We start from the raw sequence: 72,089 nt of genomic DNA on the forward strand, positions 1-72,089 counted from the left end.
ACTGACTGAGTGACAGGCAAACATATGGCTGCCACAGTGGCAACCACTAAAAGCACCAAAAATAAAATCTAGGAGAAATAGCAGAAATCCTCCCCCTAAAACGTTTGCAGATATGACCAGCAATGAAATTACAAGGAAATGAGGAGCAGATACAGGGAGCAGTATATGGATGCCGGCAAAAGAATCTGAACTCAAGCCACGGCTGGAAAAGGGACTGCCACACAATAAGCAAACAGACAAATTAAAAACAAACAAAACTAAAGGAGGAAAAGAGAATGGGAAAAAAACTTTAAAAAGTCTCTAAGGTTACCCTTTGGTTATGACCTCATTGAGTATTTGTGTTATTGGGTAAATAATTTGATTCAAAACAGAATTCACTAATTCTCTTTGCCAGTTCCCAGTGCAAATGCTGAGGAAACTGCTATGTCTTGCTTATGATAGCATAAGCTTTACATATTGAAATGACAGCAAGTGAGAGTTCTCGGTTCACAGTATGTACATTAGTTAATCAGGTCTTTTGTTGTCAGATGTCATGTCCTGCTGCGGTTTCTGGGATTTTATATCCGTCCCCACGAGAACCACACTGGTTACATGTATTCGTAATGTGATATCTTGTATTGCTCTCCTGAAACAAACAACTTAGCTGTCTGACAGGCTCCAATGAACAGAGAGGCTTGGGTGAACTTCTTGACTTTTGGGACATTTTGGACAGTTGGTTAAGCGTACCGTATATAAACTAATCTGTGAACACAGTGGTGTGGTGTGGCCTTGTTCAGTTTGGGGCCATCTGTGGCCACTCTACCCTGCATTGTCAGGACTGAAAAGAGAGAAGAAAGAGAAACATCGGAAAACAAGAACCATCTGGTAAACAACCACATTGTAGTCAAAGCAAAATGTGCTTTCCTGCCCTCTGTCCTACTTGCAATTCAACAGTTCCATAGGTTGAGCACATTAATAGGGCTGTGGGTGACTGGCCTGACACCGACGATGGCAACCACAGTATCTCAGAAAGATGATAAATATTAACTGCACAGACAACCAGACTCATAGAAAAAAAAGTGTTCATGCAGAACCCTTTAAACAGAGGGTTCTACATGGATCCGAAAAGAGTTCTCCCTGGAACCAAACAAGGTTCTCACTGGAACCAAAAAAGGGTTTTCCTATAGGGACAGCTGAAGAACCCTTTTGGAACCCTTTTTTCTAAGAGTGCAGAACCAAAGCTTTAGCTCTGAGAGCTGTTTGGTAACTAATTACACAAGTATAGTTCCCTGAACCACCTCCGTTACATTCAGCAGACGTGCTTATTTGACCCTTCACAATCTCATCACTTACTTACTGAAACTTTGGTAAGGTGATCAAAATCATATGTATTTTATACTTTAGCCCTAACTCCAATATCTGCAACAAGATGTTTTAAAATGATGTCATAAACTGGCAAAGTACACAGTTTTGTTTATTTTACTAGGCAAGTCAGTTAAGAACAAATTCTTATTTTCAATGACAGCCTAGGAACAGTGGGTTAAATGCCTTGCTCATGGGCAGAGAGACATATCTTTATGTTGTCAGCTCGGGGATTCAATCTGTCAACCTTTCGGTTACAAGTCCAACACTCTAACCACTAGGCTACCTGCCGCCCCGATAAATGAGTAAGAAACATAAGAATCATAAAATATAATACACAACCGTATGGTAAATACTGTCTATAATACCAAATAATTATGGCACTGAAAAGCTATAGACAGAGAACTGCAGAAGTAGGTTACACCTTTAGATGGACCAGTCGCAGCTGTCCTCTGTCAGCTCCCAGACATGGCAGGAGCTCAGGGGGCTTGCTGTGACACAGGTCACAGATGTGAAAGTGTGAAAAGTTGGTGGAGTGAGAGGTAATGGGTAGCTACAGCTGAGGTGTCCGTGTGCTACAGGTTGGCCTAGACTGCGTCATGTCATGAGTGCAAAACATCCTACCCATACAGCCCACGGATACAGAAATATTATAACACATGAATAGGCAAATACTTGGATTCTGAATCATTTCACAGAGTGGCCTACCATCAAAAACAAGGGAGGAAATGCATCCCATAACATGGAAATAGCTGTTCTATCATTCAGCCTACAGTAGCAGCCAATGTGTGGTGTTCAATGTAGGCCTACATTCCATGAGACTTGTTTGATGCAAGAAACCACTTTACAAAATAAAACACATTATTATTCCCATAGCATTATTACAGAGAATCAGACAATTTATGCTACCCTCTGCCTATGGTCTACTTACCTTAGTTTATTGAAGCCGGTCTCCAAATACACCACTGCCCCATTAACACAGAAAAAGGCTCTTTACCTGACTTACTTTTCAAAGAAATGTACACGTTTTGTGCTCTTGTAGGAAGCAATCACTCCCCTATTGCTGACTTCAAATGATCTATAACTGAGCCAATAACTCACTAATTAGCAAACAAAATGTGCGCAAGTGGCTACATGCAGCTCTTGCTTTGATCTCAAAACAAGCGCATGTACTCATGACCGCTCATTCGTGTAAACAGTCCAGGTCAAAGTTAACTTCACAGATAAAAAAAAGTAAATTTCACAGATCCATATATGGCAATAGTCTATTTGCATATAGGCCCACTGCAGCTCTGATTGGTTATACCGCAATGGTCTGTGTAGATTACGGGCTGTGTCGTGCGTGTCCAATGCGTTCTGCCTTCAACAAAATCTCGTACAGTTAGTTTTGCATACTAAATCTTGCATAGTTCGTTTTGTTTCGGTACGTTGCATTGAAAGTGGCTAATATTGCATTGATTCGATCACAATTTCTACAGTAAAGGGAACGTTGATAGTGTTAGCTAACAGGGGAAACTCTAGAAAATTGAGTGAAGTTCAATCTCGTGCTTCTCTGCATGGGTTGATACCGTTTTCTTCTGCGCGGCAGTCCGGGGGGAGCTGGGCGGCAGTCTCCGGGGTACTGCGCGCAGTTTAGAAGCGTACGTTGCCCCTAACATAATTTCCAGGGTACGGGTTTAACAGGGCCGGTTCAGGCATACACGACGTAAAAGGTCGTTTAGGGGCCCCAGTCGCTAGTATTGGCCACTAGCCTATACTCTTCTTGACTAAGGCGGGATAGTGACCAAGCCACTGACACATCTGCTAAATGAAAAAAACATAGTAGGCTGCACGACTGAAAAACTAACCCAAAATGTGCAAAACATTATCCCTTTATGTTTACACGTAATTCACCAATTTGTGTGAATGACCTGTTGTAGAATAGAAAGGTTTGCCTATAATAACACATAGTTTGTTAATCTCTCTACTCTGGCCCTACATTTCATACAAAGGTCAGTCAGGTGGGCAATTTTTTACGCAACTCCAGAAGTGGAATGAAAATCTGACCTTGAATTATAGGCTACACAATTTACATCCAATCAAATACTTTCTCTATTTTCATTAATTTGGAAAGTTGCATAGACCTGCAATATTAATTGAAGAGCTTTATAGGTCAATTCAACAAAAAAATGCGTGAAAAAAATACGGAATTTCCTGATGATGAATACTTTTTGCAAATCCAATCAGTTTCCACATGATTCAACATCATCACATATATATATATATATATATATATTTGGGGGGGGTTGAAATGAAACAACGTGGAAACAACGTTGATTTAACCTGTTTTTGCCCGGTGGGTTGTGCGGGGAGCACGAATTTGTTAAACTCAACACTGAGCCAAAGATAGTTAAGAGCTTTCCTGCACAACAGTAGGCTACTCATCTCAGAGAAGATGATGCTCTTTGCTGATTGGCCCATCTCCGTTTCCACCCGCTGGTGCTACTTACGGTCTGCAGGAGCTGACTGTCACTGTTCACTGTAGAGAGCACAGTCAGCACTCCGGCGATTTGCTACCTGTTTCAGAAAGACGCACGAGTGCGCTTTACCTCTCCAGGCACAGCCAAATGGACCCGGCGGACTAGACGTGATTACATGTAAAAGGCACCTAAAGAAATCAGCAATGTCGTACAGTTGCATTATCCGCTGCCACAGGTTATTACTTCTGTGTTTGTTGAGGAGGTAACAGAGGACATTGCATGCCAACATGGATTGCCTTTTTCTTTTGATATGGACTTTGCCTATCCCACTTGTCAGCTGCACATCAGTGAAGATTTTATCCACTCTGTGGTTCTGGAACACATTGAAGGCAGGTGACAATTAACTGTATCATCAGATATACTTTTAAATTGCAGTAGGCTGCCTGTTACAGTACACTGTTGCGCTTGTTGTGCCATTAACTTGTTGCTACCTGTCGTTTTGCAGACGCTGCATATCTACTGCTCACATTCCATTTACACTGTTTCGTCCACTTTTGCCAGTGACACCAGTGGACTGAATCATGGTTTGTATTTTGCACGGGCCGGTTGTTTACTTCTCTCCATAACTGATAAGACAATGGTTACTAACAACATTGTAGTCTGCAGCAGTCTGTAACTTTTACAATCTTTTCGAATGAAACAATAACAAAGCTACTGTTCAGAAAGAATCAAACGCATTACTTGTATGTGTTGTGTCAGGTTTATCGATGAGTCACCAGGTAAAGCGCTCATGGTGCCTTGCGCGCATACTGCCTCTCTCGTCTTCTTGGCTGGTAAATTTAAGCCACGCGCGTTTGCCGGTGAAGGAATTCCCTGCAGAAGCGGCAGTTTCCTCCTTGAGCAGCCGGCGACGGGGCGGGTAGAGTTTAGATGATTTACATTCTTTGATTTACCAATGAGAGTGGATGTGACTGTAAAAAAAGATTTGGATTTGTTTCTGGGCGTTCCTATTAGGCCTACGTGGCGTCTGATACTGTTCCTAAATGATGGGTGTCTTTGCTCTTATTGAATAACTGTTTATTAGATTAATATAGGCTATGGTAGTGGAATAAGGTTTACAACCTTTGGATCTGAAACTTGGTTTGATTATGAAAGACCCGAATACACAAGCCAGTATGATATCAAATTCTCCCCTCATAAGTCACTTAAATATTATAACACTGTTTGATCAATTATACCGTGATCAGTATAAACAGACTAGAGGGAGTTGAAATGTGTGCAAATGCTTGTGCCAATAAGATTAACTTATTGGATGTGGGTTTGGTGGTGACCTTTTCTGTGGTTCTCCCCCAGATTACATGTTTGTGACGCCAATTGAGGTGGATGCTCGGGGTGGGTATGTGTCCCACGATATGCTGCGGCGAGGCCGGAATAAGAGGTCCCTGTCGTCCATGGGGGGCCCTGTACACTACAGGCTCTCTGCCTTCGGGAGGGACATGCACCTGGACTTACAGCCTGCCATGGTAGTGGCAGAGGGCTTCACAGTACAGGTACTGGGGACAGAGGGCATCACCACATTGGCACAGGAGCCAGCCCATCAGGACTGCTTGTATCAGGGATTCATACGCAACCTCACAGCTTCCTCTGCAGCCATATCTACATGTTCTGGCTTGGTAAGTGTCCCCTTGAGTCGTTAAACATTACCCTGCGTCAGGAAACATACACCTGTTTTTTCTCTCTCGTGATTTAGATTTGTCTTGTGTCAAACCACCTTTTTATGTTATGCAAAATAAGCAATGAAAGAGAAAAAGAGTGTGTTTCTGTTTCTGTGTGTGAGGAAGAGAGAGGGAGAGAGGGGTGTGTGTGTGGGAGTGAGAAAGAGGGGGGAGTGGGGAGAAGAAGGGAGGAGAGTGGAAAAGAGACAGTTCTGTTTTTTTAAAGTTGCTGGCCTTAGTGTCTCTCTCACTATTTCCTCCCTTAGGCGGACAAGCAAATCACATGTCCCACCCCGGACACTAGGCCTCCATAAAACATGCCTTTATTTTTGCCAATAGCCTCTACCTCCTTTGCTCCTTGCTCTTTTGTCCCTTGTTTGCCCTGCTTCCCCATCTCCCTTGTTCAGTGCAATTAAACCCTGAGTGAAGTTTCAGCCGCTTGGCTGGCAGTGCTAATCTTTGTATTGTTCTTTTCATTAGTAGGAGTTTCTCCACAATTAAACAGCAGTGACCCATTATTTTTAAAACTGTGCAAGGACACAATGTAATTTGGGAGCAGACGCATTTGAATAGACTGGAAGGACTCTTTGATCTGTTTTTCTCCTCCCCAGTTTTTCTCCTCCCCAGTTATCCTTTTTTCTCTTCCCAAGGATGACCCGAGGGCCATCAGAAATGCACTTAGTCTATCGTTTCTTAAAATGTGCTTCTACTTTTAGATTTCAGATGGAAGGGAGGGAGAGCCACATTAAAAGACCTACTTTTACAGTAGTACATTAAAACTGAATAAAGGGGAAGAGAGGAAAATGCACAAGAAAGAAGGTCTGTCTGTTGCACTGAAAGAGTGCATAGCCTGGAGGAGTTTAACCCCACATGTCATCTCCCCTTCACGAGGAGCTTTGGATTAAGTACAAATGAGGACCCATTCATCCCTGTTGATCCTCAGCAGCTTCTTTTGCCTAGAAACAGAGGATAACTGGCAGCCTGTTTGGGTGAGAGCTAGATTTTTTTTCTGCAAGAAGAATGTTAATTCCGAGTTTAGAGTGGCACTCCGAGGGAGGATGGTTGCTCTCTCTATGGGCCGATGGAGGCCCTCTTTGTGGTAGTGTAGGTCTTTTCTGCTGGCACACAGACAGACAGCCGGTCAGAGAAGCCCCGGCCTCCACAGTCCGCCCACGCTGGTCCTCTTAACTACTGTTTGGGTGCATCATGCCCCAGCAGATGGAGGGGGATTCTGTTTTTAAATCAAGAACAGGCAGACTCTGTATTAAGACCGGGGATAGGGGATTTGCTTAGTCAATCCTGAATAATTTAACATGGTGTTTTTAATTACACTCCTCATGAGAAGGACATGTACTTCCTTTGTCTGTCGAAAGTATTTTCTCTTTTTCTCTTTTCTGCTGACCTCAAATGACTTGAAGGCATCAGTTTAAAAAAAAAATTGCTGGTTGCACACAGGAGTTCTCTGCCTGCATTCTCTGGTCCAGAGGTCACGGTGGTTGACCTCAGTCACTCCCTCTTTCAGGGTCATGCTGGCCTCAGTTCCTCTGTAGTGCAAGTTCAAAGCTGCTGTCCCATTCCTCTGTGAATGCAGGGAGAGATAAATTAGAGCTCTGCTGTCCTCCCCAGGTCACCACTCCGTACACTGGGTGACAGAGCCAGCCCTTCCTCACAAGGATCAGACCCCAAAAGCTGAACTGAACTCAACAAGAACAGTAGGCTTGGATGCACTCTCTGAGACCTTCATTAATATGTCATTTATTATCTTATTGGACGGCGGGATCATTGGTGTGTGGGCCAGCTATATTGTCTGGCTGTTGAGCCATTAGATTGCCCCTTCAGCGGATTCCGGTTCTCTGGCTAAGCGTGTCCGACCATGACAAACTCAGCCATGACCTTTCCCAAGCCCCCTCTTCCACGTTAGGATGCATGTCTCTTTAGTCTATACAGTTACAGCCACACCTTCGAAGGTTTTAAGTGCTAGCTGAGAAAACGATGAAACACGTTTCTGATAAGATTTCAAGTTCATCTAGGGGGCATATTTTATGTGGTTGAAACAGTCTGCTTGCATAAAAGTGTCAAAGATAACAAGTTACGCACGCATTCACATTTTCTCAAGAGATGCTGAAAGAAAGGAATCATATTTCTCCACTCCTGTTCCGAGACAAAATTAACATTTGTTGTATAATGTTACTGCAATAAATGCATAATTCTGCTAGAGTTAATATTATATTACTCTACATGTGAGAGGTTATAGGCCTACAGTCAGTGTCCAGATTGCAGTTATTATTCCATTTAACCCATATGAACTTCAATTATGAATATTCTGTTTATTTACAGATACAGGGATACTCGTGAACGGGATATCAAAGGTTCATGTAAACAGCTTATTCCGAGTAAGACCAAAAGCGGGATATGAGCTACCATCCGGAATACTGTGCGCATGTAAACGTGGTCTCTCTGAGACATCTCTCTTTTCAGTGTTTCCTGTGGTATTAAAGCAGGTCACTCTCTCTTAGGTAACCACATATATTCTGAGAACAGGTTGTTGTTGTTCTTCTTTATTTTCGAAACGAGGCTGGGAGGGCTAGGTGTATTCTTTTCCCACAACCCCTGTAGAGTTGTAGACCGGTTCTAATTAGGGAGGTAATTGAGTCTGTTTTGATGTGTACTAGGGGTCTTTTTTAATGACCCCCATGTACTAGGGGATGAGTGTGAAAACAAACCTCCCCTTTTCCTTTCCTTTCTCTCATTCCCCAGCTTGTTGCTCTCTGACACCTCAAAGGAGGCTGTTTATTTTGCTCAGGGTCTTATTGCAGGGACAGTTGTGATATCCTTTAACAATGATCTGAGGAAAGGAAACACGTCAGCAGACATGCACATTTGACTGTCTCAACAAGGTGTAAGTCGTAGGACGTTCCACTGTGTGGAGAGAAAAAAAAAGACACTCATTCTCTTCCCGTGGTGTGGTATACGTCATATAACTGGTTTAGTGGGATTATTTAAAAAAAATCAGAATTATAGTCCTACATATATTACTAAACATGAGTTATAGGTGATGTAGTACTTTTCTCTGTAGAGTATCATATTTAAATGTTGTGCACAGGCCTGAAATAAACAAGATGGCTGATGCTCAGTTCTTTCTCAGCACCTCATATGACCTACTGTAAACCACAACTCTCTCTGCTCAGTGTCCCATGGGCTCCATCTCCCCACAATGGGCTCCATATGGATGCAGGGCGTACAGGTCGTAGGGCTGAGTCTGACACATGATGAGGAATTCTCAGGTAGGACTTTGGGCATTTGTACTTGTCCATTTTCATAAGAGGACTGGACAAATTGGAACATCTGTTGGAACTCTGTAGTTACTCTGGCTCCCTAGTCCCACTCATAACTCATAGGCTGTTATGCCACATACGACGTGAGCCGGTCATGTTGTGAGCGCTGCAGAGGGAGATTCCCTGGTGGTCTCCGTGGTGACAATGATGTAGTGCCCACCGCTAGATGCCAGTAGGAGAGGGAGCCAGGCCCTTGCCATTCTGCTCTTGTCACAGGCATTGTGCTCGGGTTTCTCACACAAGACGAATGAGGAGTGTTGAAGTGGTCGTCACTTCACAAAGCAGAATCCATACATATTCCTCGACCCGTCTGTGTCAGCACAATAGATGCAGTACCCCTTTTGTTAGACAATAAGTTATTTTCCGACAACGGTTCTGGCTTGTCGTTAAATGAGGATAGGGTTTTGACCTGTATGGCTGCTTTAGTGAACAATTTTTCTCTGTATATAAGACGTGCACAAACATGGTTGCAGAACAGACCAAATCAACATTTATTGGTTGCAGATATTGCAGATGTTATCACAGGTGCAGCTAAATGCTGGTGTTTCTAGCTCCAACAGTGCAGCAATACGTAGCAATACAAAATAATACACACATAATCCAAAAAGTAAAAAATAAAGAAATTAAGTAATGTCGTAACGAATCCAATTAACAACCCACATAGCAATGTAACAGTAATCCAAATGCAACCTACACGTATCTACACTGGATGAATTTACACAAGGAATATTCTAGGAATGATATGTACAGCAGTAGATATATTAGAGTGAGCTATGTCAAGAATCCAGTATATAAATAAATATGCTGTGTGCATAAACAGTGTAACTAAAATGCCATGTACAGTAGTAGAAATATTAGTATGAGCTATGTCGAGAACACAGTATTTAAATGCACAGTACACAACCCCATAGTAAAATGGATAGAATTGCAGGAAATTAGCTTCCTGAGTCCGGGAATATAAATGATACATACGTATGTATGTATGTGAATGGTGGGTATAGACAGTATGGACAGTATGTGAATAGAAAAGGTGTGTGTGTGTGTGTGTGTAGCAGTAGATTCTTTATTTATCAAAGTTTTATTTGATCAGGGAGTCATACTGAGACCAAGGTCTATTTTACAGATGAGCCTTGACTTACAGAAATGACAGAAAATACACACATGAAAATATAAATACAAAATGCAAGTAGAAAGAAAAACACATTCATAAAAAACAAACACATTCATCAATAAGAAGGTCCTCAATCAGCGATATAGGATGAGCCATGTCTAGAATACAGTATGTACATATAAAGTGGGTAAAACAGTATGGAAATATTATTAAAGTGACTGGTGTTCAATGACTGTACATAGGGCAAAAGTCTCTTAAGGTGCAGGGTGGAGTACTGGATGGTAGCTGGCTAGTGACCGTGTCCGAGGTTCAGGGCAGAGTACTGGAAGCAATGGAAACAGTAAAGATGTTAGCTTAAATTGAACACAGAACCATATACAGTGTATCCCATATTTACTTCAATTTCCCTTTCCCCCTCATATCCTCTCCTTTTCTCTATTTCTGACCTCTGGTGAGTTTGGGAGGGACTGACTGCCTGAAATAGTGGACTTCCCAATTTGGCCACCTGCTGAGTCATCATCCACTGTCAGAGGAAGTTGCTTGGTCCCAACTGGCCTGACAGGAAAATGAGGTGAACCTTGCCCATTTCGATTCAGCTGATAAGGGGGCTCTATAACATCATTAGCCATGGTGTTTCCAGGCCCACCTGTGCTTTATTTGGAGAACAAGGGCTGCTCAGTGGGTGTCTATGCTCTTTAAAGGCAATTAGTGACGCCACACACTCTGTGGAATGCTCTAGGCTAACGCTGAGGGAAACTCAAATCATTATTGGCCAGGTCGAATGATAGACACGGAGACATAGTCCGCTCACACAGACGAGGGCTGTATTTTGGACTGATAATGGCCTGTATCCTTTTACCATAGCTGACAGACACTGAGTGATGTGGATGCTCTGGTCTGTATTCGCCGACACTTTGGTCACATGTAACGCTGAGCTGGAGTGCAGATGTGTTTCAGAGCTTTATAATCACTGGGTTTGGGTTTCTCACACATCTCTCTCCCAGTCTTTAACAGCATGTAAGCACTTACTAATTTAAAATATAATGTCATGGTTGGGAGCCTTAAAAGCAGCTACAGTTTACACAAAGACAAGCTAATTACGTTTCCCCCCGCAACAGATCCTAAGGAACGAGCTATAAATTGTGTCTCGCACTTACACTGAAGACATGCATGGTCGAAATGTGTAAATGTGTAAGGTTACGTGTGTGTAGTCACAGGCCTCGGAAAACCACATGAAAGCAAAAGCAAAGTCGTGTTGTAATAGCTTCCATAGGAAAGTCCTCTGAGACCATTGGTGTATTTGCTAATTCCCAACAACATAGACCGTTGGGTTCGGAAAACTGTCTCCTCAGAGTAACCATGTGCATGTTATGCTGTAAACTGAGAACGGTGGTGGTGGTGGGGGGGGGGTCGTCTGATGTCTGCAGGTCTGAGGAGAAATAGACTGGTGTTTAACAGAGGACATCTCCCTCTAATCTGTGTAACTCTTACAAGTGTACATTTAAGGAAATCACTAGAGGTCTGCCACATCAATATTACTTGAAGTCTCAGGACCTGGTGTCTCTTTGCTCCCTGTGAAATTCCATAAATCTCAAGTACCTTTCAGAGGATATATGTTGTCATGAATAACATCCATTTAACAGCATGTTACTATACATAGCAAAACATGTATTAAATGTAATGCCGGAAATAATACAGTACATTGAGGTATGTACCTGATATCACCTGATATTACTATCAGTATCTGATATTAGTGATATTTTATGGCTACTAGTATGCTTATGTTTTCTTTGCAAGTTGTCCCTCCAGTGTTCTACTTTTACATTTCATCTGGCAGTTCTTCTAGTCTTCTCAGGACTCTCACAGACATACAGTTCAGGCAGAACAAGAAGAGAGACGCACCACATCCCGACAGATGGAATCAATTTCCTCCCATTATCAAGCATAGGCACCTCCATATGCTAACTGCTGGAAGATGTTGATAGATATTTTACAGTGAAGTTTGGTATGTTTCTGAGACAAATGGAATACATGTGTGATAATTGAGTGTGAGGTGGTGTGGGGGCTTGGCAGACAATGGGAAGCGCTAGCTAGCTAACATTGGATTTCCTCCAGGGTGTTGGTTAACGTTTGTTGTGGGTTAAAGGGGAGCAGGCACATCACAACAGGAAGTGGCTAGCGAGATTCCAGGCTAATATGCTAATAGATTTACACAGATAGGGGTTGGAACCTGGAAGAGGTACTTTGTCTCCTCCATCTTTGTCTCTTTTACAGTTTCAGTCTGTGTGAGTAATTCGGTCGCTGTCAGATTTGTTAATATTGCTACAGGCTTAGTTCAGGGTAGCTTCACAAAACATATGCAAATGTTAAAAATGGGCTCATCTGGGATGAAGGACTACTGTCACCACTGCAAAAATGAGCAGAAAATATTATCTTTATTGATGTAATGCATAGCAGAGATTTATACAAATAGCATCCATATATCCATGCATAGGCCTATGTTGCTTGACAGTTCGTTGAGAGTTAGTTGGTGAGATCCCTAAACTCGTCAGTTCAAAGGGCTGGAGCAGTCACCAGACCGACCAGGCTGCCAGATCTTTACAGTGCAGTGGAAAAGTGTAATGAAATGACAGTGCGGGTTACACTCAAGTCTTGTGGCTATTAAGGAAGTGGAAGGGTTTCTAAGTCCAGTATAGCATTGTGTATCCTCCCCAAGTTTGTCAGTGTCTCCCTGCTCTCTGTCCTCACGCGGTCTACTCCTAGATTATGGCCTGTGTCGAGGGCTAGCTAGGGCTGGTTCATAAGGAGGGGTCCTGGCTGTTCTGGCTGCCCAGCTGTGGTGAAGACATGTCATACTGTTATCCTCTCTCTGTCTGGACACAGTGTTTGAAGGCATGTGGGGCTCTGCCGAGGTCACATTAGAGGAAGAGGAGGAAAATGTGACACAGGAAGTGAAGGCACACAAGGTACCCTGTGGCACTGCCAAAATAGATGTCACTGCATTTAGTGTAAACCCCCTTTTGATTGAAACCCATCAGTCGGAAAGAGAAATCACTCTGCCTCAACAAAGCAGTGGAACAACACAGAGAACGAGGCTGACAGACATCGACGGACGCCCGATGCCATTACTGCCCATTACTATCATGGGAGAAACAGAACCAAATTTGACAAGAGCCTCTGGGTTACTCACATGGCCTTTTGATCCTCATCGGGGGAGGAATGAGTGATACGAGATGGTTTGGTGGTTCTGTCAGGTCCTGGGAGAAGAGGGATGGATGGGGTTATGGTGGACTTTGCCTCCCCAGAGTGCCCCTGTTGTACCTCTGTCCTGTCCCAGGAGGTGGGAGCGGATGCCTGTGCATGGTGGCAGTCTGCCATGGCTCGCCACTGTTTTCACAACAAGAGCTTCTGCATGGCTCCCCCTTTGTGCGCCTATGTTTACTTTGCCACCTGCTAGTCTGGGGAAATGTGGATCAGGAGGGTGAAGGGGGAGGTGGGTGTCACGCATAGAAAATGGACAGGGGTCATGGGGTGTGAGGGGTGTGGATGATAATGCACAGCTATTTGGGCTGGATTTGGAGAGTAGGAGGTGAGATTAGATGGCATTCCATGGCCAGACAGAATTTGTGAGGTTCAGCACTCATAGTGATGGATCTCAGACATGGTCAGAGAGTGGAATGAACTGCTTAACTTGGTCATCAAATGGGAGAAAGGACAGAGGTTTGGGGAAACCAAACAACAATTAAATGGCTGCATTCACCTTTCTTCACTCAGTTCATTCTCTGTCTCATGCAATCACATAAACAAATGATCAGGCAATACATAATAATATAGTAGTGCTGACCAAAAGAAAATACATATTTTTTTCTCTAGTCTGCCAATGCTTATCGAGTCCATTTCATCATTATTCCTCTCTTTGTAACTCACTGTGGATGAGGCCAAGTGGATACACGCCGCTACCCAGTGCTGTCTGACGCTGTCTGACCCTGCTGACATGAACAGCCACAGCAGTGAACGGATGGTCTGTCAGAGGCCAGGGTGTTTATCAGCCTGTCTGTCTGTCTGTCTGGTAGCCCTGCCAGGCGAAATAAACCAAACCACTGCTTCTTCATTCTACAGCAACACGACACGTTTCACGTACTGAGATAAATGCACGCTCAGCTAGCACAGCGCAGTGAACTCTTCCAGAACATCTTGGATGCGGTCGTTGCTGCCAGATTAATGGTAACTCTGTTCTAGTCTTATATTGCAAACCTTAAGCTGGAGGGCTGTTGCAAATGCATTACAATTGCTCAACTATAACCAACCAAAACTACACTGAACAAAAATATAGATGCATCATGTAAAGTGTTGGTCCCATGTTCCATGAGCTGAAGTAAAATATCCCAGAAATGTTCCATATGCACAACAAGCTTATCTTTCCTCAAATGTTCTGCCCAAATTTGTAAAGATCCCTGTTAGTGAGCATTTATCCTTTGCCAAGATAATCCATCCACCTGACAGGTGTGGCATATCAAGAAGCTGATTATTAAGCAGTATGATCATTACACAAGTGCACCTGTGCTGGGGACAATGAAAGGACACTCTAAAATGTGCAGTTTTGTCACAATGCCACAGATGTCTCAAGTTTTGAGGGAGTGTGCATTTCGCATGCTGACTGCAGGAATGTCCACCAGAGCTGTTGCCAGATCATTTAATGTTCACTTCTCTACCATAATCCGCCTCCAACGGCATTTTAGAACATTTGTCAGTACGTCCAACCGGCTTCACAACCGCAGACAACATGTATGAGGTCGTGTGGACTAGCGTTGTGCTGATGTCAACATTGTGAACAGAGTGCCCCATGGTGGGGGTGGGGTAATGGTAATGGTAGGCATAAGCTACGGACAACGAACACAATTGTATTTTATTGATGACAATTTGAATGCACAGAGATGCCATGACGAGATCTTGAGGCCCATTGTCATCCCATTCATCTGCCACCATCACCTCATATTTCAGCATGGTAATGCACAGCCCCATGTTGCAAGGATCTGTACACGATTCCTGGAAGCTGAAAATGTCCCAGTTCTTCCATAGCCTGCATACTCACCAGACATGTCACCCTTTGAGCATGTTTGGGATGCTCTGGACAGCTTGTTCCAGTTCATGCCAATATCCAGCAACTTTGCACAGCCATTGAATAGGATTAGGACAACACCCCACAGGCCACAATCAACAGCCTGATCAACTCTATGTGAAAGAGATGTGTCGCGTTGCATGAGGCAAATGGTGGTCACACCAGATACTGACTGGTTTTCTGAACCACTCCTCTACCTTTTATTTTAAGGTATCTGTCACCAACAGATGTACTGTATATCCTGTATTCCCAGTCATGTGAAATCCGTAGATTAGGGCCTAATACATTTATTTCAATTGACTGATTTCCTTATATGAACTATAACTCAGTAAAATCTTTGTAATTGTTGCATGTTGCATTTATATTTATTTTGAGTATAAATGAAACTGTCAGCCTGTGGTGATGTTGAAATAATATTTTACACTTCCATATAATGTAATGGTATAAATAAGGACTCTATAGTTGTATTATATGTATTATAAATGTTTTATTAATTGGAAAGTGCTCTGTATCAATATGTCAAACTTTCAAAGATGAATCATATTGCTATGGATTGCCAAATGTAAGACTTGGTGCTGAGGCAGTTGCACATGGCCCATAGACAGAAAGCTGACTAGTGAGTAAGTGAAATGCATTTTCCGAGGGTTTACAGTAGCTTGTTGCCTTATGTTCTGTGATTGCCTAATTTATTTTATTTATTTATTTTACTTTTGACTTGAACATCAACCCCTCTCTCCACCTCCCTATTGTTCCATGTAATCATCAAACTAACACACACACACACACACACACACACACACAGGGAGGGTGTTGAAGAAAAGCCTAGCTATAGGCCTCGGAGGATGACAAAGAGCTAATATTGGATCTTTTCAATCAGTGGTTGGCTTGCTGACAGGGTTCCATAGAGAGGCTATCTCATACACCGTAGCCCTCATACATCTCATACACCGTAGCCCTCCTCTAACACGTGAAGGGAAAGTGAATGCCGCTGTGTTTCAGCTCTTTTCGCTAATCAAATGGATTCAGTCCCCTCCAGTGCTCGCTCCGATAACAGGACCACGCTGAAGTTGAAGATTAATGGCCTCCCGCCTGACTGTGTTTTTACAGGCAGTCTCCAAGAGGTTGTCTCAACACTTTATTCCTTTCTTTGGAGTGTATTGGAATCCTTTACATGAAAAGCTGGTTAGTTAAAGAGCAGTTTTTGGCAGAGGTCTGTTCAAAGGGACTTTTTTCACTTTGAGTTTTTGAGTTGTTGTTTCTGTTGACCTGCAAGCATTTTAAACACAACTAGTAAGCAACATTTTACCAGTTACACTCTGACTGCACTATCATATATAAAGCTCTTGCATCATCCTACTTTATATATTTTTTCACTGTATCTGACTGCTGTATCCATGGCGACTGCCAGTACTTAGGTTGTGCGCAGCAGTTTTTTTTTTGCGGACGTGTTTGAGAAGTAAACTACACTGTAACTGAAGACTGTAATTTATACAGTAATGTGGGGTATTATCAACAGTAGAATGGTACTGTTCCTAGAATACTAGGGCCGGGACGATACAAGTATCACAATACTGGTTATTATTGTGACAAAGAAACAAAACACAAAGCATATTTATCTTTAGGAAAACAGCGCTAATGTTGGAAACATGTTGGAAATGTTGTCATTCAGAGTCACATGTATTTATTTTCCAAGCTATAGCCCACAATATTTTTTTACTTAAAGCAGGTTTTTAAATGACCAAAAAGTTTGGTCTACTTCATGTTTTCACTTTTGGGTACCGTATGCCAAAAACATTTTTGGGTGCATAGAATTGTTGTTTATGGCTCATTAACATATTTTGAGGCGTGCCTTGTTTAGAGGCTATATTTGTTTCACCCTTGAGTGAGAATGCTGTACAAATTGAACTCCTATGTGGTTATAGTGCGCCATTAATTTTAAAGATTGGAATGGCAGCAAGTCTTGAACCTTAAATGGTTGTGGTTTGCCATGTCTTTTTGGTCTGTTTTGTCCTGTAGCTGCCAGTTTGAAAGACTTTGTTAAGGCCTCTAGAAGTGCAAGTGATCTAAAACACCAAATATGCATAAATATGTTGTGATGTGTAAATACTTTACCTAGCCACCAACCTGCTTTTACCAATTCCTTGTAATTACAGTAAAATACGGTAAAATACAAACTCCTCCCCTCAATGAATTAAATGTATCCATTCATTCATTCTGACTACGGTAGCATTGACTTTTGTACAGTATAATACAGTCAATTCTACAGTATTGTACTGTGTGTAATTACACAGTACTTTCTTTGATACCGTATTTATATTACAGTATGTGTACTGTGATATGAAATACATAATTGTACTTGCCACTGAGCTGCCTGTAAGTTACTGTCAAATTCACAGCAACCCCTTTACAGTGTAAGAGTTGGTTCTAGATTGTCTCAGAACCCACTAACCTTCTGGGTAAGGAATCCTATGTTGAGGAACAGTTGTCCCAGACTACCTCTTGTAGCCTGTGTTATCATCCTGACAGACAGTAAGTCACATTCCTATGGGAGCCTGACCTATGGAGACACCACCTTGTCCCAGGGTTTCTTGTGTCTGTGTCTGGTTTGACATGACTCCTCTCTATTTTTATGTCCCTTCAGGCCTTATCTAAGAACTGCTGACAGACCTCTTACTTACGCCATTCCTTAACACATGACAATCTACATGACATATTACTCATCCGGCTCTCGTCTTCATCCACCATGATGAATGTTTAATGTTGATGAATAAATCTAAGGCCCAGGGGTATCTGTGCTCTTCAGTCAGGTCTGATCCGGATGTCTGATGATGAGTACTTCATCGCCCCCTTGCCCCAGCACCTAGCTGCAGAGCACAACTACACCTCCCCGAGTGGACACCACCCACACGTGGTCTACAAACGCTCGGCTGAACACAAAGTCCATGGTGGCCAGAGGTCTGTCCACAGCTCCCAACCTGACAACCCATATCTACAGCACCATCACCAGCATCACCACGACTACCAGCACGGGAAGCTGCAGAGACAACACTTCTGTGGACGCCGCAAGCAATGTATGTAAGGGAACTTCCTTATTATTATGACTGCCTTTGATCCGCTCACATGAGAAAAACACATTACAGTCACGTGGGACTGTATGTACAGGACAGTGGTAGTAAAGATGGTAGAGAGACATGCTTTGTAGTTTCATCACAGGAACAGAACGATAACAGTACAATGACAAATAACAAAAATGAAGGTCAACATGTTCAAATGTTCCACTACTGATTGTTTATGATGTAATGTGTATAATGTATTTTGAAAGAAATATAGTGCTCAGATTGCACAGGGGTATAAAGTAGCTGGCCTTTATTGAAATTAAAACTCAGAAGCAGCATGAGGAGTGAATGACTTTGAATATTTCCTGCTCTTTCAACGCTCTGCCGGCTCCTTGCTCTTATCAGGGAAAGGTCCAGGAAAAAGGAGGAGCTGTCATTTGAGCTCCTTTCCAAAGCATTTCTCCCCCTGTCTCCTCTTTCTCTCTCTCCATATCTCTATCCCTTCCTACCTGCCCTCTATCTGTCTACCATATCTCTGCAGACACTCCCAAGCCCCCTGCTGAGGATCGTCTCGTCATGCCTGATGAGTTTGAGCTCCCAGGCAGGGGGAAGCGATCACCCGTCACGTCTAACAAGGTGGGGACCCTGAATGTGGAAACGCTGGTGGTGGCAGACAGGAAGATGCTGGAGAAACACGGCAGAGAGAACGTCACCACCTACGTCCTCACTGTTATGAACATGGTGAGCAGGGGAGGGACACCAGTCAGTCAGTCATCAGTCATGTAACATCTCCCAAAGTAGATTTTATCCTTAAGCAAAACCCTGGCCTTGACAAGCAATGAATGTCATGATTTCTGTATTTATTTCACACAAAATGTTAAGCAACGATTCATTTTAACCGAAATTTTAATCTACAACTGGCAATCTGGGTTGGTTTTGTTTCAGGTTTCCAGCCTTTTCAAAGACGGCACCATCGGAACTGATATCAACATTGTGGTGGTCAGCCTGCTTCTTCTAGAGCAAGATCCAGTGAGTCACATTGATCTGAGTGCCTGACAAATAAATCACCAGTCTCCCCAACGTCATGAATTCACCAGTCTCCCCTTCTGATCTCTTCCGCTCTGTCTCTTCCCCAGCTCGGCCTGTCCATCAACCACCACGCTGACCAGTCTCTCAACAGTTTCTGCCAGTGGCAGTCGGGCCTGATCGGTAAGCGCCACGACCATGCCGTGCTCCTCACCGGCCTGGACATCTGCTCTTGGAAGAACGAGCCCTGTGACACCCTGGGTAAGGGGGTGGGTGGGGGGTTGGTAGGGGTGGGGGTGGGGGTGAAGTAGGTCAGCCAGGGCTCCTGAGGGGACTGTTGGAGATTAGATCCCTTAGTAATGGTGCTGCTGGGGGATTAGACAGCACCAGAGATCATGGGGTCACTTCCAGGGTGGGCGGGATCCTGCATGCTCTGCCTGGACTCCCTCCGGCAGGGGATTTCTCCTGCACTAAATACACCCTTGTAAAAACTCACTCACACACACATACACACAAGTATGGCCATGCATACATGTACGCACGCACACACATCTTACACCCATCCCGTTCTATTCTTCTCTTCAATAGTGTGAACGATTGGCAGCATTGTCAGATCAGTTAAAACTGAAGCATCAGCCAACTATAATTAATTCATCTCAACGGCCCTAAACCACAAGTATGTACTTTGGGACGTACAGTGTGAGGAGCAAGCGGGGCTTTGATTTAAATATGCTCTTTGTAACACAGCCCACAGCTACAATCCATAGCGTTCATGCTCTCCGTGGACCATTTAAACTGTAAAGACTGCCTTTATTGCCATGTAACAGCAGTCTTTGCTCCCTCTAATAGCGGGATTTGCATTTTTTAGGTTGGCAATAGTAATGCCTGTATTGAAAATAAGTTTGTCGTGTAACACTGCCTGCGGCCTTCCTTTTCCCAGAACAGTTATGTTGTCTGATGGTTTTTGTAGATAGACATAGTAGCTTTGTTCGAATACATATTTGAGCCTGATATCTCCCTTACAATACTCTTTTACATTTCCTCCTCTCCTTCTTCTTGCTCTGCTTATCTCTGCAGGTTTTGCTCCTATAAGTGGAATGTGTAGTAAATACCGTAGCTGTACGATTAATGAAGACACAGGACTGGGCTTAGCTTTCACCATCGCTCATGAATCAGGCCACAAGTAAGTCCATCAATGCCCTCGCAATTAGCACTAGCCATTAGCTTTACCTTCACATGCAGCAGAATAGACCCCCATGCATTTTTAGGAGAACAGGAGAACACCTAGTGCAGGTGATGAACATGTTACTACACAGCAGTGTATTCGTGGGACATTAGTCCTAACAAATGCATGCAGGCTTAGTTTTTATAGAAAGTCGTGCTTAGTTGCAATGGGACTGCTTTAATCTACAGTGCTACATCAAAGATGCAAAAAATACGGACTGAAACAATCGCATTACGCTAGCAAAGCACTTCATCTTCTCCACGACAATGTGTGAAACCATACGAAGTGCCACAGGCGATGGGTATGCTCTGTTTGTGTTTACACGTTTCCATCGAGATAAGAGGCTGTTTATATTTGACATTTGAGATTGAATTATTATGGTGAAGCCCTTTGTCTGCTTGGCACTCTCTCAACACAAACGGGAAAGAACCTGTTCCTTCGATACGCCGAGCCGGTAACATGTCAGAATTCCTGTAATTTTCATAATCACATTTGGTCAAATTAATAGGAATCATTCCCAGAATTTGCACATTGTTCAGATGAAAACCACTTCCAGGCCAAATACCATTAATCACTGACAAATTGAGGGCATGTCATTTCTAAATAGATGACGTCGTCTTTTACAGACTAGTGAACCTCAGCTATGTACTGTTCTGTAGGAGGGTAGACCTTAATGCTGTATCAACACATGCCTGGCTATAGCACATCTGTTTCTAAAACAAGCGTGAGGCAATGTGTGACCCATCGCACTCCATGGAGCTTAACGAGTTTTATAAAAAAATAAAATGTTGTAAGGTTACTGAGGTAAGAGTTCAAACCTCTCTCTCTCTCTCTCTCTCTCTCTCTCTCTTAATGATCTGTCTCTCTGGCAGTTTTGGGATGATCCATGATGGAGAGGGGAATCCTTGTCGGAAAGCTGAAGGAAACATCATGTCTCCAACCCTGGCAGGAAATAACGGGGTCTTCTCCTGGTCTGCCTGCAGTCGCCAATACCTCAGCCGCTTCCTTGGGTAAGCCTTATATATTGACAACTGATATGGCTGCCATGCATGTAATGATGTGTGGTTCTCTCCTGCACCTGTTTGTGTTTAGGAGTCTATCATTCTAGGTCCCTGTCTGATTGTTTTCTTGGTTTTATTCCACAGAACAGCTCAAGCATCATGTCTGGTGGATGAGCCCAGGCAGATTGGGCAGTATAAATACCCAGAGCAGCTCCCAGGTCAGCTCTATGATGCTGACACACAGTGCAAGTGGCAGTTTGGCTCCAAGGCTAAACTGTGCAACCTGGACTTTGTCAAGGTAGCTGACACTGATAGGCACATTCTTACTGGGTTGCATGAAACTGTCTGACAAGTGTGCTACTGGGAAAACTAGGCAGGGTTTAAAACCAGTATTATTTAATTTGCATGATCTTTCTGGGACAAACCATTCTATGTCTAAAACAGCCATATTTAATCTCCCATTACAGTATTCAAAACGGGTCCAACAGACTTGAACACAACCCTAAGGGAATGGGCCTCCTTAAGCTTCCACTATAATACATTCAACAAGACATGCATTGACATGCAAATCCAGCATGAATAAGGAACGGGTCAAGAAAAGGAGGTTGTGTGTGGGAAATCAACATCCACGCCAGTCCATCTGTAGGATTAGTGCTCATGGTATAGCCTGCTCCATTGTGTATCCCCCCATACAACCTTTTGTGTTCTCCTGAACCCCAGCCCTAAGTTTGAACCCGTCTCCTGAACCTCGACGTAGGTGACTCTACATCTTAATTAACAAGGATTTGGGATGTTTGCCTCCCCGTGTTTCTTCCCCCTGTTGGGATTCTGCGGTCGTTTCGCACGGTGCAGAGGAGAGCTAATTAGCCGCGTGCTCTGCTCTTACGGCTGGCCATGGCACACTAGCTCAGTCAGTCTGCTGCAGAGTTAGATTAGAACAGGGGGGGGGGACCAGCTCTCTCACAATTCCGGTCTCGCTAGCTGTCTGCCAGATGCAATCGGGCGGCACGCCAGCGTGGCACAGGTCCACTGCCTGGCTCCCAATGCCTCATCTCTCCATACATACTGCATTGTGGGAAGAAATAAAAGATACATGAATAGCGTGTTTCAGGGAATACAATGATTGGTTTTGACAGGTTTTTTGGAAATGGGGGATTATTGCGTGTAACCATGGCAGTGGGATGTTGGTGGTGTTCTGATGAGGGGAGGCAGATGCTGGACTCACTGTTTGGTGTTTCCGGTCACTCGGCAGGACATCTGTAAGTCACTGTGGTGCCACAGGACAGGTCACCGGTGTGAGACCAAGTTCATGCCCGCTGCCGAGGGCACCAGCTGTGGAACTGACATGGTAAGTGTACCATCTGTTTCCATGGCAATGTTGCCCATCGTGAATGGGATGGGAGGAGACAGGGATTTCCCTCTAACATTATCATTCAGCGTAACACACTTTCAAACACACACAGACGTAAAAACACACAGGGACGCGTACACAAATGCCCAAGGACAAAAGACAGGTTCACTCACAAATCCACATATGCACACACCTGCAGGAGCGTTTTGTGCATTGTTAAATGTCCCATAAGGACACAAGGCTCCTATTCTTTTTCCACAGTGAAAGATGATATTGGGAGAGAAAGAAAGGTGGTGATGTGTGTGAGTGTGTGGTTTGGCTCAGACAGGCCTAGGTCTCCAGGTGTGGTGCTGGGCATTCACCCAAACCAGGAACCTCAGCACTGGGGCAAGCCAAAGATCCTACCACCGATACTAACTCAACTTTTTCCTCTCCACCCCGCCCCGATCTCTCTCTCTCTCTCTCTCTCTCTCTCTCTCTCTCTCTCTCTCTCTCTCTCTCTCTCTCAACAGTGGTGTCGGCGAGGCCAGTGTGTGAAGTATGGTGACCACGGTCCGAGAGCTGTTAATGGTCAGTGGTCAGGATGGTTGGAGTGGTCGGACTGTTCCAGGACCTGTGGGGGAGGGGTGATGTACAGGGAGCGATCCTGCACCAGCCCCAGGTACAGTACAGTACAGTACTGTTAGTCATACTAGGAGGTCAGGTGTATTATTTTTAACAAAAATATCTACATATATTTTAGGATGTTGTGTATCCCTGTAAATAATCCGAAGTCATGTAAAAATTACAGTTTTGAACACAAAGCTTGTCCCAAAAAAAGTGGTATCTTGACCAAACGTACCCCAGGGACGGGGTAAGTTGAGCCATGGGACAGGGTAAGTTAAGCCGTCTACAAATGATCATAGGTCAGGCCCCGTTGTTACCTCATATCCCAACGATAATGCCTTGCATTACGCCTGTAATGAAAATACTTACATTTGCTCAACTTGCTCTTGGCTCAACCATTGGCTCAACTTACCCCAAGACAAACATTTTGACTATATTAGCCCACAAAGCTACAAGGATGCACTTTCATGCAAGGTTTAGGACCTCATATTCACACTTATAGAGACCCCAACTGGTGTATAGAACTATCTTAAAATGTTCCACTTGAAACGTCTAACACACCAAATTCATTTGACTTGGTAAGAATCAGTTTTTTGGACCTAACTTGTTTACCACTTTTTCCATGACTCCATGAAATTATGACCTCTTCCTAAAATATTTGGTCAAATTATTAAAGTTGTGTATGGTGGCTCAACTTATCCATTTGGCTCATTTTAGCCCACTCTCCCCTACCATAACAAGCCTAGCTTTGCACTGGGTGAACTCAAGAACCCCTGGTAATACCCCAGAGAGGATTGTTACTGTGATAGTTACTCCTCCCTCTTTTGAGGCACTTTACCTTGTCTAGCAGAGCTAACGCTCCATACAAGACGGCCGATGGATAGATGAGCTTGAGGCATGATTAGCCACGTTTTACCTCAACTGTTGCTTGTCTTCGCTAAGTCTCTACCAGCACCACCATAGAACACATGAAGAGTTCCACATACAGTGTGTCTGCTCTGTGCAAACAGAACAGGGTTGGATTTTGACAGGTAAAAGGGCCTTCCTTCGAGTCAGCTCCCCCTGACTTACTAACTGAGCACCTGACAGCGTGGCCTGCCTGGCTGCCTGCCTGCCAGTTGGCTGTCAGCCCATTAAACTATTATCTGTCAGTCTACAAACAGACAGCAGGCCAGATTAAAGGGTTCTCTCTCATGCCAGTTTAACCTGCTCAGCCCACAGTGCTACTCAATGCTCTGCCTCAAGCTACTCGTCCAATCTTCTGACTTCCCTAGGAAACACAAACCTCTTCTTCTTCAAACAGTCACAGCCGAGGCAGACACTGAACACACACACAAGTAAATATAGAGACATAGCACACAAATGCCCCGACACTAGATTGAATTCTCAGGTCCAGATTAGTTTGTCAGATCTTCTGTGCACTTGGGGGCTCCCGAGTGGTGCAGTGGTCTAAGGCCCTGGTTCGATTCCAGGCTGTATCACAACCAGCTTGTTGTTGTAAATAAGAATTTGATCTTAACTGACTTGCCTAGTTAAATAAAGGTAAAATAATTATCTCTTTCCTAGATTGTTCTCAGAATACGTCTGATTGATGTCAGGCTACGTGTGCTTGTTGCCTGGTACACCCACTAGTAGTCAGATTGATGTGAAAGCTCAAGAAGAGTCTGTATTCATTTGAGATTACGACTCCCTCTGAGGGCATGTTTGGCTTTGGAGGGCTTGGCTGCTTCAGAAAAGGACAAGGAGCTGAAAGAAGGAGGGACATTATTGATGGACAGGTGGCTTAAATTTCTAAGCATCTGGCTTGTTCTCAGGTTTGTGTCTTGCAGGATGGGATGTGATCATGCCTATTGGATAACATCCAGCCACTCAACCACTTTGATTTGCATCAATGATATTGAAGACCTCAACTCAAACCTTTCCAGTGTGTTGAGAACAACTGATTTCTTTGTTCCATAATATTGATGAATATGGTGATCTGTTAGCCACACCAATTAGACTATGATCGAGAAATGTAATTTCATAAGCGTATGATTTAGAAATGTAATGGCAGATATGATTTCCAGGACAGTTTAGTGTGTGTGGGTGTGTGTGTGTGTGTGTGTGTCTGATGGTGTAAGCCCAGGTGTTTCCTCCCAGCAGTTGCAGCAGGTTGGTGGAGGACCTCTCCTCTCAGCAGAGTAACCTTCCCAGGCACAGGTCTTCCTATGCTGTCACTGTGTGTAAACTATGTGGCATGGGAAGTCCACCTTACCTTCCTCACTTACCTATGTCTCTTTTCGTTAATGGCGTAACGTCTCAATGGCTTTTACTGGTACCTCAAATCAATACATGCAGACAAAAGCAAAAGAAATACAAAATCCCACAAGTGGGAACCCTCAATTGGAATGGATGTAGTGGCTCAGCACACTACATCCACTCTCTCCCCCAACAGTCTGTCCAGTCAACAAGCCATATATGTGTTGGAGGACTGACATTGGTGAGGTGCTGTCCTTTCTGCTGTACCTGATTGTTCACTTAATCCATCTTGGACCAGCCTGGGGAACCAGACGCAGACAGACCCTCATACGATGCACATTATACAGTCAGTGATTAGCAGACAGACCATACATGGAGCTATATAAGTATAATCCACTTTAAGAGTAATGTTTTAAAATGTTTTTGGGGCATTTAAGAGGTCTTTTTAGTATGAAGCAACCACTAAATCCTGGTTGATGTTGCGAATTGGGAATCATTGCGAATCCTGACCTAGTATTGTTAGTTTACCTACAGATCCAACATGATCTCAGTTTGATCACCCTGTTGCAGGATAGCTTTTCTGCAGTGCAGGAAATGTAAAACTTGTAGAGTATTTGATGTTTTAAAAAGGCTTCTGAAGTTTATAATTTCCACTTTAAAATGTTCCCTTACGAAAAATGCATCAAACCCCATACACAAATTATAATCCACAAAATAGTTTACATTTCCTGTTGCTGCAGGATTATTTTCCTGCTGTAGCAAACTGGCTCAAATTAAGATCCTACATCTATACAGTATGGAGCAATGATATTTATGATATCGTTGCCCCTTTTGGGCTCCTGAGTGGCGCAGCGGTCTAAGACACTGCATCTTAGTGCAAGAGGTGTCACTACAGTCCCTGGTTCAAATCCAGGCTGTATCACATCCGGCTGTGATTGGGAGCCCCATAGGGCAGTGCACAATTGGACCAGCATCGGTAGGGTTTGGCCGGGGTAGGCCGTCATTGTAAATAAGAATGAGTTTTTAACTGACTTGTTTAGTTAAATAGAAAAATCTAATATAAATGATACTTTACTTCTCTGCTGACTACTTTCTGTGTTTCTGACAGTTTGCTGTCCATTACAGTATTAGAATCATATATACAGTAACTCCATTCTGAGCATAGTGTCTTCCCTTTCACCATTGGACTGTCGGATCTGTCTGTCCCCTTGAATCACATTTTAGCTCTGATCCGTGAGAACAGGAGAGTATATTTAAGCAATCTGTCAGATTATTTTGGCAGCCCAATCTTGGTATAATCTCTGGTTCTGGAGATAGATTGCCCTCAATCTGCTCACTTGTTTTGGCTCTCAGACTGTAACATCCCCGTGTAGTTTACAGATTAGGAGAATATGTTCTCTCCTCAAAAACCACAGAACATATTATATCATGTATTATGCAATTCTATTCAGTAAATATTCTATCTTTGTTTGCAGACCTTTTAAAACAGTCTCAAAAGTTTCAAATCATCTTGAAGAGACTGTCGATAGGGCGCCAACGCACATCTTTGCAGGTGTTGTAAAATTATATATTTTTTTTATCAGTCTCATTTGAATTTTGTAGTGAGGGAAGCCCCCTCTGAACACATCACCTGGCAGATTAAATGAATGAACAGTCTTGATAAATATGGCAACATAGGTTGGTGTTTGATAGTAAAAACCCTTTATAATGTTGCATGGGACCGGTGATGATCAGATTGCCTGTTTCACGACAGCATCTGACAGGCTCTTAAAGATGCTTTACAAAGGTTAAAACACAGCAGTTATTGGCAGTGTGTATCAGGTACCAAGGTAAGACCCAAGTGAAGACTGTGTGAAGTAACAATGTTTATTGTAAAAACAGGGGCAGGCAAACAACAGGTCAAGGCAGGCAGGGGTCGATAATCCAGAGCAGTGGCCAAGGTACAGGACGGCAGGCAGGCTCAGGTCAGGCGGAGTGGTCAGCTGGGCAGGTACAGGTCAGGACAGGGCCAAAAACCAGGAGGACGAGAAAAATAGAAACTGGAAAAAGCAGGATCTGAGACACAAACCGCTGGTAGACTTGAAGAAACAAGACAAACTCGCAACAGACAGACAGACAACACAGGTATAAATACACAGGGGATAATGGGGAAGATGGGAGACACCTGGAGGGGGGGGGATGGAGACAATCACAAAGACAGGTGAAACAGATCAGGGCGTGACCGTGTGTGCAGCCTGTGACGCTATCAGGTTGCAGACCCCTGGGTTAATCGCAGCCTGGCATAGGGGAGGTTCAGTAGGCCCTGAGGGGAGAGGTCAGTAGGGCTCACTGGGGGCTCCGCATCACACAGAGGGGAGTGTGATCCAGCAGGCCTTTGATTCTGGTGGGAGTACTAGTGCGGAGTGACTGGGGAGGAAGCAGGGCAGCAAAGTAGGAGGTCCAGTGGTGGTTAGGGGTGGTCAGGAGCCTGAGAGAGATGCCCCTGTGTAGTGGTGGTTAGGGGTGGTCAGGAGCCTGAGAGAGATGCTCCTGTGTAGTGGTGGTTAGGGGTGGTCAGGAGCCTGAAATAGATGACCCTGTGTAGTGGTGGTTAGGGGTGGTCAGGAGCCTGAGAGAGATGACCCTGTGTAGTGGTGGTTAGGGTGGTCAGGTGCCTGAGAGAGATGACCCTGTGTAGTGGTGGTTAGTGGTGGTTGACCCTGTGGTGGTGGTCAGGAGCCTGAGAGAGATGACCCTGTGTAGTGGTGGTTAGGGGTGGTCAGGAGCCTGAGAGAGATGACCCTGTGTAGTGGTGGTTAGGGGTGGTCAGGAGCCTGAGAGAGATGACCCTGTGTAGTGGTGGTTAGGGGTGGTCAGGAGCCTGAGAGAGATGACCCTGTGTAGTGGTGGTTAGGGGTGGTCAGGAGCCTGTGAGTGGATGACCCTGTGACCCTGTGTAGTGGTGGTTAGGGGTGGTCAGGAGCCTGAGAGAGATGACCCTGTGTAGTGGTGGTTAGGGGTGGTCAGGAGCCTGAGAGAGATGACCCTGTGTAGTGGTGGTCGCTGTGTGAGGGACAGGGAGGAGGATGAAAGAAAGGGGGACAAGGAGGGGGAAGAGGGGGAAGGGAGAGAGCAGGTGACGACTAGCCAGACAGGATGACCTCTAGGCCACTGAAATTTGGACTCATAGCTGTTGCCGTGAGATTTAATGTCCCTCTGGGATGCTGGAGGTACAGCATCTGTTGCGAGAGAGAGAGAGAAGAAAATAAAAAGGGTATAACAAGAAGTTCAACTTGGCTGGTACCCCCCCCCGTATGCATGTGAGTGAGTAGTCAGCTATCCAAAAGTTTTGGGTGATTTTATTTGGCCACCCCAATTTTTCTGGAATTTAAATATAAAAAAAAATTGAATTGTTGGACATGAAAGACAATAAAAACAGCAGCTAATCAGCTCCAAGTGATTTACATGTTTGAAATCTGCTCCAAAGTATTAACACACATAATAGAGAGATGTATTTGATCGTATAAAAATGTAAGCAATGTTTGAAATGATGTTTTAGGTAAATATTATATCTGTTTGGGCTTCTTGCGGTCAATTTGCCGTCTAGAAATGATTTGTAATTATGTTCCGGCCCCCTGACCATCCGCTCAATATTTTTTTTTGCCAGCGGCTGAATGTAGTTAATGATCCTTTACCTCATCTCCCTGAATGAAACAAGTAGCACCCGAACCCCTGTTAGAACCCAACAACGTCTGGTTGTCTGCAGACCTCATAAGCAGTCTAACATATGGGCCTATATGTCTCCGTTCCTAAGCCCTAATAGGATCAGACTGGGAGCTCAGGCCCAGATCTCTGCACACAAAATGAGTGGTGTTCTGCAAACAGGAGGTTTACACAGACACCTTTAATAGAGCCTGTCATTCTGGGCCTTCCTAGCAGCTCTGGGACGCACCAGAAAGAGGTTTGCCATCCAGGTTTTATGTGTGACAATCCACTGTTATCAGCACTCGCATTTATCGGTGTAATCGAGTGTTGACAGTAAAATAAATTATGGAATGTGTGCCGCTTTGTTGCTGAACATAATACACACATCATATTTTTGCTGTGTGTGGTTTGATAGGAATTAGTGGTTTGAGGTTTTATGCTTTACCACAAATAGTGTTTTTTTAAAATAGTGTTTTGCTTTGCTGTTTAGTGTCTGAGCTGATGTTGTGGTTGTGTTAGCTTACATAATTTGATCTTGGCAATGAAATCCAATAATATTTCCCAGAGCTTGTCTAGGTGACTATGACAAGTGTTGTGTTAATTTGTTTCTATTTCGGTTGACATTTTGAACCCAGACTGTCTACTAAATGCACACACATCTACCCAGGGCTTTTGAAATGAAGGCTTATTACTCAGTCACTTGAATGAATCATGGAAGACTTTCCTTCTCATTTAACAACACACTGATCCCCATGTGTGAACACGCTAGCACACGCTAGCACACGCTAGCACACACACACACACACACACACACACAAACACCGACATCCACACATTCACTTAGCTGTAAGTGAATGCTGGCTCTGCTCCAGCAGGAAGAGCCTAACGGAGATTCATTTGCTCTGAGGTTAGGCAGTGGAATCCTGCCCAAGAAGTGCACCGCTCCACTTTAAAACAGCCTATCAGGCTCACAACAGGGAAACGGTGTGAGTAGGTTCCACAGGAGGTTGGTGGCAGCGCAATTGGGGAGGACGGGCTCGTGGTAAATGGCTGGAGGGGAATGAGTGGAATCGTATCAAATACATCAAACACGTGGTTTCCATGTGTCTGATGACATTCGCTTCGTTCCAGCCATTATTAATGAGCCGTCCTCCCCTCAACAGCCTCCACTGGTAGGTTGTTCCTAAGAACAGAAGGCCTTTTCTATTAATGTGGCAGACTGGAGGTACTTGAGGCTGCTGTCTTCACAGGAGTGGTTGGGAACCTGGATGAAAACCCATTAACCTGAGTAGTAGTGTTGTTTTGAGGCTGTCATTGTATACTTTGTCTTAAATGTGATTATTTCATTCTGCTTTGAAACTGTCAAATCAGGGCCCTGGAAATGTTGGCTTGAGTCCCTTCTCATGCCCCCGGACTATTTACATTGACCCCCCCCACACTGGTTTCGTACACTGCTGCTACTCGCTGTTTATTATCTATCCATAGTCACTTCACCATTACCTGCATGCACAAAGTACCTCAACAGGTTAGTTGAGGTAATTTGTGTTGAACATGAGGAGAAGAGAATGCCTGCCCTAACCTATGCCACATCTGTGTTGGGTCTACATGTGTTAATTGTCTGTTGTTTTAGGCCACAACACAACGGGAAGTTTTGCCAGGGCTCCAGTCGTCTCAACCAGCTGTGTAACACAAAGCCGTGCCAGCCCAGCGGAGTGGACTTCCGTGCTCAGCAGTGTGCTGAGTACAACAGCAAACCCTTCAGGGGATGGTACTACAAATGGAAGCCCTACACCAAGGTGGAAGGTATGGCAACTATTTGTTCAATTCCCCCTGTAATTAGGAACAGGGTAAATGTTGAATGAGCAAATAGAGTCCATCTAGAATGCACCTCATTCAGCCAGATTTGATAGATTCACTGTTTGTTAATACAGTACAGGCTTGTTAAAAAAAAGTGCATTTAATTAGCATTGCAGATTAATCAGAGCGTTATGTCCTGTTTCAACTCTCAAATTAGGATTACTTTTTGAATCTTTTGTGACAAACCTGGTGTACTAATTTTAATGTTGAAGCCAAAAATGTGCCTCATGTGCACCATATCAATGTGTCAGTCTACTCTACATATGTATCAGTCTACTCATGCCTGGGAGGGCTGTGGATAACCGGTCAGTCTAATCTACATGGGAAACATGTAGCCACCTGCTCTCTCAGGGAGAAGGAATATATTATAAAGGAAGCCCTTAAGGCAGGTTTTACCTGTGTCTACAGCATACATACTGTATGAGTGAGAGAGAAGGGAGGGAGAGAGAGAGAGAGAGAGGGAGTTTGGCTGTCACCCCATTTACCTTAGTGAGACGCTGATTCATGAAGATGCAAGCAGCAGATCCCGAAAAGCCTCTTGGGGACTGAGTTGAATGGTCGCCTCGGTGATTGTAGAGTGGTTCCACACCGCTCGCCCTCCTCCCTCTCTCTCCCCCTGTGGAGGGACACTCCCTAAGGCCCAGCCCCCAGGGCAGCCTGTAGTGTCTGACCGTGGCACCATTTCAGAGGACAAGCCGAGGTATCAGGAGGTAATTGCAGTCTAACTGGGCTCTAAGCACCAAATCCAATAGACTTTATGAAATCAAGGGACTTGGCCTACGGAAGTGAATTACTAACATTAAATGTCAAATAGAAATGCTTCTGGAATGCATTCAGTGGTTCACATCCTCTGTAATGGAAGAGATTGACATTAAGACAAAACGGAAGGAATCTGAATAGTCCCAACACTGAAGCTGGTCAGATAATGATGCCCCTGTGTCACTAGGCTGTTTCCATGCTGCTGGTAACACCCCTGTCATTAGACTATGACTGTGTGTTGTACAGAGAACCCGGAACCCATGTCTGGAACTCTGTGAGATCTGTGGAGGAGCTGCCCTCCCTGCATTCCTGTTTTATGGGCCCATTTGTAACAGCCTTTCAGGTCTGACGTATGTGAATTGTGCCAGAGGTCTGCTACTCCTTCAGTCCCCAGAGGGTCCGTACATTGCACTGCAGTGGACATGCATCGTTAACACAATAGAACCCTGAATACACTATTCACCATTACTCCCATCGATTGGCTCCTAGCTTGCCCTCATCAATTGGCGAGTACGGTTCCTTCATTACCATAGGCCTTTCCCAAGCCCCACATTGTAATATGGAGTGTACCAGTGACAGAGAGAGGCCATACGGAGGTTTGTGCTCTTTATGTAGTCCTGGAGACTCACACCTGGGAAGGAGGAATTGGTTAATGCACAGGTGCAGAGTAACCTCCATGATCTTGTTTATAACACCTGTTAAATCTTCTCTATGTCCTCTGCAGCTGAGGATATCTGCAAGCTGTACTGCATCGCCGAGGACTTTGACTTCTTCTTTGCCATGGCCAGCAAAGTCAAGGACGGGACATCCTGCTCAGACCACAGAGGGGACTTGTGCATCGAAGGAGTCTGTGAGGTAAAGTGCAGATTTGAGGAACATGATGTACAGCAACTCATTAACTACATCTAAGTCTACTGAATGTGATGTTGGACCCAGGATGCCTTCTGTGTTGTCCAAGTTCCTTCTGTTTCTTCCATCTTGTAGCCGGTGGGTTGTGACCAGGTGCTGGGCTCTAAGGCAACTCTGGATGCCTGTGGAGTATGTAGAGGGGACAACTCCACCTGCAAGTTCTTCAAAGGCCAGTACGTCCTCCAGCACAGAGCTAACGGTACGTCAAGCGGGAAGACTGACGGGTCAATTTGATGCAGTGGGAGAGAGTGGGAGCTCTGTTGTCGGACATTTCTGGCACAGTGTCATTGGGGCAGAGTTATCTGAACATCACAGGATGAATTCTCTAGCAGATGCCACTGTGTGGGAGACGGTCCCTTCCTCCAGACCTCATACTATACTCTCACAACTGGCTAAGAGCAACCTTTCCAGATCACCGTCTGTGTGTATGTATGTGTGTCTGTGTGTGGCCCTTTAAGTGTCCAATAGACAAAGCTCTGTGACTGAACCGAAAAGTGACCGCTTGGCAGACCTAGATGTTGGGTCATGGAGCACAGGCTGGGGTTGCTTCTAATATAGTGGAAAGTTATTTATGTGGTTGCTTGCATGAGTCGTTACACCAGGGCAGCCGTATACTGCAGAGAGTTATAATGGTTTATGCTGTCTCAGTGAATTAAGCTTACTGTCTCACCGCTTTACTGAAAACACAGCACCATATGATCATGTTATATAAAACACTGTGTAATACAATGTACAAAGGTAAGATTAAAACCAGGGAAAGTTGTTAGTTGAAAGGTGTTTTCTGATTTTCTGGTTTGGTCTTGATGATAATTCATCCCAGTGAAATACTTGAATATACCCAGGACAGTGTAATGAGTGTTGCCATGTTGTACGAAATAGGAATCTCTAACAAATCAATTTCCTGACTCTCAGAAGGTAAATGAGCTCTTTCTCTCCCTGTTCAGAATACTACGCCATGGTGACCATCCCACCTGGAGCGCGGAGCATCCTTGTTCAGGAGATGGAGATCTCCACCAGCTACCTGGCTGTGCGCACCCTGAAGAGGAAGTACTATCTGACAGGGGACTGGACAGTGGACTGGCCTGGAAAGTTCCAGTTCGGTGGGACGGTGTTTGACTATCAGCGCTCTTTCAACCACCCAGAGAGCCTGTACACGGCTGGACCCACTAATGAGACCCTGGTCTTTGAAGTAAGCTGCCCCTCCGTCCCCGTCTACCCTGACATCCGTTACCGAATTAGCGGTGACAGAGCCTTGGCACAGGGCTCGGATGCTCACCCAGATGAAAACAAGGCCGGGCTGTAGTGCAGGGTGGGCGGGAAAAAGGAGAAAACTCCCAACAACAACGAGTGGTTCAGGATGAATTGTGTCCTGATTCTGATGTTGTTGTCGGGGCTTTCGAGGTCAATTAGGCTAAACGGGCCGTCGTGCTTCCATATTCACCATTAAGGTCAAAGTGGACACCTCACCTTATGTGTCACAGGCTCTAGTATGTGATCCTATGATTTAGTGTTTTCCTTTTAAAAACGTAAGGATGTAGACATAGCAGCTGGTTGGACACTGCACAGTTCACACGCCCGTAGGACATTCTTTTGTCTTACCTGTCAGAGCAGAGGCCTAAGCTCTGAGGTAAAAGCAAGCCTTTACTTGTCGTCACTCACTGCTGCAACTGATGGTCGAAAAGAATGGAAATGAAGCTCCTGACAGTCGAATGAAAATAAGTGTTGTTGATTGTCCTTGGAGAATAAGTGACTCAAGGTTGCTCATGCTTTAGTTTGTATATTTAAGAGTTAGGGTGTTGAGAGGCAGAGGATATATTCCCCAGATAGCTATGTAAACGGTGGCAAGCTTTTTTCACATGCCCTTTGAACTCTTAAAAACAGAGGGGGAAAACCAGGTGAGTTTGGAAAGTTTGGTCTGTTATCTATCCACCAAAGGCAAGGTGAAAGTAATGTAAAAGCTAGTTTGGACAAAGCCCTCGGCCTCGGGCTGCCTGTGAACTGAGAGCTGAAGTTTAAATGGCGCCTATAAATATATGAGAAATGCCATAGTAAAATCCCTGGAATGCCTTTCAGTAATTTTTGTCATTTTGCAGAAAGAGTGGATTTGACCATGTCGTTTCTAAATGTTTTTCTACATGTTTCTTGTTAGCTTTACATCACCACACAAAGTTCAAATGGCCTGATTTGATGGACTTTAAAGTGCTTAGTTCTCAGTGTGGTAACAGCATGCTGCTCGCTGCACTGACGTGGTTTCTCCCATGTAGCCTGAGAGTCATGTGTCCACTAGTGCGGTTAGCAGTAGCAGGGTTAGCAGTAGCAGGGTTAGCAGTAGCAGGGTTAGCAGTAGCAGGGTTAGCAGTAGCAGGTTGCTGATCTGCAGAGAGGACATTAATCTCTCTAAGTATGTTCCGTAATCACAAAAAAGAAGAGAGGGACCCAGTTTAAAAGATTAAAAGAATTCTGCAATTGAACTGTATAGATCTGAAGAGCTTGGGTCAGGGCACAGAGAGAGAGAGAGAGAGAGAGAGAGACTTAAATGCGTTCCAAATTATAAAGGTAGCAGAAAGGGAAGGAAACTGGGTTCCACTGAGCCTGGCAGATCTGTTATGCTGTCGTGGAAAACTAGAACAATGCTGATGGCTCTGAGACCCTGACTCGGCTAGAAACAATTCATGAAAACAAATGTTGAAGAGTGGTGAGGGTAAACTCTGACCGTGTTCATGTATATAGCCTAATCAGACAGGAGAATGGCAAGAAAAAGGCAGGGAGAAACGAGACACAACATATGGGGAGCTCTAGGGATGTTATTTGAATTGGAATAGGGATTATCCTCTGTATTGACAAAGTCGCAAAGTGTTTGGTGGAGTCACGTCAGTCGAGAGCAGAGGATTGTGGACCTGGGCAGCAGGCAGGCAGTAGGTGATGCTGGGGAGTTGTAGCCATGTCTGCCACTCTGTAATTCATCATCATTTCCCCCTTAGCCTAATGAGCGCTACAGTGAAATTAATAATATACCCTGGTACAAAATATGAATTATTATTTTCATAGGCATTAATCTACCATAGTCATGTGAGAATGGCAAAATGAGATGTTGTTAGATTGTTGGGTTTTTGTCTGTTTGAAACCACTGCGGCATATCAGAGAGAAGTCATGCACAGTGAATTAGGTTGAGGCTTGGATGGCGGTGGAGGTGGGGAGAGGGCATTTAGGGCTGTGGACTATCCCAGGCAGGCAGGGTTAGGGAGAGCTGTCTCGTGTTGTGTCTGATGTCAGGGCTCCAAATGGACAGGGGAGCCCCTGGGGCTGCGTTCTGGAACTTGTGTTTGCTGTGCAGTGCCAGCAGTAAATTTGGACCGGTCCTGGAAAGGCTAGTGTGAAAGGGTCCAATGGCACAGGTCCAGGGCAATATATTTAGCCTGGAAGCTCTGGGGGTTAGCTTAAAGCTTTATTAAGTTCATAGCTAAGTCAACATTTTCCACCTCACTTTCTCTTTCCACTAAAACCTCTCTGCAACGACTCCTCTGATAACGCTTTAAATCCAATTCGCTTCTCACCATACCTACTGCCGAGGTTCTTGGTTTCTGTTACCTGTTGTGGACTCACTGGAGAGTGCCTCTGGAGCCCGTACAGAGCAGTCTCATGTTCGTATGTCCTGCTTCACTGAGCTTTGGAGAGCGCATGTTTCAACATCTATCCGGATGCACATAAAGTTCATATTGCTGACCGTGCCCACGGGACAGATGTAGAGTCATTTTATCTGATCCCAGTACATTGAACAGGAGGACCTTTCCTTCAGACATCTGATCCCAGTACAGATGTCTTCTCCATGTGTAAACCCCCTGCCTTTGCTCTAGTTGGACTACAATAGGGATAATCTACTGTGAGAGCTGAGGCTGTTAGCATATTTAGCTTGTAAAAGTCTGAACCCCCTGTAGTAATTAAAGTGTATGTGTGTGTGTGTGTGTGTGTGTGTGTGTGTGTGTGTGTGTGTGTGTGTGTGTGTGTGTGTGTGTCTTACTGGTTTACATACACAACAACATTTGAGACAAATGTTAGAGTTTGATATGAGAGACAATTACTTGTAATAGGTAAATAATTAGCTATTTGCTTGCATGCCTGAATCAGTGTCACTGCTGCTGGGCATTGTCAACAAATCCATCAGTTTGGCGGTTTGAATATTGACCCCAAAATGTTTTGATCAAGTCTATGGGGAACAAAGCAGCCCTTCATTTTGAGAGAGAGCTTTCCACTCCATTAGAAGCAACCCCAGCCTGTGCTCCATAATCCAACATCTATGTCTGCCAAGCGGTCACTTTTCAGTTCAGTCACAGAGCTTTGTCTATTGGACCCTTACAAGGGCTACACACAGACACACACAAAGACTTGCACGCGCACACACATGCGCACCCACACACACACACACACACACACACAGTTCCACAACACCATTGTCACCAAGTCACCAGTTTCCTGCCACTTCACTTGTCTTAGTTTTTCATTGTCATTCTCTATGGTCCATTGCTTGGAACCACTTCAGGGTATGCTTAGCCTTGTCTATTTTGGCAGGGAGGGGAATGACTGCTAACCACACTTGTGGAGGTGCTAATACCTCACTGTCATATTCTCCCTCTCTCCCTCAGATCCTGCTGCAGGGTAAGAACTCGGGTGTGGTGTGGGAGTACACCTTGCCCCGCAGTGAGAGGAAACCCAACTACACATGGGGAGTGGTTCGCTCTGACTGCTCGGCCCCGTGTGCTGGAGGTGAGCCCATGATGAGAGAATTCCATGAGTGTGTGTGTGTATATGTGTGTGGTGCATTGGGCTAGCAGGAAGTGCATTCTGGCTCATCAAAAGCATCTTTGTAAGCAACAGTGAAAAGGTTGCACGGTCTCCCTTGGTCCTTTACAGACCTCCCTGAGTACTCTATCCTATTCACTCATCAATGTATGTCAGCGAATGTGTGTGTTTTTATATGTGAGCCTGGATCAGTGGCTCCCTTGCTCTATTCACTCTATCCCAGTAGGGAGGGTGAAAGCAGACAGAGAGCTCTAGACAAGCTTAGAGCAGAGATCGCTATCTGCACCCAGTCACTATTTCGTTCATACTTTACTTTAGTTGTCAAGCCCCCCCGTGTTGCTCAGACGGGAGAAGAGTGTGGGCTTTGTGTGTGACCTTTTCAGTGGTTGTAAAAGACAAGGCAAACTGATAGGAATGATGATGTCTGTCTGTCTGCCTCGCTCTCCTTCTCTCTCTCTCTCTCTTTTTCTCTCTTTCAGGTCGGATCTCGACAAAAGCCATCTGTTTGCAAGATCAGCGGACCCAAGTCAACTCGACACAGTGCAACCCTCAGACCCGACCAGTGCTCAGCTCTCACCTGTGCAACACGCAGCCCTGCCCAGCCTAGTAATTAACCCTCTCTTTCTCAGTCTGTCTCTCTGTCTCTCTCTCTCATTCTGACAGACACATACCACAACCTCAGCCTACTGTCTGTGCTTTAGTTCCATTGGCGAGCTGCTGTGGCTTGGTCTGGGATGCTGGTGTGGTCTCTTTGCTGCGGGCAGGGACCACTCAGCCTTCTCTCCCTGTCGCGTCCTGCTGGAGAGCCCTGTACGTTCCTTACCCAAGGCTCCGGCTCCCAAACCAAACGGGATTAACATACCCTCCAGACAGGGGCAGGCCGGCCTGGTTTTCCCAGCACTGGCCCCAGCTCAAAGCCACAGCTTCTGGACCAGGCCACAGTAGAGAGCTGCCCCAGCCCCACTCATGCTCAGTTTCACCCTGCCTGACCGTCTGAGTACTGCTCGCACTGATAAGGTTCAGCACAGAGACAACTCTGAAGAAGACCTCCGCAGCCTCTCGTTTCTCCTCAATGAGTGGTCTTCACCACCGGAGACAAAGAATGAAGATGCTAGAAAAAGTCAGACAGAGATCACAGATTCAATTGTTTGCCCATTATTAACAACTGTCTGCTAAATTGGGATCGTCAACAATTTTCTACAACCACGACAGACCAGTAAAAGTAATTTCCAAACACTTACTGGGCATCAGGATGGAATCCTTTCAGACATTTTGGTTGATCTCATCATTTGGGGAATTTATTTCAGACACCAACCATTTTCTTCAGATACTGGATGCAATTCTCAACTTTGCAAATAAAAGTTGGGATGAATGAATTTCACTTCGGCTCTGCTCCAGTGACAATCCATTCAGCTCCTATGGGAATGACTCGATTTACGATGCTCCATCTTCAAAGGAACAGCCATGAACCAGTCAGTAGAGAGACTCTTTGAGCCTGACACGCTGACAAAGAGATGACAAACGTCTCTCTCTCTCGCCACCCGCCTGTCATCCTCTCCTTGTTGTTGTCTGCCTGTGTTGCTTGATGTCCCACCCCTACACTCACGTTACAGTACAGCGTATATGAGTGATGGTGGGTGAGGGGGAAATCAGGACCATACAACTGTTTCCTTAAAGAAACAATAATAACCAGTGCAGCTTTCCCTGTCCAAATCTTGACAAATCGTTCAATAACAGTGGGTAATTGAAACGACTCTAAGCCTGGTGGGAGTCAGTGAGTGCCTTTGGTGTGTGTGTTGTTGTCAGCGCAGTACTGTTGCATCTTGGGGAGTGCGTTGGTACATCATTCTATTCTACATCATTATCTCTCGAGACATGTTTGTAGGCCTGGTGCTAGACCACTTAAACCACTCACTTTCTTCTGTGTTCAGGGGACTATCGTCGTAAAAATGTGACAGGGGCACATACCACAGAGATCACCTTCTCTTCTTCTGTGGTATGTGCTGCGGTCACATTTTTACGACGTCACATTTCCACAGGCGGCTCCGTCACTGTATAGAAGACGGCTAAGACCCGAGACTGTGCTGCCCGCCTGTCTCTGAGAGGGTTAATAACCAGCCAGCGCGCTATCAGTTACGACTTAAACATGCTGCCACTCTTTCTCTGTGAGGCTCCCACCATTTGAGAGGGGGTTTCTTCCCTGTAATCTGGGTCAAACTATATCTGTTATCTAGGGGAAAGGTTTAAATGGACCAGACCACTAATGACCTCCCCCCGTGTGAGTTGGAGAGGAAGTGTGCCGTCCAGGTGAATGATATCATCAACATAAATCCACGAGCAGAGTCCTGTTCATCAGTACCAGACTCCTGAATCAGTGGACCCTGTTTCCCGCTGATTAAGTGTCAGGATTTATGGGATACCTTTTTACAAATGCTTCCAAACTGTACGGGCATGCTATCAAAAAACAGAGAAGGAGGAGCGTAAAAGAGGCCTCTTTCCATCGACTATCTGCAGTGCTGACAGGTCTGTCCATGTTTTATTATAGAGAGAGAGTCTGGATCCCCATAGGGCCAGATCAGTCTAGCCAGCCAGGAATCCAGCACTGAGTCCCAGCCCTATTGCGCCAACTCCAGCCTTAGCACCGGTCTAGAGCCCCAGCCTCAACCAGACAATGCAGGCTTGCCTGCAAGGGCCACTTGCTTTCAAGCAGTCACTGTGCAGTGTGGGGCATGGCGAGATCAAACACCACGAGGCCTGCTAGGAGCCAACTTTATCTGCCAGCCCAGGATGTCACCGGAGAGATAAATGTTAATGCCTTAAAGAGTTTTGCAGTTCCCCTGGTGCATCCGTTTCTACTCTCTCTCCTTTCTTCTGTCTGTCTCCCAATGTTACTTTTATACTTCCTTTTTATTTATTTGACATGATTATTTATTTAGTTTTACAGTTTATTTAGTGCTCTGAAGAAGATTCCTGTAGGCAGGCTGCAGCTGTAGAGTTACTTATCTGGCTCATCCTGGGTCGTTGTGGCACGTGCACCAAACTCCGGGAGAAACGGGGGGACATCAGCAGGCGGGCCCAGAGCAGGGAGTAGGAGGAGGTGCTCGGAGAGGCTGCTGTTTTAGAGTGGTGCTTGAAGTCACTAACCTGAAGTGCTGTTGGTTGCTGTGCAACTGCTACTTTGCACTTGAATAGATTGTTAGTATAGTAACAGGTTGTGCATCAGATGGAAAGTCAACGTTTGCCAGTGAAATGCAGCCCGCACCATGACAGGAAAATGTAACCACTGCATGAATGTAAAGCGTTCCAGTATTTCTCAATGTTCCCAACATTTTTCAAGTTAAATTGTATGGCTGGAAATATGGGAGTTATTGAAAGATTCCAGAAATACAAATTACAGCTAAGCCAACATTGGTTTGCAGTGAAGCACAGTAATTCAAGCTCATTCCAGTGACATATTGTTATTTATATGGCAGTGAAAAAAGAGAGAAGAGAAATCTGAACCGGTGCTTTGCTAGACGGGTCGTGTTTCTCCCCTCAAAATTGCAGTTTAGCCTTCTCCCTCATTTATCAGAGATGGGTTTGAAGGGAAATGAAAGGTCTGACAGAAGGGCAGTAGGAGTGGCTGGTCGGCAGCGGAGCCTCAGAACTCGACTGAGTCAGCTGTCCGTCCTCCATGCCCCTGGTCATGTGGTAGTCGGAGCAGTCATTTGCGCTAATCTCCCTACGCCCAAAATGCCAAGACACTATTTAGTCTCTATTTTAGAGACTGGCTGCTTTCATCAGAGGCTGAGAATGATCCACAGATACCAGAAGGCCACAACTAGTGGAGACGCTGAGTGTAGGATCCTGTCCCTCCCTACAGCCAGACCAGACCAGGCCAGGGGAGAGGAGAGTTGGGCTAAGGGGAGCTCTGAGGGGAGCTATGGGGTTAACTGAAGGTGAGAATCGGCTGTATAAGGTTAGCCTTATACTGTATGGTGGAAACCTTGCACTGTTTTAGTATGTTGTACACAAATCATACCACATTTTAATAATCACATACTTGGGAAAAAGAAGGTGTAGACTTACAGTGAAATGCTTACTTACATCCCTTCCCAACAATTTTTACATTTGTTTTATGTTACCTTTATTTATCTAGGCAAGTCAGTTAAAACAAATTCTGATTTACAATGACGGCCTACCCCGGCCAAACCCTCCCCTGACCGGGACGATGCTGGGCCAATTGTGCGCCGCCCTATGGGATGCCCGATCATGGCCAGTTGTGATACAGCCCGGGATTGAATAAGGGTCTGTAGTGATGCCTCTAGCACTGAGATGCAGCGCCTTAGACCATTGTGCCACTCGGGAGCAGAGAGAGAAAATAGAGAAATAATAGAAAAGTAAAACATAATAATAAAAGTAATAATAGTTACACAATTAGTAACAACTTGGCTATATACAGTTGAAGTCAGAAGTTTACATACACCTTAGCCAAATACATTTAAACTCAGTTTTTCACAATTCCTAATCCTAGTAACAATTCCCTGTCTTAGGTCAGTTAGGATCACTACTTTATTTTAAGAATATGAAATGTCAGAATAATAGTAGAGAGAATGATTTATTTCAGCTTTAATTTATTTCATCACATTCCCAGTAGGTCAGAAGTCTACATACACTCAATTAGTATTTGGTATCATTGCCTATACATTGTTTAAATTGGGTCAAATGTTTCGGGCAGCCTTCCACAAGCTTCCCACAATAAGTTGGGTGGATTTTGGTCCATTCCTCCTGACAGAGCTGGTGTAACTGAGTCAGGTTTGTAGGCCTCCTTCCTCGCACACGCCTTTTCAGTTCTTCCCACCAATGTTCTATAGGATTGAGGTCAGGGCTTTGTGATGGCCACTCCAGTACCTTGACTGTTGTCCTTAAGCCATTTTGCCACAACTTTGGAAGTATTCTTGGGGTCATTATCCATTTGGAAGTCCCATTTGCAACCAAGCTTAAACTTCCTGACTGATGTCTTGAGATGTTGCTTCAATGTACCCACATAATTTTCCATCCTCATGATGCCATCTATTTTGTGAAGTGCAACAGTCCCTCCTGCAGCTTAGCACACCCACAATTTGATGCTGCCACCCCCGTGCTTCAGGGTTGGGATGGTGATCTTCACCTTTTTCCTCGAAACATAATGATGGTCATTATGTCCAAACAGTTCTATTTTTGTTTCATCAGACCAGAGGACATTTCTCGAAGAAAGTATGAGCTTTGTCCCCATGTGCAGTTGCAAACCGTAGTCTGGCTTTTTTATGGAGGTTTTGGAGCAGTGGCTTCTTCCTTGCTGAGTGGCCTTTCAAGTCATGTTGATATAGGACTCGTTTTACTGTGGATATAGATACTTTTGTACCTGTTTCCTCCAGCATCTTCACAGGGTCCTTTGCTGTTGTTCTGGGATTGATTTGTACTTTTCGCACCAAAGTACGTTCATCTCTAGGAGACAGAACACGTCTCCTTCCTGAGGGGTATGACGGCTGCATGGTCCCATGATGTTTATACTTGCAAACTATTGTTTGTACAGATGATCGTGGTACCTTCAGGCATTTGAAAATTGCTCCCAAGGATGAACCAGACTACAATTTCTTTTCTGAGGTCTTGGCTGATTTCTTTTGATTTTCCCATGATGTCAAGCAAAGAGCCACTGAGTTTGAAGGTAGGCCTTGAAATACATCCACAGGTTCACCTCCAATTGACTCAAATGATGTCAATTAGCCTATCAGAAGCTTCTAAAGCCATTACATAATTTTCTGGAATTTTCCAAGCTGTTTAAAGGCACAGTAAACTTTGTATGTAAACTTCTGTCCCACTGGAATTGTGATACAGTGAATTATAAGTGAAATAATCCGCCTGTAAACAATTGTTGGAAAAATTACTTGTCTCATGCACAAAGTCGATGTCCTAACCGACTTGCCAAAACTATAGTTTGTTAACAAGAAATGTGTGTATTGGTTGAAAAACAAGTTTTAATGCCTCCAACCTAAGTGTATGTAGTCTTCCGACTTCAACTGTACACCACCGGTCCAAAGTTTTAGAACACCTACCCATTCAAGGGTTTTCCTAATTTTCTAAAACTATTTTCTATTTGCTACATGATTCCATATGTGTTATTTCATAGTTTTGATGTCTACACCATTACTCTACTATGTATAAAATAGTAAACAATTAAGAAAAACCCTTGAATGAGTAGGTGTTCTAAAACTTTTGACCGGTAGTGTACACGGGGTACCAGTACCGAGTCGATGTGTAGGGGTACGAGGTAATTGAGGAATGAAATGACAGATAATTAACAGTAGCAGCAGCATAGGTGATGAGTAAAAAAAAGTTTGTGCAAAAATGATCAATGCAGATAATCCGGGTAGCTATTTGGCTAGCTTTTTAGCAGTCTTATGGCTTGGGGGTAGAAGCTGTTCAGGGTCCTGTTGGTTCCAGACTTGGGCGGCTGGAGTCTTTGACCATTTTTAGGGCATTCCTCTGACATCGCCTGGTTTAGAGGTCCTGAATGGCTGGGAGTTCGTCCTCAGTGATGTACTGTTTATGTTTAGATTCTCATGTGTGTGCTGCGTGCAGAGGTGGGTACTGATGCTTGTCGAGCACATGTGCAGTATATGTGTGTGTGTGTGTGTGCGTGTGTCTCTGTACTTCCTGTGGGCACAGGGGAGAGAGTGATGGGTGTATTTAGACCCCAAATAAATGATACAGATTGAGGAAATCTGTGGTTCCTTGCCAGGATTAGGGATCTGTGTCATGTGGTTGACACGCTTAGAGGTTAGGAGGGGAATGTATACAGCCGAATCATCTGTTTGGATAGGTTCCCTGCTGACTTTGCTGAGTACAGCAGTTATTTTGCGTGTGTGTTTGTGACTGAGATTATGTGCAGGTTTATGAGTCATTCTAAGAGCTATACCGCCATTCTGTTTCTCATAATTCAGTGACTCTTTTTCGAGGAGCATTTTGTTAGTTTGGTACTTGGGCTGACACATCTCTCTCCATTTCTCTCCTCAGCTGGACGACAGGGGACTGGGGGCCCTGCAGTCGGTCCTGTGGTGGCGGGCAACAGACACGTCACATCCAGTGCTTGCGTAAGGTGACGTACCAGCGGGAGGAGGTGGTGGCTCACTCCCTGTGCCCGGTCATCGCCCCGGCCCAGGTGCAGCCCTGCCACACCCAGGCTTGCCCATCTGAGTGGAGCTCTGGAGCCTGGTCACAGGTAGGCCACACTTCGCGACATGCCCATATACTGCCTATTATAGTTTGAAAAAGGTTGTTTTTTGAAATCTTTAATTTTTTATTTATTCTATAAGACTTTGAGATGTGTCAGCTAGCACTGCAATTAATTAGCAAATGTCTGTGGTGGCCTAATGTATGGGGAAAACACTCCTCTGCCCTCTGCTGGACACATGGTTAATTGCATACTCACTGGCTGAGAACAGGACACAGACTGCAGAGAACTATTTCAATCATATTATCATCATTAATCACACGCCATTATTGTGAGTCCCTCAATTTAGTTGGCTGGGCAAAACTGACATGGCCAGATTTATAGAGGCTATGAATACCTAGTCATGATCAGTGACAGTGTTCTCCATCTTAGTCAGTAGTGACTGGGATCTCCGCCTGTTGTTTCTATAAAAGCCTGTCTGTCAGTGATACCGCAGATACCTGGAGGGGCGTTTCTCTTTAATTCATTATGTGATGTATATGCTTTTATTAAGCAGTGCACAGTATAGGATACAAATAAAATTACTTTAATTCCAGGTCTTTTCACGTCTTATTCAATACTTTAAACATACCCGGCCTACACTGTTACAGTACGAGAGTTCTCGGGCTATCTCAAGTTGAGTGTGTCTCTTTGCAGAGAGAGCCCAGAGTGATTTAGTGCACTGACTTCATCCCTTATTGACGGCATCCTTCACAGGGTTCAGACGCAACACTGAGCATATGCCTCCCAGTATGAGTTCAGGCTGAGTTTACCAGACCCTCTGTTCCTCCGCTCTCCTCTCAGTGTTCCAAGTCGTGTGGGCGTGGGATGAGGAAGCGCGGCGTGTTCTGCAGGAGCACTGACCCCGGAGCAAAGGCTGTGGTGGTGCCGGACAGTATGTGTAAGCCACACCACAAACCCAAGGCCCAGGAGACATGCGTCGTGCGCCGCTGCCCCAAGAATGACCGGCTGCAGTGGTTCACAACACCCTGGGGCGAGGTAGGGACTCACGGAGGCAGACAGACAGACGCACATGTACAAACACACCCACACATACTTTGTATAACCTTGTACACACCGGTGCACAAAGAAACCCATACATTCATTGAAGATTGTCTAGACAGAAATGGATTTGTGACGAACATACACATCCAGAGTGCTGATGCTGTGTCCCCTCGTCAAAACAAAGCAAATAGCCTGAATACCAAAGGCAAACATTTCAGACATTCACTTTATAAGTTGAGCACTGTTGCTATGGCGATGTGGGCTGACCTTGTCTTGTTCTCTCCACTGGGGGACCAGCTGTATTTCTCTCTGAGGGTTCTCGCATTGTCTTATTCTCTCCGTTCTCTTTTTGCTAATGGTGCCTCCTCTGGCTGTTCTCTCCGCAGTGCTCCACATCCTGTGGCCCAGGTGTCAGAAGCAGAGACCTGCGTTGTAGGGAGAGGGATTCACAGGGGGGCTACACAGAGTTCCCTATGAGAAGGTGCAGGAACCTTCCCAAACCCTCTGGGGAGCTCCAGCAGACCTGCAGCATGGGGCCGTGCCCAGAGCCTCGACCTGTTGTCCCAGGAAGGACAGCCAGTGCAGTGGTCCTGGGCTGGTACTCTTCTCCTTGGCAGCAGGTATGTATATCCACTCTCCATCCACCCTGCCTGTTCTCCCAGACATGATGGGGATTCATGTTGAATGGATGTGGACTTAGTGAAACATCCTCTCTCGCCCTCGACTCTCGCTCTCTATCTCTCTGTTGTCAGGCCCAAAGGGGGTGGTATTCATGTATATGTATGTAGTATCTACCAAGGCAACTTCTTGCAGTCTGACATCTGACTTCCCCTTGATCAGGGGGCCTGTGATGTCTGTATGCACATAGGCTCTCTCTCCTCTCCCTAGACATAGCTTGGAGGTAATGGACATGGTGTATGCATTCGTAATCTATTCTAAGTACGATCTTCAACACCTCTCTCTCTCTCTCTCTCTCTCTCTCTCTCTCTCTCTGTCTCTGTCTCTGTCTCTCTCTCTCTCTCTCTCTCTCTCTCAGTGTTCTGTATCCTGTGGGGGAGGGGTACAGTCCCGTTCTATCCAGTGTCTGAGACAGGGACGTCCTGCAGCTGGATGCCTGAACCCCCAGAGACCCATAACTTCCCGGGCCTGCAACACACACTTCTGTCCTGCTCCTCGTCCTGCTCTCCCTGCTCCTCCTGTTCCTGGGCCAGCCCTCAAAGGTGAACTACTTCAACTCATAGAAACTATCGTAAAGTTCTGTCTGGCACTTTTGCCGGTGCGCGTTTATTGACACGATCCCCCTGATCTTCTCTCCATCAGACGAACAGTCTTGTGTCGACTTCTTCAGCTGGTGTCACCTGGTTCCTCAGCACAGTGTGTGCAATCACAAGTTCTACGGACATCAGTGCTGCAAGTCCTGCAATGGCAAAAAGCTATAAGTTCGGAGGACTCCTTTTCCCATGAGCCTCTAGCTGCGAATTGCTTAATATGCGCTACAACTCTAAAGGTTGTTGTGGTTGAAAATACACTTTGGGCCATACTGCACAAGAGAACTGAGGTGCAGTCTCTGTTCCTGGAGTACTTGACTAACAGTGATTTAGCAAAATAAAAGAGAATAATCTCCATCTTTCTGGATACGTTGTCCTAAAGATGGCAATGTGGGCAAAGACATTCATGCGAATGCAGCATCTCATAACTGTAACTGGAAATGCAGCGCAACAAATCATTGCAGGACATTCTCTGTGTAAATATATGTGTTGTATGTCCTGATATTGTCAACATCTAACTCAAAGCCATCAAGAGAGCTCTGAGAATATCTGCATTTTAGCTCGCTCATGTTTTGGATATGTAAAGGCATCTGGTTTCAGACGACATTTTAAGTTATTATGGCACACATGTTATTTTAGCATTTGTCAGGTGTACCATGTGCTCTGTGTGCTGCATGTGCTCTGTGTGCTGCATGTGCTCCATGTTTCAAGCTCTTTACATGTAGCAGGCTACCTATCACAGAAATGATACATGTAAATACATTTTGAAGTTGATCACAACTCCCAAATGCACTTATCAGGCCCGGTCCCTCTATCTCTCATGGTTCATGATTGGTGCTTCATTGTGTAACAAGATACAGTACTTACAGTACATGTGTACATTCCATACATCTTCATGTTGTGAATACATGCATATTTGTGTATGAGAAAATAACGTTTGTTTACCCATATTTTAATGTATGCTCCAAGTGTCCTGAGCAAGGCAGTTAACCCACTGTTCCATCGGGCGCCGATGACTTGGACGTTGATTAAGGCAGCCTCATGCACCGCTCTGATTCAGAGGGGTTGGGTTAAATGCGGAAGACACATTTCAGTTGCATGCATTTAGTTGCACAAACTGTCTAGGTATCCCCCTTCCCTTTCTTGTGAAAATATTGGTGCAATTCTGACAGCCGCCGGGATACCCTATGTTCTTTCCCATCATTCCCGTCATCATGATAAGGAAACATCCTCTGTCTATTGGGCCAGCAGCACTGAACCTAGGTCCTCTCACACCGGATAGATATGATGCCAAATCATTAACTAGCGCTGGGTATAGCCACAGAGGATCCCCCAGACTTCCACCACTCATTCATGAAAATCAATGTCTGCAGGCTAGTAAAGGGAGCTGTGGATGGGGCCGGGTCAGAGAAGATGCTTTATTTCCTCTGCCTGGCCTGGTGGGAGATGTGGAGAGAAGTGGTAGGCGAGAGTTGGCGGCATAGTTGAGAGGGAGGAAGGGGTAGCCAAGGTTGTCACGTGCTCTCGACATACTTTTTCAGAATGCTAATTAGTCACAGAGCCTGGCGTGGTGGGAGCAGACAGACTTTAGGGGGAGGCAGAGTAAATAGAGGGAAGTATGCAGCAGCCCTCTTTAGAGGCCTTTGTTGGTCTGCCCCTGCTCTCACCATCCAGACCAGCTCTGTTTGGTTTGTTTGAGAAAATGTCAGCATCCCTCCACTCCCCCGCTCCGTCTCTCGTGACCCCCCCCCACCACCTTCATTTTTAGCATCAGTCAGTGCTACGAAGTACTGTAGATCGCAGCTACATGATGGTAAATCCCATTTTTGCACTATTGGCCATGTGGAAGGCAATGGGATAGCCAATTGTACAGACAGCAAAGGCAACCTACTTCCAGCCAGCAGGGAGAGGAACAGGAAGAGCATGGCTAGAGTATAGGATGTTGTTTGCTGTCGATCATAAAGATCCTACGTCTCCCCCTGCTCCCCAGAGAGGGATGGTCCCATACAGAGAGAGATGTCTGGTCTGGTCAGAGGCTCTATGACCATGGAGTTGTTTTTCCTCCTCCTCAGCCTGCTCTCCATCAGTGGCTTGGAATGGAGAGTGTAGAGGGACAGAGAGAGAAAGACTGATATGATTGTGAAGGACATTCCTGAGCGGTGGCTCTCTCTGCCTCTGGTCTGGCCTGCTCACGGCTAACACGGTCATTCTCATGGGAGGCTACCATTCCTTCCAATACCACAGCTTCCTCCCCTGCCTTCACCAGGCCTGTACAGCATCCCTGCAACCTACGCTCACAATGGGTCAAGATGGACTGTTGACTGTTCCTTCTCCCTTTCTTGCTATACTCGTATGGTCATTTTATGTTTTTGTTTGTTATATTGGTTAATGAACTAGTTTCCACCAGGGATGGTACTCTCTCTGTATTATAAATCCACTCAAGTAGTTTCCGGTACCTGGGAATTGTCTGTGTGAATTATCTCTAGTTTATTGTGCTGAACTAATGCTCTCAAATAGACTTTCAAATGTCACATTGGCCTGTAAGAGGACATGGGAGCGGGGAATGTTTGATTTGATGTGTGTTTTTTCATCAGCCTTGCATCGTTCGTATTTCCACATGTGTTGTTCGTGTTATTTTCTATGTCCTGTACAGTTGTTGTATACTCGATTGTCTTTTCACCTGTAAAGACAGGAAACGTGTGTAATTTATTACTGTTTCATTGGATCTGAGATACTGAACACTATTGGTTGAGAGGGGAGCTGCTTGTACTATAGAGCATGATCCGTGTAATATTTAATACTTTTTCTCAAAGTTTTAGAATAAAACTATGACAAAATGTATTCCCCCTACCTCTCCGATGCTCCTAATACTTTTGTGTCACACTCGGCGGGAGGGATGATTGGGTTTAATCAACACGTTTCTCTCAATCTACCCTGAATCATGACGGCAGGAATCCCCCATAATTTCCACTGCACGCTTACTACCCTACTGAGAGACAGGCAGGGGAGGGTGAATTATAAACACCTAGCGGATCAATGCAGCCATTTTGTACATTTTCAGGGGTAGTGATGGGTCTGGGAGGTGGAGGTTTTTCAGCTATATTCTTTCCTTTGTTCATGGGAGGATGTATGCCTTGTCATGGTCCTGTGCATAACAGCCCCCTTTGTTTCCTCCATGATCACCAGCCCGCTCTCTGTCATCTCCATCCTCCCCAAACACTCACAACACCACTCACATACAGACCTGTCACAACGTTACACCCTTTGGTTATTTCTCCTCATGATCTACTTCAGCTCATTTATTTATAAATACACTGTAGAGATGATTCATTCCAAAGAACATGGTACTGTATCTCTTCATATACTCTGCCAGCATCCAAATGGGTCTGTCACCTTATCTGTGTTTTTTTTATTTGAAGCTGAAAGACGACAGTCTTTCTCTTTCTTTCACACTGAGCATTGAGCTAGTTGTCATGGGTGTTTCTTAAGGCAGTGAAGCACAAGTTGCCATCTGACTCCAGCTAAGTTGTAACTTGGTGGTAACCCCCACACTCCATGATCCTTCAGCTGCACTCAGGCAGTCACCTATGATCCTCCATGTGAGGTGAACCTTTGGAGAGCTGCGCACTTCTGACAGTCACTCTAATCACATTTGAACAGAGCTCTGTCCGTAAGCGTCTCCTTTTCTGTGCGAGAGTGATCTCTCTATGTCTCCCAGCGCTCAGGCTAAAGGCAGACTTCAATCGAAGTGCGAACTGTCATATTTCAATGCCACCGCTCTCATCACCACTACAATGTCAGGCAGAGTTCACTGAGCACATACTTGTGTGTGTGACACACACACACACACACACACACACACTCTCAGATGGGGTGTGAGGAGTCTGTCTGATATTCCCAGTGGGGTTATATCAGGGGGATTAGGGCATCAGGTGGGTTTAGATCTGTGTGATTGTGCAGGAGCCCAGGCACACGCCTCATTTGTTGCTGTCAGGTGAAGTTGCTCATTTCTCTCTGTAACTTAAAGATGGCAGGTTCCTTCGCCCCATTTGTCAGAGGCAAAAATCTCTCAGATTACCATCTCAAATGAAGTGACAGCTTCTCACCTCGCCGTTATGTTGCCATCACATCGACTGAATCAGAAGCCTGCACAAACCCCCCTCAACCCCCTCTAGCCTTTCATCCCCACCCTCCCTGGTACCCTCCAAATCCAGCCCCTGAGCCCTGACTCCTTAACCTTCCCAACTTTGTAGAGGTTGACTCGCAGCATTAACCACCCTGTTGGAAAGACTACTCGGTTTTGTGGAGTGACACCTATGCTTTAGCGCTCTCATAGGGGATCCAGTCGTATTAGAGCGTCTCGCTGCATTGAGCACAGCAAGACAGGGCTATGAGAGAGCAGCGGAAACCATAGAGCCACCCCATGTAGTGTTAGTCAGTCAGGACTGGCAGATTGGAGTGGATCCAAGAGGCGATCTGTCCACATGGAGTGTACAGCTCTATAAAGCTGATACACTATGTTTCTCACGGTTGTCATAGCGAGACGACATGCGGTAATAAGGTTTTTGTGTCAATGTGACTTGGTTTGTAATGAAGGGCGTTGTCTTATTTTAATTGGTTCTATGGCCATGGTGATAAAACACAGCAGGAGCATATTACATGACACATTTGTGGCCTTGTCTGTGTGTGACTTTAGATTACAGGGATACTCTATAATATCACAATGAACATCTGAGCACAAGGTTGAAACAATCCTTTCTTCAAAGTGCAATTAACCAAGCCATTGCCTATAGTACAGTAGATGTACAAACTCGAGGCTGAATGTGGATTGATATCCTGAACAGTGATTTTACAAGAGTGTCCTAACATCATAAACAACTACTGTAACTTAAAGGAGAGACCGTCTGCTAACTGACTCAAATTGCACATGTAAACGTGATGTTATTATCGTAGTTTAATTATCTGGATTCATAGTGAATCCTTCTCAAGATCAGGTTATATTTCATTCCTGAACAGACACTTCATATCAACATGAAGGCCAAATGTGTCTATGCCTTTATGTTTGTGTCCACCTGCTGCACATTTCTCAGAGTTCTCTCATTTTCTTTCCACTCTAAATAATCCTTGAATTGCTTATGGAGAATTTACAGCCACATCCCTCTGCAAGCCCATAAAAGCTCATTGATTAAAACTGTTATTTATTGTATTTTGTCATTTGGGCTATGCATATTATTGATCTGTGTGTTTGTGGCGGCCCTCTCTCATCTATCTTCCTTTGAGCAACTCGTTCTCATCATTTTCCCCTTGAAATGTTAGAATTGATTACAATCCACATCCCCGTGGGCACCAGCTGCAGCCACCGAGCCTAGCGGATCACACTCTGACCTTGAGCAGAGGAAACAGCAGCAAAGTAACAGCAAAGGATTCAGTCCCTCTCTCTTTCTCCCTCCTCTCTCTGTCTGTCTGTCTTTTTCTCTGTCTCTGCCTCTCTCTGACTGCCTCTCTCCTTCACTCTCTCTCTCTCTCTGACTGCGTCTCCTTCACTCTCTCTCTCCTTCACTCTCTCTCTCTCTCTCTCTCTCTCTCTCTCTCTCTCTCTCTCTCTCTCTCTCTCTCTCTCTTCTCTCTCTCTCTCCTCTCGCTCTCCTTCTCCCTCTCTCTCTCTCTCTCTCTCTCTCTCTCTCTCTCTCTCTCTCTCTCCCTCTCCTCTCCTTCACTCTCTTTCTCTAGCATTGCCTTCCCTCTCCTGCTCCAAGGCCACACTGCAGAATTTCATGACTCTTAAATTGTCGTAATGTATATTCGGAAGACCTTCCTTTTGACACCTTTGAATTAATCAATGTAATGCTGTGAGCGGATCCATTTCCACTGTTGTATTTCAAAGTGCTGATGTGTACCCGACTTGTAAGACAGCGGCCCACCCCCCTCCCTAGAGGTGCAATGGCTTTAGAGGACATCCATTTATTTTTGACATAGCAATACAAACACCGGGGTCACCTACAGTACTGCCAACCATGTGTCATTTTGTGGGCACATACGGGTCAGAGCAACCATTTATGATTAAGCACTGGATACACTATTAACGTTGAATCTGACTGTACAGTAAGCTACAGTTCTTGTGTAAGGATAAAGAGAAAATGTGGGGACAATGACACTGACTGTGCTGTGATGGAGGCCCTCCATTATAAAATATGTCTATTACTTTTCCGTCCAGCAGAGGACAATGCTCACCAAAAAAAAAAACATCCCCGACAGAGTCCACTACCTCCTCTTCTCAGTAGACCATTTCCTTCGCCAGGGTGACCTGTATTGTCTGAACAAATGATGATTAAGTCAACCAGAGATAAGCTATAAATGTTTGTGAAACGTACATGTTTTTTTTTATTATAGGCATTAAATCAGTAGTTCAATTGCCAAAGCTTTAACCAAAGGCATGTTAATGTCATGTTTTCTTCCTGTATCAGGAATTTGTATCGCTAACATGCCACCTCGTGTTTGATAATATCCATTTGATAATAATAACCTTTGCACACTACTGTACTTTTATGCCTTATTTATGTCTGGCCTCTTCTGACAATGATCTGTATGGAATGTTATTGTGTGATTCCATTGATGTGCATTCCTAAACCATTGGTTATAAATACGAACAGCAATAGTAAGAGCATTCTTGTCCCAAGTGTTACCCCTGATGCATAAGGGAAAAACGAGCATTGTTTTGGTGTGCCAGTGATCTAATAGGTAAATGGAGCACTACCCTGCCAGCTAAGGGAAAACATTAGCACACAAGACAATAATCACACAAGGTTGAATTATTTTTTGCAAACAAAGCAATAAGGTGTTGTTTTGCAGGGCCAAGGTGCTCTCCAGTGTCATCACAAAACAAGGAGAGAATTTGTATGTAATTGGCCAAGGTTAGAAACCTCAATAAATCAAAGAGGGCCAGCATCGCTTCAAACAAGGACAAGCTAGCAAAAGGACTTGGCCTACTAGTGAAACACTGTTTCAAAGATAACTATAAGCTGGCAACATCGCATGCACTACTGTATGTGGTGCATGAAACATGCACTACTGTATGTGGTGCATGAAACATGCACTGTTCCACTGTACTTATCCTTTAGGTTGATATATTGTCCTATTGATTAAGCTTTCTCATTATACTTGCACATTTTAACAAGTCTTTAGCTTGAATCCTTTCTGAACCTCTGCACTCCTCCGCTTGGAAACAATGACTTCTGAGAAGTCATTCCTCTAAGTATAGAACAATGTGAAACCTGCTTGATGCGGCTTAGGCAGCATCTAAACTAAGCCCTGAACCATTGACAGAGTGGCTTTGCAACACTCGGAACAGAACAGGAGCTATTTTTATGAGCAGCCGTCTCGGAAGATCCCTCATGCAGACGTGTGATAGGCAGGTATAACTCAAGACAACTCCCTGAGACAACAGCAGCGAACCATTACATGGATCTCTGCGGCTTCAGAGCTGTCAGATTTGTCACTGGAATGGAGAAAGTAGGAGACGGCGTCCTGTGACAGGCACTCCACACAGTCAATTCTTTTCACATCGCCTCTGGTAAAGTGAGCATGAAAGCAACGAGGTATTGCAGCGACGCCATTTGCCGATGTTATTACATGCAAAAACAACTGTCACCAAAAACGAAGGAAACAATTTTGATGGGGCTGCATGCCTTAGCTTAGCTCGGTCGGCTCGGCAAAACGCAAAGCAAAGAAAGGATACACACCTCTAATAACTCCTGAATAAATAAATCATATTTACAAATGGATCCGCTTATTAGACATAGCATCAGCGGGTGCCTCAAGCTCCCTGTGCTCTACCATCTCACTGGAGCTGGCGGAACAGCTGTCAACAACAGTAACAATTACAATAGATATCAGCACAAATTAAGCAAATCAATCAGCCCACCTGCTCCCCTCCTTCTCAGAACAACAAAGAATAAACCATCATTAACTTTCTCGTGAGCCAATATGCACGGTTTGTTTTGGGGAGGCTCGGGTTTTCCTATATGAGACCTTGGGGGGGGGAGTAGGCATGTCTGACTGCGCTGTGGAAAACCAGTTATCCACTGTAATCTTCCTTCTCAGCAGTCCACCAACCCTCAAGGAGCCATTGATACCTTGTCTGTCCCCTGCGATGGCCTCAATTAGTGGAGAATTAAAGTCCCATTCCCTGGATGGGATTCACAGGGGATGGTGGAGCTTAATTACACAAGTTCTCTGCATGCTGTTGTGGAATGATTGCAAGGCAAGCACCCAAAAAGAGCTATTTAGAGGCAAGCTTGAAATCAGCAGGAGATATAGATTAGTTATTCAACTAACTCAATGGTAAAGAACCAAAAGAGTCACTTTATTGTGTCAATGCTTTCTGCTGCCTCCAAAGGGAAAGGCAAACTGCAGCAAAAGTGACGCATGTGTACATGAGGAGCCTACTGCGAGAACTCCACTGTCATTTGTGGCATTTTCATAAGGGGATGAGAATAGCAACTCAATTTATAGATAAGTATAATCACAGATGATATCATGCTCCACACCATATTTCTATGGCAAACCATTACCCACCGTATTAGGCAGGTACAAAATGACACCATTTTCTAATCAGAGATCTCAATACAGGCATTATAAGTGGGTGGAATGTTAATGTGTCTGTTCTCTCTCTCCCTGGAACAAAAACCAAAGCACCATTGAGCTTTATATAAAGTCCAAAGAGCCACTTGTGCTCTGGGAGATGGAAGTGCTTGCTATTCTGGCAGCATCCTTGATCATTGAATACCCAAGAGCTTTGGTGGTCACTGCATCCTTCCCCATATGTTATTTATGCCTTCTCTAGAAGGTCATCCAGGAACACAAAGAGGCACAAGTCACTGAGAGAGGGCAGATACTAGGGGAAGGTGAATGTTGATTTAGACTGTTCCGACCACAAGGGACGATTCTCATTCATCCCCAATCCCTCGGTTGCCGCAGGTTCCCGATTTATAGCTGAGCCAAAGACATCCAAAGACATCTCTTCGCAAGAGATGACTTCCAGACGGCGTGCTAACATAGACAGATATGTGCACATATGAACACATACATGCATACATATCCTCACCATCATGCATACACTCCTCTGACAGCATCTGAAAAGAGAGTGAGAAAAAAACAACCTCCCATGTGGTTATGCACACGTAAGCATGGCACTACATCAAAGCCAGACTAGACTAGTACAGGTCGTAATAGCTGAATTGATGGGACCCGAAGTGGAATTGATGGCATTATCTCGCTATATGCCGTTTCCATTAACTGTGTGCTCAATTGGGCTTCCCCAACACCTAAATCTGACAACAACAGTAGGACTGACAGAGACGACAGTGGTTCGGACAGCGATGCTTTATAGTGCCTTACAAAAGTATTCATTCCCCTTGGATTTCTTCACATTTTATTGTGTTACAAAAGTGGGATTCAAATGTATTTCATTTAAAAAAAAGAATTGTCAACCATCTACAGTACACAAAATACTCTGTATTGTCAAAGTGGAAGAAAAATGTGTAGTTGTTGAATAAGTATTCAGCTCCCTGTGTCAATACATGTTAGAAACAACTTTGGCATCGATTACAGCTGTGATTCCTCTTGGGTAAGTCTCTAAGAGCTTTTCACACCTGGATTGTGTAATATTAGCTCATTACTCTTTTCATAATTCTTTAAGCTCTGTCAAGATGTTGGGGATCATGGCTAGACAGCCATTTTCAAGTCTTGCATAGATTTTCAAGCAGATTTAAGTCAAAACTGTAACATGGCCACTCAGGAACATTAACTGTCTTCTTGGTAAGCAATTTTAGTGCAGATTTGGCCTTTTATTGTAGGTTATTGTCCTACTGAAAGGTGAATTCCTGGTGTAAAGCAGAATGATGCAGGTTTTCCTCTCGGATTTTGCCTGTACTTAGCTCCATCCCATTTATTTTTATCCTGAAAAACTCCCCAGTCTTTGTCGATGTCAAGCATTCCCATACCATGATGCAGCCACCACCATGCTTGAAAATAATGAGGCAGTTACTCAGTGATGTGTTGTGATGGATTTGCCCCAAACATAAGTCTTTGCATTTAGGCCAAAACGTGTTTCCCTTTGCTGTGTTTTTTTTCTCCCAGTATCACTTTAGTGCCTTGTTGCATAGAGTTGCATGTTTTGGAATATTTGTATTCTTTTCTTCAATCTGTCATTTATGTCATTATGTTGTATGTATGGGGGGCAGAGGAAGGGTTAGCCATTCAAAAATCATGTCAACCCCTATTATATCACACAGAGTGAGTCCATGTAACTTATTATGCGATTTGTTTAGCCAAATTTGACTCCTGAAATCTTCACTCCTGAACTAATTTAAGGCTTGCCTAAACAAAGGAAGTGGATACTTATGCAGCAACTATATTTTAGTTATTGAATTTCTATCAGTCTTTAACACATGTAAATACATTACAGAGTATTTTGTGTAGATGGTTGACAAAAAAATGACAATAAAATCTATAATAATCCCACTTTGTAACATAATAAAATGTGAAGAAATCCAAGGGGGGTATGAATACTTTTGCAAGGCACTGTATCTCTGTGCTATGGTAAGACAGCAGTGGAGTTCAACTTTCAGCTAAAGATGACAAATGATCTCCCTTCATTCATGCATTCAAATCTTTACTTGCTCCAGAACAGTTCTTTACGGGTAGTTTAAGAGTTGTGACACCTTTTGAGTTCAAGCGTTGTGTTTTCTGTGCACGTTTAACAGCCTCTCCCCAGGCGGTGCTGCAGCCTTAAAAGCAGTCCGCTGAGGACTCATCAGCTGGTTGGCATTTGATCAATGCAGAGGTCCCTTTGTGCTGGTAACCCATAGATAAAAGACATTGTTATCAGCTGCTGAGGATCAGCTGCAGATAGCCGTGTCTGAGAGGGAGAGCTGGCGGGAGGCTTCAGCAAGTGGTACGGCGAGGCGGGGGGGGCGCAGTGGAGTTCAACACCTTGATACAAGCCTTTACAGCTGTCAGAGGGCCCCAGAGAGATAGTGGGAGGGAGAGATGAGGAGAGAAAGAAAGAAAGAAATTGGCATCTAAATGACAGGCAAACCACAGCAGGCTAAAGTCTATAGCAGCCGCGTTCATTTAACCAGGCTGAATGCTGGAAATAGGAAAACGATACATATCTCCATATGCGACTCACACCCTGTGTGGTTTGGCCAGTGGGAGAACATTATCAAAACACGAGTAAAGCTTGACCATGCTGGGTATAAACCACATAGCATGCTGGGAATAGGAAAATAATATAGGATGGTCAGGATGGTCATGACTTTCTGTCCTCACCTCACCAGTACACGCAGCCTGCCCAACACACCCCCCGGATAGAGACGAGACCAGCCATGCACCTTGTCCGTTATTAATGTTTAATGATGGACAAAGACTCAACAATATTTCACCTCAGACTGATAATACTGAGGCCTCCATTAATCTGGCCTGGATGAGACATTCTTGCCCTCATTCTGGCATCCAGTCAAGACAATGTCATCATTTATCATCCGTTCTAAATGAGGGTGGAAAATCTGTTATATTCACCCTCCATTCTTACAAGTTACGTTTTCAGTAATGCTGTTGACAACTTTGTCAACATTTTCCTTTGTTTCATGTAGCCACCGATATTCAATTTAACACCACAGAGGTCATTTCAGAGCACTACTTTTAAACAATATAATTCATTAAATGGCCCTGTTCCATAGAAAATGGAACACACAGGACGAGAAAGAAATAGTCAATTCCTTCGGGTGTGTGACAAACAGAATAATGACACGATGAGCAGAGTGCTTCATTTGATGTTTAATACTCATTGTGTCAAAGAAAACAGAAGTACAACAAGAAGCTGACAGATAGGCTGTATTGTCCCACATGAAAACACATAAAACACAGACACATACGAACACTGCCTACAGCTTGAAAAGAGCTGTGTTTTCTTTCTCACAACATTTGACGAGACAGGCGTCAATTTGCAGGAGAAAAAAACAAGACAGAGTGACGCCTTTGTTTATTGTGGAGAGAGAAAACTAGGGACGCTAATGTCGCCGTTGCTCTCAGCAGCATGGTTTGGATCTGCACGAAGGAGAGGGGAGTCGGTGGAGGTGGGTGTGTGTGGCGGCAGCGGTTGAGGAGAGGAGAGAGGGATGAAGAGGGATGAAGGAGCGTTTGACGTGGCGAATGGGCCAGGCCACCGGGTGTCGGTGATGTGGAGGAGCATCTAATTGGAGAGGCTCTCTTTGCATCATGCAGTCCTCCCCAGATACGCCGCCTCGTGTCGGTAAGCACTCTTAACGCAGCATCCATATGCAGAGCTAGAAAGCAATCTCAGAAAGCTCTTCTCCTTAAATACAAACTATCAGTAGGAGAGATGGAAGAGATGGAAAACACTTTTTTTTTCTCCTCTACTCGCTCTATGTAAGGTGGGAGCCCTGAGTGGGAGCCAGTCAGCAGGAAGGCCAGGCTCAAGGCCCATGTGGGGTTACAGGACCTTTTACCTCCCCTGACCTTTCCAGAGACACTGGAGACCCCCCTAGTCTCATCCCTACCACCCCCATACCGCCCCCCCATTGGCTACACTGCGCAATGTAAAAATAGACCATTAATAAAGGTGTGGAGAATGGAGCGCGTTGCCAGGAGGGCTGTGGGATTATCTGGCTAACCAGCTGTGGGAGCTCATAATCAATGTGGCTTGGTGCACTTTGTGAAATGTTAATGGCCAGGCTGCCTGTGCGGAGCAGGAGACTGGAGGTTGCTGACGCTGGGAGATTGACAAGGTTTATCGCCTACCGTGGAGTGCCCATCGGCTACTTGTCCACCATGTGACATGGCCTGTCATGCTGCTGTTTGTCACAGCAGCAGCACCGCCCACAGAGGAGGTAGGAGGACATCCTCCTGTCACCTTGTTGTTTCCAGGAAGAGAAAGCACAGGGCAGAGGAGACTGCAGCCTCTGGGTTGTGTTAGAAGGAGATGAGTTGTGTATGGATGTGTAGTTTAACTAGGAGAAAATGAGAAGAGTGTATAGATGTGTGGTTTAACTAGGTGAAAAGGAGAAGATTGTATGGATGTGTGGTTTAACTAAGAGAGATAAGGCCGCTACTATGCTACTTATTGGCTTATTTGAATTCTAAACCTATGGAGCAGAGAGTTCACTAGCACACAGACAGCCACACACGCAAGTGGGCACACACATGCACACACACACAGTGGTGTGTTCAAGACCACCTAAAGCGAGACCAAGTCAAGATCAAGACCGGAGCAAATTGAGTCTGAGTCAAGACCGAGACTGTAACAATGCGAGTCCAATCCAAGACCATGATTGTAATTGTGTCACATCGCCAACATAATAAGAGTTGAAAATGTCTGTGTTCATAATTCAGTCGAAAATATGGATTATTTATGCATGCAGAGAAATAAAAAGACACTTTACAAAAGATCACTAACTACTACAAAAGATCACTAACTAGACTGGTCTCAAGTGTTTTACTAACATGTGTGTGTATCCCATTCAAAATCCTATTTTCCCTAACTCCTAACTCTAACCCTAAACCTAATGCCTTAGCTTGAAACTGTATTTTTCCTTGTGGGGACTGGCAAAATGTCTCCACTTGTCAGAATCTTCCTTGTTTTACTATCTTTTTGAGGACTTCTGGTCCCCACAAGGATCGTAATACCAAACACACACGCGCACACACACACGCGCACACACACACACACACACACACACACACACACACACACACACACACACACACACACATGTGCAAACGCATACACATTTACACATTTGATATCTTCTGGGACCACAACCATCTCCTCCCTCTCTATGTATCTATATTTATCCAGCTGGAAATCCATGTTCTATGATGTATCTCCAGGCTTCCCTCAGTGATCATAGCTTTCTTCCCCACAGAGACCTGTGAGGAATCTAACATGGATCTCCAAGTCAAAATACAAACTGTAAAAATATGACCCAGGATGACAGCCTTAAGCCCAAACCTCCCTGCCCTCCTGACCATCGCATTCAATGCTTCCTTCAGTACTCCCCACTTGGTAAATAGTTTGACCACATCATTAAAAAACACGGGTACATCTTGAGCACTGATCCACAACTGGAAAAGACGTTTAAAGAACCCCCACGGGGCAGTCTTCAGACGCGCCCCCAACATCAGTCAAATGGTGGTGAGGTCTGATCTTCCACCAGTGCCACGCAGTATCTTTCTAGACAATGTGCCGGATGGTAACTATAGATGTGGCGGGTGCACCCAGTGTAACTTCACAATCAAAATGCACAATGTTAATGACAGGGCCATTAAGATTAAGGGCATCATTACATGTTGCGCAAAAAAAATTTGATAAACCTGATCAAATGTTTTTGTGGTCTATTCTATGTAGGAAAAACAAAATGAGCTCTGAAAACAAGGACAGCAGAACAAAGGAGTAATGTCAGGATCCTTGACCAGAGAAATCCCGTGGCTGCGCATTTCATGGAGGCTCGACACAACATGAGCTCCTGGAGACACATCGGCATCGAACACATCGAGACTCCCAGGAGGGGCGGAGATACTGATCATCTATTATTGAGAGGAGAATTGTATTGGATTCAACTTTGTGTACCATGTCTCATAGAGGTATGAATCAAGAGTTTGATATCAGACCATTTCCTACCTGAATATGTCACTTAACTTTGATTTCTCTTGCCTTACAGGTTACCCACTTAGTCATTTTGTCCAAAAATTAGTCCTATTAATAATATTGATTAGTTAGATCTAAGTATGGTGATTGTGTTTAAGGTCCCATTTGTTTCTGTAAAATAGAACACAACTGTTTCTCCTAGAACGGGATTGTCCTCCATTAATTGTAACTTGTTTGATTACTTTGTTCTGGTACGATTACATGCACCCATCTCATTGTTATTTAATTATTAGAGATATACAAACGAAAATTGCACCCACCATGGGTCATGTCCGCAATGGTCATGTGAGGTGAAATGTGTATATTTTGGGATGTGAACACTCAGTGTGTTTGACCTGACCAAGACCTGTTTCGTATCGAAACGTTGTCAATAAGGTGGTGAACTGGGATCTTTAACAATGTGCAGGCCTTCTTGTTCTATACTAGTATTCTTTATTAGAGATTTTTAATTCCAGAAGTCTCCAATATTATGCTATGCTATGACATTACAAGAGTCAAACCAGTCCCGAATGAACAAAAATACAGTATGTGTCACACACATCCACTGTTCTTATTTTTCATTCCCAGACACCCTGACCATGCCACAGACCTTTAGAATCTGTCTGTTCTCCTCTTCCTCAGATAGACTGACCTTTCCCCCACACCTCATCCACTGGTGAAGACAACAGCAGCTGAGACCAGCTCTGAGACCAGCTCTGAGACCAGCTCTGAGACCAGCTCTGAGACCAGCTCTGAGACCAGCTCTGAGACCAGCTCTGAGACCAGCTCTGAGACCAGCTCTGAGACCAGCTCTGAGACCAGCTCTGAGACCAGCTCTGAGACCAGCTCTGAGACCAGCTCTGAATACTATGCATTACTGGACGAAATAGGATGGTGGATCGGGCTCAGCAATAGCAAGTATAGTGTTGTAGCACTATCTAAATGATAACTCAACTACATTATAGTAATCAAACCTCTTAATAATGAATAATGATTACACTGGTAAATTCACAAGAGATGTATGTTAACCTCATTAGGGCTGAGTAAAGGAGTAGAGCCTGGGCTATAATGATATTAATGGAAGAGCCTTTGAATTCGGGGATTTCAGCACAGTCAATTCTTAAATCAATATTCTTTTCATGACTTATCTTGTGTTCACATCCTCTAATAATAATAGTACATCATTATTGTGTGCACTATAAGTGTGCCTGTATTGAGGGCCCTGCAGTCTACCATCTTCATTGCAAATACCTTTGCCTGGTCAAAACCACATGATTTGTCAATGTAACGAAAGTGCATTAAGTAATGACCATTTTCATAATTGTGTTGCATTTTACCCCTCCTCCCTCCCACTGCCTCTCTCCCTCGACCTCCGCTCGTCTGTGGTGGACCATAAGCATCAATTTGTGGGGCTGTCACACAAATGGTTATTAGGCAGCGCCTCTGACTCTTTCATATCATCCCTTAACAATTACAGATAACAAGATGAACATTGGAAATGAAAAGTCATCAGGGTCCCTTTCACCGAGTGTGAGTGTGCGTATCGCCACCCTCCATCTCCACATTAACCTTGGCTTTGTGCTCGCTCATGCTCTGGCTGCTTTATTGGGTATTATAATCAAGAGCGGTACGGACAGCACCATTCACGGGTTGTGTAGTCATTTTCAGCCTTTTTTATAAACTCCATCTGCTATGCTGAAAAGATTTTAATTTTCGATACAATCACCCTCCTTGACTTTTAATGCAGCAACATACTGTACTGTAGGGCTTGATAATCGTGTGAGCCTGGTTGTAAATGCTACCTGTCTCTCTTAACGAGAGTGTCCATGTAGATGACCCCAGCACAGATGCATTATGTGCAGCTGAAAATAGTAATCCAGTGTAAAGTGAATGCAGGCTGATACTACGATTTTGATAGGGAGCATCAGTGCTATGGCTCTTAAAGTCTGATTCACTGCACACGCAGCAGACTGAGAGTGGATGAAAGAGAGAGAGTGAGAGAGAAACCGGACCGAGTGATGCTAAAAGCTGTAACTCTGCCTCCTGTTTTAGGCGTTGTGGATGGAATCTGATAACAAGGGGATCCTTTGCCGTTCCTTGTTTTAGACCTACAGGAAAACACAGCTTGTTTTGTTGTTTATCATCACTCCCTTCATTAGAAATCAGCCAGATAAGCCTTCACAATCTCACAGATGAGAGGCTAACAAACAGAGCACAAAATTACCATACCAACTCACATCAAAGTAGTTCCAAGTGGTCTTTCCATGTGAGCTTTAAGTCCCATTGCTATGGCAGTAGCGGGGATAATACACATCCGACTTACCTGCACCATACAGGGATAGGAAGAGTGGAACACAGACACAGCCAAGGAGCTGTAGAGGAGTCCATCAAGCATGAGGACAAAGAGTGTGTACACACATAAAAGATCCTCTTACATTCGATGTTACCTAAAGGGCTTGCCGGGTTTTCCATTATAGTCTCAGACTCTCAGAATGAAGGTCTACTTATTATACTCTCACAAGATGGCAGTGTATCGCCTTGGTTCCTCTAAGACAGTGGTTCCCAAACTTTTGATTGTCCCGTACCCCTTCAAACATTCAAGCTCCAGCTGCGTACCCCCTCTGGCACCAGGGTCAGCGCACTCTCAAATGTTGTTTTTAGCCATCATTGTAAGCCTGCCACACACACACACTATATGATAAATTTATTAAACATAAGAACGAGTGTGAGTTTGTCACAACCTGGCTCATGGGAAGTGACAAAGAGGACTTGTCGGACCAGGGCACAACAAATATAATAATAATCAATAATTGGAGCTTTGTTTAACCATCTTACATATTAAACTTTATTTGTTCATTGAAAATTGTGAATAACTCATTACAGGTTAATGAGAAGGGTGTGCTTGAAAGGATGTACATAACTCTGCAATGTTGGGTTGATTGGAGAGTCTCAGTCTTAAATAATTTTCCACACACTGTGCCTGTATTTAGTTTTCATGCGAGTGAGGGCCGAGAATCCACTCACATAGGAACGTGGTTGCAAAGGGCATCAGTGTCTTATCAGTGCGATTTGCCAAGGCAGGATAACTCTGAGCGCAGCCCAATCCAGAAATCTGGCAGTGGCTTCTGATTAAATTAAATTTTCACAGTACCGCTTGTTGCAATTTCGATGAGGATCTCTTGTTCAGATATTGGTAAGTGGACTGGAGGCAGGGCATGAAAGGGATAACAAATCCAGTTGTTTGTGTCATCCATTTCGGGAAAGTACCTGCGTTATTGTGCACACAACTCACTCAGGTGCTTCGCTATATCACATTTGACATTGTCCGTAAGCTTGAGTTCATTTGCACCCACAGAAAATCATACAATGATAGAAAGACCTGTGTGCTGTCCTTGTTAATGCAGACAGAGAAGCGCTCCAACTTCTTAATCACAGCCTCAATTTTGTCCCGCACATTGAACATAGTTGTGGAGAGTCCCTGTAATCCTAGATTCAGATCATTTAGGCGAGAAAAAAAATCACAAAGATAGGCCAGTTGTGTGAGAAACTCATCATCAATTTTAAAAACATGTCAATACTTTGCCCCTTGATAACCAACGCAATTCGATATGTTGTAAAGGCGTTACATGGTCGCTGCCCATATCATTGCATAGTGCAGAGAATACACAAGAGTTCAGGGGCCTTGCTTTAACAAATGTAACCATTTTCACTGTAGTGTCCAAAATGTCTTTCAAGCTGTCAGGCATTCCCTTGGCAGCAAGAGCCTCTTGGTGGATGCTGCATTGTACCCAAGTAGCATCGGGAGCAACTGCTTGCACGCTTTACCACTTCACTACGTCTCCTTGTCATGGCTTTTGCGACATCAGTACAGATACCAACACATCTTGACCACCAAAGTCCATTTCATGTCACAAAGCTGTCCTGTACTTTAAAAATATCCTCTCATGTTGTCCTTGTTTCCAGTGGTTTGCAGAAGAGGATGTCTTCCTCAATTGACCCTCCATAAATGTAACGGACATATACCAGGAGCTGTGCCAGACCCGACAGGTCTGTTGACTCATCCAGCTGTAACGCATAGAATTCACGGGCTTGTAAACAAAGCAGTAATTGTTTCAGAACATGCCATGTCACTGATGCGTCGTGAAACAGTGTTGTTTGATGAAGACATCGTCTGTATAGTTTATTTTGGCCTTTTCCCCCAGCATTGTCCCAGCCATATCTACGGCAGTAGGAATAATTACTGTAAGTCCTCCACAATAGTATGGGGTTTGCCTGTCCTAGGCCCTCGGTAGCTCACCATATAAGACGCTTCTAGCCCCTTCTTATTAATGGTACAGTATCTGTTGCTTTTCTACATGTCTTACTACTCGAAAGTCGTCTTAATTCTCGCTCAAAAAACTCTTGTGGCTTATTTTCCAAAATGGCATATTTTGTTTCTAAATGTCTGCGCAAGAGTGAAGGTTTAATTGAGTTGTGAGATAGTACTTTTGCACATACAGTTGAAGTCGGAAGTTTAAAGTTTAAATCCACCTTAGCCAAATACATTTAAACTCAGTTTTTCACAGTTCCTGACATTTAATCATAGTAAAAATCACTGTCTTAGGTCAGTTAGGATCACCACTTTATTTTAAGAATGTGAAATGTCAGAATAATAGTGGAGAGAATGGTTTATTTCAGCTTTTATTTATTTCATCACATTCCAGGTGGGTCAGAAGTTTAGATACACTCAATTGGTATTTGGTAGCATTGCCTTTAAATAGTTTAACTTGGGTCAAACGTTTTGGGTAGCCTTCCACAAGCTTCCCACAATAATTTGGGTGAATTTTGGCCCATTCCTCCTGACAGAGCTGGTGTGACTGAGTCAGGTTTGTAAGGCCTCTTTGCTCGCACACACTTTTTCAGTTCTGTCCACAAATCTTCTATAGGTTTGAGGTCAGGGCTTTGTGATGGCCACTCCAATACCTTGACTTGGTTGTCCTTAGGCCATTTTGCCACAACTTTGGAAGTATGCTTGGGGTCATTGTCCATTTGGAAGACCCATTTGCAACCAAGCTTTAACTTCCTGACTGATGTTTTGAGATGTTGCTTCAATATACAGTATCCACATACTTTTCCTCCTCATGATGCCATTTATTTTGTGAAGTGCACCAGTCCCTCCTGCAGCAAAACACTCCCACAACATGATGCTGCCACCCCCGTGCTTCACGGTCGGGATGGTGTTTTTCGGCTTGCAAGCATCCCCCTTTTTCCTCCGAACATAACGATGATCATTATAGCCAAACAGTTCTATTTTTGTTTCATCAGACCAGAGGACATTTCTCCAAAAAGTATGATCTTTGCAGTTGAAAACCGTAGTCTGGCTTTTTTATGGCGGTTTTGGAGCAGTGGCTTCTTCCCTGCTGAGCAGCAGCGATATGGGACTCGTTTTACTGTGGATATAGATACTTTTGTACCTGTTTCCTCCAGCATCTTCACAAGGTCATTTGCTGTTGTTCTGGGATTGATTTGCACTTTTCTCACCAAAGTACGTTCATCTTTAGGAGACAGAACGCGTCTCCTTCCTGAGCGGTATGACGGCTGCGTGGTCCCATGGTGTTTATACTTGTGAACTATTGTTTGTACAGATGAACGTGGTACCTCCAGGCATTTGGAAATTGCTCCCAAGGATGAACCAGACTTGTGGAGGTCAACAATTTATTTTCTGAGGTCTTGGCTGATTTCTTTTGATTTTCCCATGATGTCAAGCAAGGAGGCACTAAGTTTGAAGGTAGGGCTTGAAATACATCCACAGGTACACCTCCAATTGACTCAAATGATGTCAATTAGCCTATCGGAGGCTTCTAAAGCCTTAACATCCTTTTCTGGAATTTTCCAAGCTGTTTAAAGGCACAGTCAACTTCGTGTTTGTAAACCTCTGACCCACTGGAATTGTGATACAGTGAATTATAAGTGAAATAATCTGTTTGTAAACAATTGTTAGAAAAATTACTTGTGTCATGCCCAAAGTTGATGTTTTTTTTCTTTTGGACCATTTGTCATTTTCCGAGCAAATGGAATGAGCAGCAGCTACTTTTGGCTATATACGGACCGTTAGTGGAATTTCCGCGAGAAAGTAATGGTTAATGTGATTGGATGTTAATTATTTGACTAGGCATTGTGTTGACATTCTGTTGTTACTTCGCTGAGCACTAGATGGGTGAATTTTATTTTTGGCAGTGAAACGAAGCTACTCTGGTGAGAGAAAAAATTCACCCAAATGTATAGCCCCATTGGAAAAATGAATGGACTGATTTTATATATACTGTATATATATATATATATATATATATATATATATATACACCACTTACTCGTAAAGCATATATATATATATATGCTTTACGAGTGAGTGGTGTGCTATTGTTATCATGTCTCTTTAATGGTCTTTGTGAATACTGTAGATAAAAGTTGTAGCTAGCGATTGATGAACTCTTCCAATCTTAAATGATATGTTGTAAATAGTTGTGTTTGGTCATTTTGATTGGTCTTCATAACCTAAATGGCAAATAATGGTTGTCCTTCAACAGATACCACCAGCCTTGAAGTGGCTATTCCTCTGGTTGTGCGTGCAGGTGCGTGCACGTGTGCTTCTGTGCATATGTGTACATTGTTTGTTATAGTTTGGTGGTGATAAACGCAGCTTGATCCTTTGTGCGGCACATGCAATCGTTTGCTTGTTGTGAAATGGGGACAACATGCAGCAAATCCCTAGCTGTACGCTCTAATGTAGCTAGCATTCTGAAAGAAAGAGGCAGAAAATATTCAAAGGCTCAACACATTTCTTTAAAAAAAGACTAATCCCCAGCCCATTTCTCATTTTCCCGGATAAGTGGGCATTAAAACCCTTTAGTCAAATGAGTCTATTATTTAGCGTCTCTTAAAGATATGCCTTGCCTTTGAATACGTTATTTGGCTTTCCTGTGTGCGCATGATTCATATTGTTGCTGTCTGATTCTGATATAATGAGGTGCTGTGCATGAGGATGTATATCAAATATGGGAATAAGACATTCTCAGGGGAGAGATCAATTACAAGAGTCTTGGAGAGTAACCAGCTTCACAGAGTGGCTAAATGGGATCTAGCCGTGCTCTGTGAAAAGTATCACAAAACCCCTCATAATGAACTTTCTAGTTTCTAAGCCAGTGCTCAAACATCTAATAAACAGACTTTCAGAATGAAAGCAAGAGAATCTCACTGACTGGTGCTAGGAGAGATAGTCAGACAAAAAGAAAAACACAGAGTAACTAAGATAAGAGCGTACCAGCATCAGAGATGAGGTAGATAGAGATGACAGAGGGCCTGTTTTTCATCATGGGATGTGAGATGATCTATTCCCACATATCTGGCTCCAGATGTTTGGCTTCCAGTCTGTTTTAATGATCGTTTGAGCAGCGGCTCTCTCTCAGCTCCCTCTAAACAGCACATCACCTCAGTTCTGGTCAGGTGCGATCAATCTGTAACCAGGCCACTCGTAGAAAAAAATATCGACCTTTCCTTGTCAGATTTTCCAGATGGATGCTGGGTCTTTTTTTGCATTAGCCCTTAAATATCTGAACAGATAGGCCTGGGAATTTAGGATGTATTGTATTGATTAACCATTAAAGGGCCAGAGAGTACCTGGGCCCTCTACCCCATGCAGGGAAACACAGGGATTGAGCTCAAATCCAGGTTTTTATTTTCTATTTCTTGGTTTTGACCTTCAACATACAGTCCTAACCCCCCCACCCCCATTTATTTTGGTGTGAAACCATTTTACCCAAAAGGCTTGTCCTACCTCTCCAGTCCTCAGTGCATTAACTACCACAGCATCCCTCTCCTTTGTTTCTTGGTGTTTACTTTAGGCCAGAAGAAGTCAGTTGTTAAGTAAGCTTATTTACTTTCCTGTTGCAACTTTGGTAGCCCAGTCGGTTAGAGCAGAACACAGCTATAGTGCCATAGCTGTTAGACGTAGCCAAATATTTCATCCATTTGTGGGTGAGAAGGATATCCTATCCTATAGTTAACAGCATATCCTCAGACTGTACATTATGTAGTTACAGTTCATGTTTTTATCACTGCCTACAAATGCAGTCATGTAATTAGCAAGCTACTACAATACTACCAGAGAAAATGTACCCTAACTTCCTGATTCTATCTCTCATTCCCTCTTTCTCATGCCCATCCTCTGGTTCCGAAGCTAAAAGCCAACAGTCCCCACAGTCCGTTGGGCTGTAATGATTATAACAGAAGGCTAGTCCAGCAGATTTATTTCAAACTCATGTAAGTGATGTTTGATTGGTCAAGATCTTTGTCTCTCCACTGACCCAGACAATCAGTCAACAGAACCAAGATGTTTTCAGGAAGGTCCAATAAAGACACAGGATTAACAATAATGAGCGAACATTGATTGATTCGTGATGCTGAAGAAAAAGTACAAAAAAACAGAATGGCGACAAATGCTCCATGTCCCGGAAGCCCAAAAATAAAATAAATTGGACTATTGGAATTATCTTGTCTGAACGACTTAGTATCTTGTTCGATTGACTTAGTATCTCATTTGAACGACTTAATTGTTCTTTTGTCTAATTAGGCCTCATTTGTTATGCAGCGCTAGTTGTGCTTGTCAGACCATTGCTGCAGCCATTCATTCACTGAGTCCATCCACTGATATGATTATTTTTTGACAGTTATTTGATAGCCTGTAGCAGGGCTTCTTTTGAATGCCAGCTCATGTAAGTGGGTGAACAAGATCTGACTTCAGATTCTGAGGTTTATCCACATTTCTCTAAACATCAAATTTTGAAGTAGTTCCAAATTTCGAAGTGTTTTGACATCCTGGGTTGCATCCTGCTCATCATCGTCCTTCCAAGGGTTGCGTCTTCAATCCCAGTTGTTTTAACACTATCCCAGACCTTAAAGGTGCCACACATAGGATTTATTGCACTGTAACTTAAAAAATGTCCATAATATATCTGCAGTAATAGTGGAAGGATATTGTTTCACAGTATTACCTGCCAGTGTTGTGATTGGCTGTGATATTTGCCTGTTGATTTATCCTGCGGGGCCGGCATCTGTTGTCAAAATAGGAAAGCTGTTTCGACTTTGTGGCTGAGTTTTCTAGTGGAAATGGGGTCAAACGGACAATGTAGAAATCGCTCTCTCATTTCCTGGTTGCTCAAATTCTACACTGTTTGCTCAATTTCAGATTATGTGAGAAAATAAACACTGAATAGTGGAGGGAAACATTTTACCATCTAAATCGCTGTGAAATATATTTTCAATAACAAAACGTATAGTTTTTACAGCTGTAAAACTGTAGCTAGTGGACCAAAACCGAAAGTAAACGGTTTAAATGTGAGCCACCATGTTACAGGGAAATGGGATGCTGGGGAGGGGGAAATGTGTTAATGAATGCACATAAGTGCTGTTGCAATTCACCTAGCTTACACATAGGGTAGAAATTCAGATACATTCTGTTACACATTTATTCCTTACCTTAGCCATTTGAAATTAATGAAGGAGCACCCTTCATCGAAATTTGATGTTTGGAGAAACATAGAAAAATGTCAGAATCTGAAGTCAAATTGATAAAACCCACAAGATCTTGTTGGCCCATTAAAGGATCTGGGATTTTGTCTAAACGACTTAGTATCTCATTTAAACAACTTGGTATCTGGTTTGAATATATATATATACAGGCATTCTCTCAACCAGCTTCACCTGGAATGCTTTTCCAACAGTCTTGAAGGAGTTCCCACAAATGCTGTTGCTTTTCCTTCACTCTGCGGTCCAACTCATCCCAAACCAGATGGGATGGCATATTGCTGCAGAATGCTGTGGTAGCCATGCTGGTTAAGTGTGCCTTGAATTCTAAATACATCACTGACAGTGTCACCAGCAAAGCACACCTACACCATCAGACCTCCTCCTCCTTGCTTCAAGGTGGGAACCACACATGCGGAGATCATCCGTTCACCTACTCTGCGTCTCACAAAGACACAGCGTTTGTAACCAAAAATCTCAAATGTGGACTCATCAGACCAAAGGACAGATACCCACTGGTCTAATGTCCATTCCTCGTGTTTCTTGGCCCAAGCAAGTCTCTTATTCTTATTGGTGTCCTTTAGTAGTGGTTTCTTTGCAGCAATTTGATCATGAAGGCCTGATTCATACAGTCGCCTCTGAATAGTTGATGTTGAGATGTGTTTGTTTCTTGAACTCTGTGATGTATTTATATGCGGTGTAATTTCTGAGGCTGGTAACTCTAATGA

The 72,089-nt window shown here is 44.2% G+C and overlaps 1 protein-coding gene across 2 annotated transcripts; it reads left to right on the forward strand.

The window, feature by feature from the left end:
- Positions 1-3,840: 3,840 nt before the first annotated feature.
- Positions 3,841-52,299, forward strand: LOC112249087 (A disintegrin and metalloproteinase with thrombospondin motifs 18-like). Of its 2 annotated transcripts, XM_024418730.2 has the most exons (23): positions 3,841-4,189; positions 4,306-4,384; positions 5,154-5,473; positions 17,884-18,151; positions 18,678-18,877; positions 19,082-19,165; positions 19,273-19,423; positions 20,240-20,345; positions 21,260-21,397; positions 21,533-21,686; positions 22,641-22,736; positions 23,252-23,400; positions 30,898-31,070; positions 32,608-32,738; positions 32,868-32,991; positions 33,737-33,981; positions 37,433-37,553; positions 38,069-38,195; positions 44,625-44,829; positions 45,625-45,819; positions 46,212-46,445; positions 46,862-47,045; positions 47,146-52,299. In XM_024418730.2, exons 1-23 carry the CDS (start codon positions 4,088-4,090, stop codon positions 47,262-47,264), a joined length of 3,705 nt encoding a protein of 1,234 aa, XP_024274498.1. In that variant the 5' UTR covers positions 3,841-4,087; the 3' UTR covers positions 47,265-52,299. The 2 variants fall into 2 exon arrangements, with proteins under 2 accessions (XP_024274498.1, XP_024274499.1); XM_024418731.2 differs by lacking the exons at positions 3,841-4,189; positions 4,306-4,384; positions 5,154-5,473 and having other exon boundaries at positions 17,899-18,155.
- The last annotated feature ends 19,790 nt before the right edge of the window (positions 52,300-72,089 follow it).

Source organism: Oncorhynchus tshawytscha, linkage group LG04 (assembly GCF_018296145.1).
Source record: "Oncorhynchus tshawytscha isolate Ot180627B linkage group LG04, Otsh_v2.0, whole genome shotgun sequence".
Classification (NCBI taxonomy): Eukaryota; Metazoa; Chordata; class Actinopteri; order Salmoniformes; family Salmonidae; genus Oncorhynchus; species Oncorhynchus tshawytscha.

Bases quoted from the DNA above. Each gene is read 5' to 3' on its own strand.
- LOC112249087 (XM_024418730.2), top strand. From the start codon at position 4,088: ATGGATTGCCTTTTTCTTTTGATATGGACTTTGCCTATCCCACTTGTC. The intron at 4,385-5,153 runs GTTTGTATTTTG...GTTCTCCCCCAG, and splicing joins CACCAGTGGACTGAATCATG to ATTACATGTTTGTGACGCCA. The intron at 31,071-32,607 runs GTATGGCAACTA...TGTCCTCTGCAG, and splicing joins GCCCTACACCAAGGTGGAAG to CTGAGGATATCTGCAAGCTG.